Source organism: Mytilus californianus, unplaced genomic scaffold (genome assembly GCF_021869535.1).
Source record: "Mytilus californianus isolate M0D057914Y unplaced genomic scaffold, xbMytCali1.0.p SCAF_1, whole genome shotgun sequence".
Classification (NCBI taxonomy): domain Eukaryota; kingdom Metazoa; phylum Mollusca; class Bivalvia; order Mytilida; family Mytilidae; genus Mytilus; species Mytilus californianus.
In genome coordinates this window covers 93127204-93188151 of record NW_026262581.1, presented here as the reverse complement: position 1 = coordinate 93188151, position 60948 = coordinate 93127204, and the positions used below count along the sequence as shown (strand labels likewise).

At 33.0% G+C, this 60948-nt stretch overlaps 1 long non-coding RNA gene across 1 annotated transcript; it reads right to left on the bottom strand.

Annotated features, from left to right (window-relative positions):
* Window positions 1-20421: 20421 nt before the first annotated feature.
* On the bottom strand, window positions 20422-25507 carry LOC127726519 (uncharacterized). The gene is made up of 3 exons (XR_007993555.1): window positions 25414-25507; window positions 22019-22203; window positions 20422-20510 (listed from the first exon to the last, which is right to left on the bottom strand). It is a non-coding gene; the product is annotated as an uncharacterized LOC127726519 (long non-coding RNA).
* Window positions 25508-60948: the final 35441 nt, after the last annotated feature.

The window sequence follows — 60948 nt, the reverse complement described above, 5'->3', positions numbered from 1 at the left end:
TAGTTATTGTGTAAAGTATGGATAATTATGCTTTCAGTTGTTGCTGAATTTACCTTTATTTTGCATGCTCATGTGTGAAAATCCCAGTTCAAACATGGTTAACTGTTAAACTTTTATTATTCTTGCCTTTGTTTTTATATTCGGAACACCTCTCTTTTGTTCATTTCAATTGAAGTACACAAACGTTTTACCAAACACCCCGAACATAATTTTGGTAATCACCAGTTCCGGTTTTGGTAATTTAGGTATTTTCCTAAATGGTAAATGGTAAACCAAAATGGTAAATGGTAAACCAATTCGGTAATTGGTTTACCTAAGTTAAATACAGCGGAACATTCACTAAGTCTTCAGCTCATATTTTACCCTGGGTAAGTAACTTTCGCTAATTCCAAGCGTTATAATAAAATTAAGTACCAGTTACCAGACCAAGTCGATAGAACCAGTTACCAAGCAGACGACCGATAACCATGTCTGAGGAGAAATTTTGGTTTTTTAATTCCTTTACGAGTTACACACGGAAATAACTTATTAAGTTAAACTTTATCTTTTGGCATTGAATTTGATTTACCATTTGCCGATTACCCAACTATAATTAGTAAACTTTCTGGGTATATTTTTCCGCTATCCATTTTCTTTATTTCACGATAGAAGGTTAATAATATATTTATCTATAAGATTATGATATAGTTAAGTTATTTAATATTTATCTGTATTGTTGATAATTAATGCATCTTAAAGTTAATATAAGTTGATTTTTATTTAACGAGTCTGTTATTCCTACAAACACAAATACGGAGAGTTACATACAAAACACACAAACACTTCCACAGGCCAAAAACATATTTCCAGATACACCCCTTTTTATTATCCAAGTCTTCACCTTACCAGAGTAACCAACCTAACCAGGGTGTGGAAAGAAACCAGAGTACCACGAAACCAGGGTATCACGCTACCAAAGAAGGGTCTACCGTCATAACATTTATTTCATATATATAATTATGCATTCTTACAAGAACATTCTTATAGCAACACACTAAGGGATAAACATTTATAGTTTAACACTAAGGCCCGACCGCTCGGTTTTCGTTACAGTGGTGGCAGCGGAGGCACGTACCTACATTTTTATATTCTTTAAATAAGTGTAATTATATTTAAGATAAGACATAAATAAATATAAATAAAATGGATAGCACGGAAAATCAATTTGAAACACCTAGGTTAACTGCCCAGGGTAGACCAGTGCTCCCCCGATCTCGGTCCTGTGAAATTTTCCATGATCTGACGCCGACCGGAGAGATAGGCATAAGAGTGAACCAAGATCAATGGCCCTCACAAGAGAATACGAATAGATACGAAAAGGATGGTATACATCATGCTGACAATAGGCCATTGTCAGGGGATCTATCACCATCAAGGAAAGTGGCCATTGACCAAGCGAAAAACCCGGAAGTTTCAAATAGGGCAACGTTTGTGTATTTGGAAAAAAATGCAGCGCGTACGGTAAAACAGAATTTTGGTGAAGAGTCAAGGACTCTTTTGGACCATGCTGCCAGAGGGTCTAGGTATGGGTTTTGGAGTCAGAAAGCAGGGGGTACTGCTGAAGGAGACTCCGGGAATACAAGACGAGTCGCGACGTCTTGTGAATCCGATGCCCGACGGGGTAGATGGGATTCGGGAGATTTACCTAGGACTTTGGACCGGGGCGTACCCCATAATCAGGGGGCAACGTACCAAGAATTACCTTTGACGTCCCGCGGACGATTCAGAGTGGGGGTTAACGGGACCGACCATGAACACCGAACTGATGAAATGACCAGTAATATAAATTATGCTGGCATTAGCAATGAACCAAATTATGAGCGTGATTATGATATAAACTTACAAAATACAAAATACTGCAAAAAGAAACCAGCACTTTATGATGGGGAGGGTAATTGGGAAGACTATTTAGTTCAGTTTGAATTAATTGCAGCAATTAACAAATGGTCTGACATAGAGAAAGCTTTAGAACTAGCTACTAGCTTAAGAGGTACCGCCCAAAGTATTTTAACTGATTTAAGACCAGAGATGCGGACCAATTTTATCCAACTGACAGCCGCCTTAGCTTCTCGTTTTCAACCAGAAAACCAAGCAGAAATGTACAGGGCGCAAATGAAAAGTAAAATACGCGGACGCACGGAACAAATACCTGTGTTAGGCCAAGACATAAAACGTCTAGTAAGATTGGCGTATCCATCTGCTCCAATGGAGGTTAAGGAACATTTAGCACGAGATTGTTTTATTGATTCCTTAAATGATGCTGACATGGAATGGGCTATCTTCCAGGCCAAAGCAAAAAATATTGATAACGCCTTTCAAGTAGCTCTTGAATATGAAGCATTCCAAAATGGCAGACGTAAACACGGCACTAAGCCAGTACGTGCTGTAAATGATAATTTTGATTTAAATAGGGAAATTTATTTGTCTGAACAAGTTGATGAAATTTCAGGTCGTCTTGCAAAAATAGAAAATGATGAAAAAAATAAAACTTTTTCTTGTTACCATTGTGGGGTTTCCGGTCATTTTAAAAGGGAATGTCCCCTATTGAATAACCGATCCCAACGGTTTGAAGGTAACAGACCTAACAACTCATTTCCAAGAAAAGTGGCAGACCAAATGACTGGTCGGGGAAACTATTAGTGGCTGAAACTGAGGACCAAGTTTTAGCTGAGCCTAAATATGATTTTGAAGAGTCCAAAAATTTTGAGAAATTGAGTCAGATAAAATCAACCAGTTCTGATAGCTTATATGTAATTGCCAGTGTTTTTGACATGAAATTAAATTGTTTGATTGATACCGGGTCCACTGTAAGTGTCCTTAACTCATCCATGTATAATACCATGTCCAAGAGTGTAAAGCCAGAGCTATCCAATGCATGTACTGGTTTACGCATGGCTAATGGAAGTGTAGTTATGCCGATGGGGACTGCTGTATTTCCAGTACAGCTGAATAAAAAAATTGTTTATCACCGTCTCATTGTTGCAGACATAGATATACCAATGATAATTGGATTTGATTTTTTATATAAAAATAGTTGTATATTAGATATGGGAAGGAGAACCGTAGAAATTGACGGACAATTTATTACCTGTCAAAGAGAACATTGTTTAAATTCTATTTTTAAAATTTCGTCTGTTGAAGATGTAGAAATTCCACCCACTTGTGAAATGATTGTCCAGGGAACAATATTACAGGGTACACCACATAAAGTAACTGGGTTAATTGAACCGGCAGGCCCTTTTCTCACCGAAAATGGCTGTCTTATTGCCAAGGCAGTGGTAAATCCTAGTCAGCAGTACTTATCTGTCCGCATTATCAATCTTAGTGAACAACCAGTTCAGTTATATAGGGAAGCAATTATTGGTCAATGTGAATTAATCAACAGTGATACAATAGAAATAAATGTACTGTCTAAACAATTAAATGCTAGGGATACACTGTATCAAATAAGCAACCAAGAAGATGTTCTTCCTGAATATTTACAAAACTTATATGAGAGGTCCATTTCACACTTAGAAAAAAAACAACAAGTCAAGGTTTTTAAACTTTTATCAAAATACAAAACTGCCTTTTCCAGGTGTAAATCAGATTTAGGTAGAACTGATATTGTTAAACACAAGATTGATACTGGGGATACACCACCTTTTAAGATGCAACCCAGGCGTCTACCTATGGCCAAACGAGAAGTTGCATCCAAAGAAATAAAACGCTTACTTGATGACGGAATCATTGAACCATCTAATGGACCATATGCCTCACCTATTGTGTTGGTCACCAAGCCTGACCAGTCCACGAGACTGTGCATTGATTACAGAAAAATTAATCAAGTAACAAAACGGTATTGTTACCCACTACCGTTAATAAATGACTCCCTTGACGCCCTGGGGGGCTCCTCTTGGTTCAGTAGTATGGACCTAAGCTCTGGATATTATCAGGTCGAGATGGATCCCATTGACAAGGAAAAAACTGCCTTTACCAGCCACGAAGGATTATACCAGTTTAAAGTTATGAGTTTTGGCTTATGTAATGCCGTTGCAACTTTCGAAAGGTTAATGGAAACTGTTTTAAGAGGTTTACATTGGAAAACCTGTATCTTGTATGTTGATGATATAATCGTGTTTGCTAAAGATTTTGATTCCCATATCCAAAGACTGGATACAGTCTTGGAAAGAATATCCAATGCTGGTCTCAAAATATCACCAAACAAATGTAACCTTTTTCAGAAAAAGGTTAAGTTCTTAGGACACATAGTTTCTGAGGAGGGAGTTTCTACCGACCCACGGAAAATTGAATGTGTTAAAAATTGGCCACCATTAAAAAATGTCCATGATGTCAGAAGTTTTCTAGGAACATGTTCCTACTATCGTAGATTTATTCCTTCTTTTTCCGACATTGCCAGACCTTTGAATAAATTAACTGAAAAAAACGCCAAATTCCTTTGGACAGAGGACTGTGAAACCTCTTTTCAAACGTTAAAAGAAAAGTTAACACAAACTCCCATATTAGTTTACCCCTGTATGCACAGACCTTTTATCTTGGACACCGATGCCAGTGGATATGGTATAGGAGCCGTTCTTTCCCAAGTATATGATGGCATTGAAAAACCTGTTGCATATTATAGTCGTTCTCTCAATAAACAAGAACGTAACTATTGTGTTACTAGACGAGAACTGCTTGCAGTTGTAGAAAGTGTCAAACACTTCCATCATTATTTGTATGGTACTTGTTTCAAAGTCCGTACAGACCATGGAGCCCTTAATTGGCTCTGTAAATTTAAAAATCCAGAGGGTCAAATGGCTAGGTGGATAGAAGTGCTTGAAACTTATAACTACAAAATTGAACATCGCCCAGGGAAACAGCATGGAAACGCTGACGGACTTTCACGCCAATGTTTCCCATGCAATCATTGTTTTCGCCAAGAAACCAAAGATAAGGAATATCAAGAACAATACATCAGAGCTATCCAGTGTAATGAAGTACCAAGTACCAGTTTCCAGGAACCAGTAGATTACTGGTTGTCTCCCAGATCTGAAAAAGAAATCAGAGAGGCACAATTAGCAGACAAAGATTTAAATATTATAATGAAATGGTTGGAAACAAATTCTGGCCAACCTGAGTGGTCCGAAGTTTTAGTTCATAACACAAGTGTAAAAATTTTAAGGACAAAATGGAAACAGTTAATAATAAACAACGGTGTTCTTTACATAAATTACCTTGATGTAGATTCAAATAAGATAATAAAACGGTTACTTATACCTAAAATATGGAGAGATGAAGTGCTCCAAATGTTGCACAATGATCCAGGATCTGGTCACCTTGGAGTCAGTAGGACTCTGGCTCGCACCAAAGCAGAGTGTATTGGCCTGATATTTCTAGAGATGTTAATCTGTGGTGTCAAAAGTGTTTGGTTTGCCAATCCCGCAAACGACCTGCTAGGAACGCTAGAGGTGGCCTTGGTCAATATGCTGTTGGTGCACCTATGGAACGCATAGGTATGGACCTACTTGGTCCCTTACCCCAGTCTCGACAAGGAAATAAATTTATACTTATAGTGTCGGATTATTTTACGCGCTGGATAGAAGCGTACCCCATACCTGATATCCAGGCCCATACCATATGTAGAGTATTCATTGCTGAATTTATTTTTTCGGTACGGAATTCCAAGACAAATTCACACTGACCGTGGTGCTCAGTTCACCTCACAACTGTTTAAAGAAATCTGTGATGCTTTTCGCATTGACAAGACTTTCACTACTGCTTTACACCCCCAAAGTGATGGTCTTGTTGAGCGATTTAATCGTACTGTAGAAGATATGCTAAGTAAAGTTGTTTCTCGTGACCAGAAAAACTGGGACGAAGTATTGCCAATGGTGATGCTAGCATACCGCACGTCTGAACATGACAGTACTGGTCAAACTCCGAGCATGATGATGTTCGGTCGTGAAGCAGAATTACCAATTGATCTACTTTTAGGTCTACCAACCCATGTGACACCAAGCACACATTCAGATTATGTAGCCAACCTGATAAACAGACTCGATCGAATCCATACGGTAGCCTCCAAGAAAATGGAGGGTGCCCGTGACCGACAGAAAAGGAACTATAACATTAAAATAAATAAAACACAATATTCGGTGGGTGCACTGGTTTGGTTACACGATACCACACGGAAAAAGGGACTGTGTCCAAAATTACAAAACCCATGGGTTGGGCCCTACCAAATAGTAGAAATCATTTCGGACCTCGTCTATGTAATAAAGCAATCACCACATTCCAAACCTAAAGTTATTCACCATGACAGACTCAAACCATATATTTGTTAATGAAGGTTGAATGATATTATATTTTATCCCAAATTTATTATTGCTTTTCGCTTTTCAGTGAGAAAAAGAAAACCTATGACTGCCCCAAGTGTGACCAAAGCTACGACCTTATCAGTCAGCTGAAAAGACACCATTCTGATCGCCATGGGCCCAGATTGAAATGTAATACTGATGGGTGTATTTTCACATGTTCAGAAAGTAGAAAGTACATGCTGAGAAATCACATGTCAGAACAGCATGCCCAATACATCACAGCACCCATGGTAAATTCAGAAAAATATCCGTTGTCACCATTGAGATCACCAACTCCGATTTCCCTATATGAACCAACTGATATAAATGGTAATGAGTTTGATTTCCTTTATAATGCTTGCCAGGAAAGTGGTCTTAACCTAGATTTCCCACCTCCCCGTAAGGTTTTAATACAGGAACAGCCGAATGAAAAGGGAGATGCTAATAATAACACCATTCTTACACCTGTCAGTCTCAAACCAAGAGATTTGACCTCCGAATATTTGATGTGTCCGATATCACCGGAAATACCAACTTATTTTACCTGTTCATCATCAACCCGACCTAAGAATTCCGAGTCCAATCCACCAACCACCACATCGGCTCTACCAGTTACCGCACCTATTTCTCCAACACCTACCTTTTCAGCCAGTTTTCAGTTACCAGATGGAAGTAAGTATACCTGTACTACTTCCCTGGTACCTGATCCCAGCAACCCGAAAGAAACGGAAAAAAAGGACGCCAAAACACAGTGTGAGTTTATGGATTTGGCAAATTACCAGAAGTATCTAAAATTTGTAGAAATTATGAACTTGTTTAAAAATTAATTTGGTGCCTTTGTCATTAATGGGGGTTGGATTTAGATTATAGTGTTATTGTGTATATATTTAATGGATGTAGGGGGTGGACTTTAACTTTATATTGATATTGTGTTCATTTCATGATTGTTTAACCTGTTTAAATATGTAACTTGTTTTAGGACCATTCGTCTTGCGAAGAAGATATGTTGGTGTTATATAAACATTCGTTAAAATACACGGAAAACAATGTATTAAATAACATTCGTCTTGCGAAGAGGATATGTTGGTGTTATATAAACATTCGTTAAAATACACAGAATTAGTTGCGATTAAGGAACATTCGTCTTGCAAAGAAGATATATTGGTGCTCTATGAACTTTTATCAGTAATAAAAGATCTGAAAAGACTGGGATATCAGGCTTCGCTTGAAGCCCCGTAAATTATGAACAATGAACATTTCAAAGACTGTAATATATATAGATATTGTTATATATTGTTGTATATGTATGTTACAAAAATATTTCATATTATTGATGTTGAACCTTTATTTTTCTAATATTCAATGAATGCTTATGTAAACTATGTTTGAGGACAAACATTATTTTTCAAAGGTGGGGAAAGTGTAACAAAATTGGCGTCCATCTATTAAAGTTGTATAGGATTTTTCGGATTTTCGCGTATGTCTCATCAAGGGGATATAGGTAGCGCCTTTCATGAATTTATAAGTCAACTGCGATTGTCGGTTCCCTTTAAGGAAACTTGTCTCCCCCCAAATTTGTGTATTGATATTGCTTTAATGGTACCGATACATTACTTTTGTTGTTATGTAGTTATTGTGTAAAGTATGGATAATTATGCTTTCAGTTGTTGCTGAATTTACCTTTATTTTGCATGCTCATGTGTGAAAATCCCAGTTCAAACATGGTTAACTGTTAAACTTTTATTATTCTTGCCTTTGTTTTTATATTCGGAACACCTCTCTTTTGTTCATTTCAATTGAAGTACACAAACGTTTTACCAAGCACCCCGAACATAATTTTGGTAATCACCAGTTCCGGTTTGGGTAATTTAGGTATTTTCCTAAATGGTAAATGGTAAACCAAAATGGTAAATGGTAAACCAATTCGGTAATTGGTTTACCTAAGTATAAATACAGCGGAACATTCACTAAGTCTTCAGCTCATATTTTACCCTGGGCAAGTAACTTTCGCTAATTCCAAGCGTTATAATAAAATTAAGTACCAGTTACCAGACCAAGTCGGTAGAACCAGTTACCAAGCAGACGACAGATAACTATGAGGCGCCGTTTTACTATTTATTCCTTATTTTCTGATATCAAAAAATATTTCTTGATATCAAAAAATGTAATTCCTGATATCAAAAAATGATTTTTTGATATCAGGAAATATTTCTTGATATCAAAAAATATTTCTTGATATCAGGAATTCAATTTTTTGATATCAAAAATTGCCTTTTTTGATATCAAGAATTCGATTTCTTGATATCAGAAAATAATCTTTATTTCTTGATATCAGAAATTCGATTTTTTGATATCAAAAAATCATTTTTTGATATCAAGAAATCCATTTTCTGATATCAAAAAATAGATTTTTTGATATCAAATATTACTGACGATATTTTGATATCAAGAAATACATTTTCTGATATCAAAAAATGATTTTTTGATATCAAAAATTCGAATTCCTGATATCAAAAAATGATTTTTTGATATCAGAAAATAAGAAAAATATCAACGATTGCTCCCTGTGTGTCAATAAAAGCATCAACGTTCAGCAATGAGCCCTTACATTAAGTCTGGTGTTTCGGTCGTGTAATATACACGAAAGCATATATCAGAGTTCGGCCTTATCAGTCTCTATATAAGAAGTTTTGTGTTTTTTGTGTTTCACATATTTATTATTTTAAGGTTTATAGTCAACAATTGTAAGTTTTCACTTCTTTTATAAGCAATCATTGGTTTCCTCTGAAACAGATTTGTGCAGTCAGGTTTTTGCAAATATCAAGCCCCAGTGTTTTGTTCATCTTGTTTTTATACTTTTTTCCCGTTGTTTATGTTGAGGATTTAGTAAGTAAGTTAGTTCTGTCAAGTTTAAAAATAAGGAGATGTGGTATGATAGCCCATGAGACAACTAGCCACCAAAGTTCAAATGAAGTTGATGTAAGCAATTATAAGCAACCGTACGGCCTTCAACAATGAGAAAACCCCATACCATATAGTCTCCTATAAAAGGCCCCAATATGAAAAAGAAATAAACAACTCAATTTAGAAAGCTAAAGGCCTATATGATTTATAACAAAACAATTTACGTAAAACAAATACGGCAGACATCATTCGTAAATATAAATCAACATTCAGACTTCTTATACGTTCAGGTATTTCACATCCAATATTTTATGGAAATATTCTTTACAAAGAACAAAAATGTCGGCATTCACCTCAAAGTTTAACCAAACCTTTAAAAAGACTTATTCGGACTTATTCGGAAAGGATATACCGGTATTTAGGGTCTTTGCATCGGAAATAAACACATTTATTCTAAAACCATTTGTTGGCATGATACGGTTTATGTTCTTCTCATGTATTCTATGATGGTATGATACTAAACTCCTAACGGGAGGGATTGTACTTGATTTTCTTATGATGAAGACATAATCTTTCAATCAGTTTAATTGAGGTCTGGAACTGGCATGTCAGTAACTGCTAGTAGTCCTTTGTTCATTTATGCTTAGTTTATTTTATTACATATTCTTACATCGGACTCGTACTTCTTTTAAACTGAGTTTTACTGTGCGTATTGCTATGTTTTTCTTTATTCTACATTGGGTAGAGGTATAGGGGGAGGGTTGAGATCTCACAAAAAATGTCTAACCCCGCCGCATTTTTCCGCCTGTCCCAAGTCAGGAGCCTCTGGCCTTTGTTGGTCTTGTATGTTTTTTAATTTTACTTCATTGATATGTTTTGGAGTTTAGTGTGACGTCCATTTTCACTGAACTAGTACACAATTTTATTTAGGGTCCAGCTGAGGACCACCTCCGGGTGCGGGATTTTCTCGCTGCGTTGAAGACCCATTGGTGGCCTTCGGCTGTTGTCTGCTCTTTGATCGGGTTGTTTTCTCTTTGACATATCCCCCCCCCCCCCCCCCCCCCCCACCATTTCCATTCTCAATTCTATGAACCAAGACAATGCACTAAACTGCAGGCTCCGGACTTGGAACAGACACATAAAGAATGTGGCGGGATGAAACATGATTGAGCGCTCAACTCTCCCCCTAACCTGGGACACTGGTGTTACATTACAACATAGTGTAAGAACAAACGTGGCAGGGTAACAACAACAAAAAGACACAAATTACAGATGCGATAGTGACAACTAGTTCAAAGCCAACAACAACATAAAAAAAATGCATGTCTTGTATTTTCGAAAGATTTGTCTATTTCGTCTTTTTACGAGACTGCTAGTATTTCTTATGAACCGCGTCGTCCATAAACATTTTAGATACATATGAGCTTTTTCTGTGAAGTAATGAAACGTTTCAGTAGGTTGGATGTACGTTTTCATCTCTAAAATACCTTCATTTTGGAAAAGTTTGTCTTTATATTGAAAGGATTGTCCAGAAATTTTCACTTCATTTTGAGAAAAGTGGTATAAGTACAATTTAGTAGGGTATATATTTCGACTCTTCAAAATTCAAGAGTCTATCCTAAACTGAGGTAAACTATATGGTCTTCCAAATACCGTTTCGATTCCTAACATCACTGAAGAGATATTAATTGTCGAAATCCGGATATGGTGTACAAATTTTTGCACCTCATGTTTGCGGTATACCATCTTTTCCGCAAGTTTATTGTTTTCTGTTTGGTATTAAATTAATAATATAGATCAATTTTGTTACATCTTGTGATCCGTTTATTTGGCAATCGCCAATGGCAGTCAGCAGGGTTTAAGAACATCAGTTGTTCGACCTGTTAGCCAAATGCGTTTTGTTAAAATATTCTTTTTCACTTTTTTGATCTTTTGGAAAATGTTGTTTGTGCTGTATTTAGACCCCTCTCTACCAAGAAATTTGTTTTGCTTGCACACGTATAAAAATTTTATCCAACGCAATCATAGGTTAGAACGTTGTTTTCAATTTAGACTTGTTTATGCATTGTATTAGATATATAAGGCGAAAAGATCGTGTATATCGCCAGTTGAACCTGAATATATTATCGAGCCATCGTATCTAAATCTTGAAAACATTTTCCAGTATGTAATAAATTCTTAGGTCGACATATCCCGCCCATTCGGATTGTATGACACAAGAGTAAATATGTTTTATTTAGGAATAATTTTAAAAAATCTTCCATATATTGTCTTGTAGTGCATGGGTCTTAAATTTTGTAATAAGTTTGATTAAACTGAAGATTAGTGTAAATATTTTTTTTACTTCAAATATTGTTATTAAATAGCAGTTTTCCGGAGACTTTGAAGTCTTATTCATGTTTATAAAACTTGAAGTGTATAAGCATTTTGTTTTTGTAACAAGGGACACAATGTCATCAATATAATGACCAATACCACACTATAAAACAATTGGTCTACCGGGAACATTATTTCAGATAATTCCTGATGTTTGGCCTCATTGGTGAGCCTGAATGTTTTAAATGACACACAGGGAGCCATCATTCATTTATTTCTTATTTTCTGATATCAAAAAATCATTTTTTGATATCAGGAATTCGAATTCGAATTCTTGATATCACAAAATCATTTTTTGATATCATAAAATCTATTTCTTGATATCAAAAAATCAAAAATATTTTCTGATATCAAAAATTCGAATTTCTGATATCAAAAAATCTATTTCCTGATATCAAAAAATGAATTTTTGATATCAGGAATTCGAATTTTTGATATTAGAAAATATTCTTTATTTCTTGATATCAAGAAATCGATTTTCTGATATCAAAAAATAGAATTTTTGATATCAGAAAATCATTTTTTGATATCAGAAAATAGGTAATAAATAGTAAAACGGCGCCTCATAGATAACCATGTCTGAGGAGAATAGGTCCGTACATATTTTGGTTTGTTAATTCCTTTACGAGTTACACACGGAAATAACTTATTAAGTTAAACTTTATCTTTTGGCATTGAATTTGATTTACCATTTGCCGATTACCCAACTTTAATTAGTAAACTTTCTGGGTATATTTTTCCGCTATCCATTTTCTTTATTTCACGATAGAAGGTTAATAATATATTTATCTATAAGATTATGATATAGTTAAGTTATTTAATATTTATCTGTATTGTTGATAATTAATGCATCTTAAAGTTAATATAAGTTGATTTTTATTTAACGAGTCTGTTATTCCTACAAACACAAATACGGAGAGTTACATACAAAACACACAAACACTTCCACAGGCCAAAAACATATTTCCAGATACACCCTTTTTTTTTTATCCAAGTCTTCACCTTACCAGAGTAACCAACCTAACCAGGGTGTGGAAAGAAACCAGAGTACCACGAAACCAGGGTATCACGCTACCAAAGAAGGGTCTACCGTCATAACATTTATTTCATATATATAATTATGCATTCTTACAAGAACATTCTTATAGCAACACACTAAGGGATAAACATTTATAGTTTAACACTAAGGCCCGACCGCTCGGTTTTCGTTACAATATTTCGTATCATTGGAAATTGTCTTTCTAAAGACTGAAATAATCCATCCTCAACTTGACTGTTCTAAACTTTATACCTCCCTATTTTGATTACATAGAACCACCTATAATTTCTTATACGTATTAAAAAACAGTAGTAGTATGTTTTTTTCAAATTATACGTCAATTACATCAGACTTCGATATAAAAAAAAACGTCTTGTGTCCTTCAACATGAGACTGTGAAACATCGAAGTTTAGATACGATCCCTATGGCCAAATCAACATCGTTCAGGACCGAGTGCTTATAATCATTATTAAAAAGGACTAACATATCGATATGTCCTCCATAAAAAATAAATCGGAAAGAATGTTGTTAGGTCATTAAAGAGACCCTTTCATCTATTCCTATTGTAAAAAAAATGGTCTGAACAGGGGAAGTCTGACAAAAATCCCTTGATTACTATTTGAATAAATGTCTGAATAGTGTGGATATTTAGATATAACATTTCCAAAAACAATCCAAAATTAATAAAAGGGTTAGTAATACGGACATTTCACGGATTAACTAACTTTAATTACTCTCAAAGCATTTTGTGTTCGTACCGGCCGACATCAGGCAACAATGTGATAGTGGTATGATGTAATTTACACGAAGTTCTAAAATAATGAAATTACGCTACACATGCAGATAGTCAATGCGTGATGACCAAACGATTACTCGCTAGAACCCGAGAACGTGGAGCTTGATAAAGTGCATTAATGATACCGACGCTGAACTATCGTAACTGCATTTACATAGAAGTGTTATCATTTATCAGGGGGGGGGGGGGGGGGATAAGATTTTGTCAATTTAACCAGAAGAAAGACAAGATAGTACAAGAATTCATATTGTCATAGGGTATCAATTTGATGACAGAAAAATAGACGCAATTAAGATTTCATTCCAAATCCATAACTACAAAACATCTTCTGAAAGTGTTACTGTATCTGGAAAATTTGAGATAATGACACATTTCCTGTTTTATCAAAATTTACACCAAGATGTCGTTAAATGAAATTGGATACCCTGCATTTATCATGATTTCGAATAACATACGATCAAAACGCTGAAAGAGCCCCTCCTAAATTATTGTAAACTATCATTTTGCATTGACAATAATATCTTGGTGTAAATAAGATACATCCATTCGGGCTAACGCTCTCAAGTTGATCAAATACTTGCAAGTGACATCTGTAAAGATTACTGTTCTGAGGGAACATGAGGGGCTCGCCAAATAGTTGCATGCGGTAGAAATTCGAGCTAGCAACTTGCAACACCGTCTAGAGTAACTAGGACTGCCTCGAAACCTCTCCAAATTGTTCAAAAATAAAAACGTCATTTCAAAAATGTTACCAAATGCCATGCCGGCCTTACCCCAGTCTGATAATAAAGTCATCATATATACTAGGATTAAATATTTTTTTCGCTAGACGCGCGTTTCGTCTTCAATGTCTCATCAGTGACGCTCGAATCATGAAAGTTAAAAAGGCCAAATAAATTACGAAGTTGGAGAGCATTGAGGACCCAATTGAGAATCGATTTCCGACTAAAATTGTACAGTAAATAAGAACATTGATTTTACTATACCAAAAAAAAAATCTTTAACATACCCAAAAATGCAATGCAGTCATAGGAGTACAAAATGTACCTCAAATGTAGATCAATTTGTGATAATGTTTTTATAACAAACGTTCACGTGTGATTTTCTGTATGTATGTAATTCGTAAATTCCAAATTGTCAAGTGAAATCAGTATTAAAAATACTAGTGAATCACACTTCGTTATCAACAAATCTTGTTTTAAACAGATCTTAAAGAATCTCTACGTCGTCTAGGACTGTTGAACAGTTGTTTTGATACTAAAAAAAACACAAGTACAAACATGTACGATAACCGAGACGAGTCTACAAAAAAGATACTTTTGTTGGACTATGGTAGTGAAATATTAGTAATGCACAAATAAAGCTTTCAGAACAAATGATAAGTTACAAATCGTTCTGTGTTCTGATAAGTTGTTTTGTTGACAAAAAGTTGACCACGGTGACCATGGTGATGGTTCTTCTGCAACTTTACTATAATGCATCATTACTAGAATATACGTTGGCAATCATGCCACATCTTCTTCTTTTTCTATTTAAATTTTTACAGCGTACATTGCTTTACAAAATTTTTATAATTATATTTTCTTTGCATGATACCTTTACAAAACCTCAAAATACAATGCGATCATATGACCATAGTATCTAAATGATCTACAAAATGTATCCTCATATATAGATACATCAATGAGAAACGTTTCATAACAAATAATCACGTGTCAATGACTGTCTGTGCAATACATAGATATATAGGCATTTCATAAACAAAATATGGTCAAATGAAATGAGTTGTTTAAATACTAGTGTCATGGACTTCGATATCAACAAAGTGTGTTTCAAAAGGTCTAATAGAATCCCCACAGAGATATAACCTCAAACTGCTCTATTTAATTTTTAAATAACAAAACTATATATTGTTTCTATGTTGTGCTTTTGCAACACTGTCCCATGTTAGGGGAGGGTTGAGCGCTTGCAAACATTGTTGATTTGATATGTTAAGGGAGCTACCATTTGATTTTTATGGGGGGCTAGGATGAAATTTGAAAAAAATAGGCAGGACAGGAGTTTTGAGTAAAAAAAAAGGCAGGATGAGCAACTTGGTAAAAAAAAAGGCAGGATGACAATTTGGTTAAAAAAATTCAGGATAAACTAGTAAAAAAAAAAGCAGGACCGAATAGAGTAAAAAATAAAAAGGCAGGACAGAGATTACGACTAAAAAAAAAAGCAGGACAACATTTTTCATCCTAGCCCCCCCCCCCCCCATAAAAATCGAATGGTAACTCCCTAACATATAAAATTAGTTTAAAATTTTACCTTTGATTTTTTTGCAATTTCCACCTACCATCACTTTGAATCAAACTCCCTTCTGTGTTACTGATACCAAACATCGACGAAACCTTTCGGCTACCAATTGGCTTAAGTTTGAAATTCTATGTTATGTGTATCAATATGACCAGAATTGTTTTCCTTCTAAAGATTCCATTTTTATATTGAGGGAAAGAAGTAGTATATAGTGTATACAATGAAGTACGTGTATATTCAAATTTATTTTTTTAAAGAATGATAACATCCCAATTTGTTCATTTTATATTTAGGGTAATTTCATCTGATGCTCAATTTTTAGTTTTCTATGTAATAGTATGTGAACTTTTTTTGTCTTCTCGTTGTCTTTTTTTTTTACCAGGCCGTAGTCAATTTCTCTCGAGTTTTGAATATCTCAATCTTATCTTAATAAGTCTCTTTTTTCTAATATATATTTTTACAAATGTATAATTATTTCATAATTCAAAGCCACTACACATATACACCAAATAATCGTAGTTTATATTGCATCATTCAAGATATGTAGGTGGTTGTTTGTGTTCAGTGATAAAATGATGATCTAATCGAAAAGGAACTGTAAGGTTTTGATCCCACGGTCATTTTTTTACAAAAATTTGCATACAAGCTATTTTTCACCTAGTCAATTCAAATATGTTTTACAATATATACCTCCATGTGCCACTTTAAGAGATAAATGGGGTCCAAATTTTAGACATTTACTCACAATTTCGATGTCTTGGACATTTATATCTTTTGGACAGATATACCTAACTTTTTTGTTTCAAAAGATAACCACGAGCGGATTTTTGTAGAAACATATTGAATATCTTCTTAACATTACTATGCTATAAATTTGTGTAACAATTGTTTAGATATATTTATTCTAATTAAATTTTCATGATTTTAGAAGAAAACGGCCTTTTTTGCTGTATAATTATCAAATTTGATAAAAAATCATCGGCAATTTTTTTTTCCAGAAAAGTTGATACAAATAATCTTCATACATAATCAAGCCAGATGCTATTTTAAAAAAGAGGGGTCCATGTACTCGTTTTCAAGCTACTGATTAACAATGCATCTTTTCTCTAATATGTCACTGTTTCACGTCGCGAAAAATAACATTTTACTTTGACAACGTTATTACCTCCCCTGTAACTGTATCGTACGCCTTTTCGTATGAAATACCATTCGCCTTCGGGCTCATGCTATTTTTTTCAACGAATCAACGCTTATCGAGTGTTTCTCCTTTAGAAGAGTAACTTATGTAACGTGGAATTTTAGTTTCTTCATCATAAGCTTATCACTATATAAAAATATAAGAGGGTTTTGTAACTATGGGCAAATCTTTATCGAGCGATATAAAAATAAGAAGAAGTGATATTATTGCCAATGAGACAACTGTCCACCAGAGACCAAATGTTGTAGAAGTTAACAATATAGCATTCATTATCAGTGTTATGCTCTTTACACACAAACTTTTCCAACTTTTCCAACAAAGTTATGACGAAGAATGACTGAAATCGAAAGTTTTACGGCCACCATCACGGATTGGTTGACCGATACGACATGTCTGTTTCTTATAACTCTCTAGCGACGTGCTTTTGCAGTCTTAGTTAGATCTTTAGATACCAGAATAGAAGTCTTACCTGTAATTTTAAAGATTGTGTCCTTATCCCGAATGTGACAGTTTGACTGTGTGTGGAGGAACATGGAGGAACATGAATAACAGGAGACATTTCCTTGTAAACGCACCCGTTCTGGCTCCTTTTGAGGTTCATGTGATTCCCCCAGTTTTGTTTTTATTTTAATTTGTCTTTTTAATCGATTTATGAGATTTGAGCATCTTTTTAACATTTTTTAACACTTTTTTGTCGACTTAATTTGTGTAATAATATCGTCAGTCCTTTGATGAGAATATCAAAATGAGGTGTCATCAACAAAATTACCGTATGGATACTTGTAGTTTTCTCAGATATCAATGATAATAAGATAATTTAGGAACCTGCCAAAAAAGCTTATGGAACAAAATTGAGATCAATATACGTATACGACATTTTTTTTAACAACTGTTTGTTGCCTTTAAAACTATTTTTTAACAGCTGACTGATAGTCCGTTTAACTCATATTTAGTAAGCCTTTAAGCCAGACTTGTAGAACGTGTATTAAAGTCAGGAACATCTTAAACATCTAAATAAGTTTTCTGGTGGCTCATTCCATTGTTGTGTTTTTGTATCATTGACGTTTACCTCACGTCAACTACTTATATCTTTGTAATTTAATTTTGGATGTAACACGTCTTCTAATTGGCTGAAAGCGTTTTTTCTATCAGCTCATAGATATAATTTTGTCATGTGACCGTGACGTCATCAACTTTTTTTATCATGATTTACTCCTCCTTAGAATTAAATTATAAGGAATGACTGTCATATTTTTTCTGTCTATTCGAAATAATCTAAAGAATGTGGTGCACACTTTTAAATAACCCGCTAGGCGAGTTATTCAGTGTGCACTACATTTTTGATGTTATTACTTCATAGACAGAACAAATATTACAGTCATTCCTTAAATATACAAACTTTTCTCTTATCTCTTCTGATATCGTTTGCTAAATTACTAAAACAAATAAGTCACTTTCACTCATAAACTTAAAAAAAAAAAACAATCAAATGTATCAATAAACACGCACACAAAAAAAAATGAAAATGATTACTCGATTATTCAAAGATACTTTTAACTCTTCTTCAGGTTATCAACATTTTAGTTAAAAAAATATAATATATGATCTTCATATTTTTATTAATATCAATGTGATATCTTTGACAATAATAAATATAAATATACATTGTGATTCGTACTTAAATAATGAATAAGGCAACCCATTTGGATGTTTATCAAGCATACATTATTACAGTGTGTGGGGTCTTTACCAAATTTTACAATTTGTCAAGTAGAAGTCTTTCAATTTGATTCAAAATAATAAATTATAATAGAAAATACCAGAAATCAAATAAAACTCATAAGTTGAAGAGAGGTCAACAAAAACATGGCAAAAACGAAAAACAACGAAGAGACAAGCAATAGTTTACAAAACACTACATCAAAACATAAAGACTGAGCAACACGAACCCCACCAAAAACCAGGGATGAGGTCAGGAGCTCCAGACGGATAACCATATCCTGCTCAACATGTGGAGCATGTCGTGTTTCTCATGTGAAGTACACATTCGATAATCAGTCTCTTTCGGTAATGTCACAATCGAAGAAAAGGGGACAGTAGAATGGTTACGATAATTGTAAAATATCTGTTGTCATCTGTGACATGATATTCTATAACTTTCAACTAATTCATGATAGTGCCCGTAAAACATCCAAAGGAATGACTCCACCTTGTCCACTAGGAAATCTTAGTTCAAGTGATTCCGTGTATGCAAGCAACCTTATATAAACTAGTGTTTTAATCCATTACAACCATTTGTAGGATTTTTCTCTGTTCAAAAATTACAATTTAGGCGAAATGGGAATAAATTGTAAATTGAATTCACCTAGAATTTGTCGGTGCATGACTGAAGTTCGCGTTGATATGAAGTTAATCTCGATATCTTGTAAGACAAGACTATTACCTACTTATCACTTGTTTCTATCACATAATAGTTCCTATAAGGACAAGTCGAAGTAATGTTATTTATTTCATGATTTGTTTATTAAAAAATTGGTTAACCGACTTAAATGCTTTTATAAAATTTGGACTTTGCATGACCCTTTAAATTACTCAAAAGCACTTGTTCTAAAGTGTATACGGTCAAACTTTTCAATATTTAGCAAGCAGCACAAGTATCTGTGTTATTCCAAACGCAAAATATTTAAAAAACAAAAACAGAAAAAAATATTTAATGGATGTATATCCTAATTCTTAATATTTAAATAAATTAATCAACAAAAAATGCATGTCGCTTCACAAATAGTGCAGTTAAAGAAACGGGGGTCCATAAATATGACCACAGTCTACAGTCTATGGTTCTTACTTTTAGTTCAGAGTACCGTGGTCCCTTTAGAAGATTGCCGTGTTTCACTACTGTCCGTATGTATACGCTACTCTTCAATGTGATTGTTAAAAAGACTTTAACAGGAATACATCAAACATAAATAAATGACTGATATTGCAAAAAAAATCAATTTCTAAACTAACAAACATATTATAAATGTATATCAGCGGTACGATTGTTCGTGCATTGACTTTACTGCACATGCATTATTGTATACATATATTTACAGAATATTATTTGCTTTCATAGTTCAATTTTAATCAATTTAATAATTTGACATTTCTTAGGCATTATGTAAAATGTTTGGGAAAATCAGTCATATTACAAAAACTGTAAGTCAACAAGGATTTTGTAAAATTCATAAGATATTTCCCAAATTTCTTAAAATGACTAATTCTCTGTAATTATATACATGTATATGGGTGTGTTTTAATAGATGTTTAGAACAAATTTCTCTTACACTCAAATAATGCTTGACAAAAACTATAAAGCTTTAAAATTCCTAAAAATTAAGTATCCTTTTTGAATCCTATATTGACACTCCCAGTAGAGACAACATCATTGTAAGCTGGAGGAGGCGCTGAATACTCAGTGTTGTATTGCCGTGGGCTGGAATACTGGGAAGGAGTAAACTGCACACCGGGTTCGTTTAATGTAGCTGGAAAACAAATAATGCTTGTTTTAAATATTGTCTGGGCCGTAAATTGCGTGTCTTGTAAGGTTAGTAAGTTGAGTTTCGCCGAGCGGAGCGAGGCGAACATTTTTTTTTTTACCCATTTTAAGCAGAAAATGATATTTTTTCGAGCCTTTCCCCTGTATGCAATGTACCTCCTCAGAATTCACCACTTGTTAAATTTTTTTTATATTTCAATAAATAAACGCCTGGAATATATTGAAAATAGTTATAAACCAGAGTTAGATTACGTGTGCCGGTAAAGTAAGATTTTTTACGCTTCAGCCTGCTTTATGACTCTTCACAAGCTATTTTTTCTTAGTTTTAGGGAAACAATTTGCGAACTTAAAATGAAAGGCCCCCTAAAGTTGAGCCTTTTTTTTGTGGTTTATCATGCTTTTTTGGCTGTCCCAATCGAGCTATTTTGACTTCGTTTCAGAGACACAATTTTCAAACCTTAAAATGAAAATGCATTATTAATAACTCATAACTTTTAATGATCAAATTCAAATTATTATAACGTAACACTTTTTGTTTACACTGACAATTTTATTCGGTTAGGCTTTGTCAATTGCTAAGGGAATTTTTCTGTGCCCGAACGATTCCCACCTCTTTAGCACTTCTATGCATTCGATATTGCCAACATTGTCACTTCTATGTGTAGCATAGCCAGACCACGTAATCTGCTTTCCGTCATTGTTAACCTGTTCCATGTTTTAAGGCGCCGTAGCGCAGAAAACGATCTCTCACAACTGCAGGACCAACAGAAGCAAAAGTATTTGTTTTTATATTTGGGTAGAAGTGCGTGTTTGACTGCTTGCTCTATTGTACATTTTGACCCAATCTCATTAATAGACATAAAAGTAACAACCAGTGCTATCAAAATAATGCTTGATTTTAACAATTTTTTCTTTTCAGTATTTTTTTTCTTCATTTTTTCTTTCTTTTTTTTTGTCAGTCCGCAATAGAAGGCAACAGCCTACATGCCTCTATGTAATTTGCGGCCCTGTATTGTTTTATTACATTCAGGTAAAAGCTAAATATAAATAACTTATAGATTTAAATAGAAAATATGGGAAACGAAAAAATCCCCGAAGTCATCATACGGTCCTCAACTGTTGTAGACAAGTGTCTATATTACCAATTTCTAAATCGTCCCTACTAAGTTAAGACAAGTTGTGATATTTAACAGATACTAGCAATTTCCCGTCTTCAACACTAATGTAATGTTTTGAAAAGCCCCAAAAACACTGAGGTATAACCAAAGCTATTTGTACAAACAATTGGGATTCGAACAATATTCTTGAAAATTGCGAAAAGCTTTCTACTCTCAAGATTTTAATTTAATTACCGAAATATGTTTTTGTTTAATAAATGATGGAATTCTGATGGGTGATCGCCATTCTTTTTAGCATCTTTATTACATTTGTATTTGTTTTAAATATACATGGAAATTGGTATATGAATCTAAAAACTATATATCTAATACGCACCATTTGAATTCATCTGATTTGTTGAAATAGTGGAGATTCCTGCTTGATTTGTATTAACAACTTGTCCTCGAGAACTTTTATTACCACTACAGAAGCAAAACACACAACACATTATGCATCCTGTTAAAAAAACAGCACCTCCTATAAGGGCACCAAATACAACTCCTACGATTGCACCAGTTGATCTGTAATGATATATTATAGGATTATTATCATAGATATAATATATTATAGAATTATTATTATAGATACGATATATTATAGGATAATTATCAAAGATATGATATATTATAGGATTATCATCATAGATATGATATATTATAGGATTATTATCATAGCTATGATATATTATAGGATTATTTTCATAGATATGATATATCATAAGATTATTATCATAGATATGATATATTATAGAATTATTATCATAGCTATGATATATTATAGGATTATTTTCATAGATATGATATATTATAAGATTATTATCATAGATATGATATATTATAGAATTATTATCATAGCTATGATATATTATAGGATTATTTTCATAGATACGATATATTATAGGATTATTATCATAGATATGATATATTATAGGATTATTATCATAGATATGATATATTATAGAATTATTATCATAGCTATGATATATTATAGGATTATTTTCATAGATACGATATATTATAGGATTATTATCATAGATATGATATATTATAGGATTATTATCATAGCTATGATATATTATAGGAATATTATCATAGATATGATATATTATAGAATTATTATCATAGATATGATATACCATTAGAATTAACACATCTTTTGTAGAAGTAATTGGTATGTCAACAGAGCCGATACACTCACAAACTGAATAAGAATCCGAATGACCAGACTGTTTTGACTAGAATTGATGCCACTCTCTTTGTACATACAAAAATCCTTTTTATACGAGGCGACTTATAGCATGGGAAAATTTCTATCACTGTTCAACATACATTTTATACATTCTTTTTCAAATTTCCCGCCTTCATCCCGGTTGACACATTTTGCAGACATAACTATTTCATTTCTTGATTTTTTTCTGAATATGCATGAAATATTTTGCATTGAATATTCTTGTGTGTGTGTTTAACGTTATTTCAGCAAAGGCAAAGGTCCGTTATAGGTCAACAGTGGTTAAACTAGCTTGTAATTTTTCGAAATGTTCGTAATGTATCAAAATATTTACCATCAAGCAAGTGTGTTATATATGGCTATGTATGTTTGTACTTCATATGCTATTTTGTTCTTGTTTTTAGTATACTTGTGTTAGAAAAATGTAAACAGTCAGTATAACGAAGAAAATAAAGGGAACAATTCAATTATTTATAGTAATATGGGACCACGCTGGTTGATCGACAACTTTGATTATTTGTATTATCGTTTTGAAACAAACACCCTTACAATGAGGGTCGGTTGAAAACAAAACTTTACGACAAAATAGATGATTCAGCTTCCCAATTGTGAACTTTCCATTTCTATGTAGCAACATTCCAGCAACGCCTGCATACGGAGTATATATCTCCCAGTTGATACGATATTCCAGAACTTGTGTTTCCTATCGTGATTTCCTTGATAGAGGGTTGCTGCTCACAAGGAAGCTATTAAACCAAGAGTTCCAAGTGATGGAGTTGAAATCATCCCTTCGTAAATTTTACGGACGCCATCACGAGTTGGTTGACCGTTATGGAATATCTGTTTCACAGATGACGACGGATATGTTCCAATTGTCGTAACTACAATCTCGTCCCCTTTCCCCCGAATGTGACCTACCGAATTAGACATATCTCCGGGTTTGTACTTACATGAGCAACACGACGGGTGCCACATGTGAAGCAGGACTGCTTACCCTTCCGGAGAACCTGAGTTTTTGGTGGGGTTCGTGTTCACAGTCTTTGCTTTTCTATGTTGTTTTGTGTACTATTGTTTGTCTGTTCGTCGTTTTCTTTTTTAGCCAGGGCGTTGTCAGTTTATTTTCGACTGATGAGTTTGAATGTCCCTTTAGTATCCTTCGCCTCTCTTTCTCTAACTGATTTTGGCCGAGTCTAGGAACAATTATTTCCAAAGTGAAGTGATGTTGTTGGTTTGCTGCCTCATTGGCTTTGATTCTGTTGATGATTAGAATGAACTGGTATGCTATTGTGTATAGATTATTACAGATCCTATGATTTTCATATGTTTTACCAAATATTTCCACCTTATCATAATCCAGTTGTTTTTGAAAATACGGTTTCATTGCAATTTAGGACTCAAAATATCAGCAAGCAAAGTTTGTGGTACAAAAATGCATTTCGCAGTATTATTTGGAAAATACACATTTTTCTTACCCCAGCTATTTATGTTTCAAATGCCTGCATATTCAGGACGAGATAAAATTAACAAACTATATAAATGGAGAATGTGTCCATGGGACACAGATGATGGCCCCGCTTGCATAACTAGAGAACTGTAAAAGTGACACCAACCAAATTCGAATTTGATATGTGTTATGTGGTAATAAGCATTGTGTAAAAGTTTCATAACATTTGGTTGAGGCAAACTAAATTTAGTGAACAATTTTGGGACGTACAGACGGACAAGGGTAACACTTAATGCCCCCTCTGCAGCGGAAGGGGGGGGGGCAAAAAAGGGAACGTTCTGCAAGAGAAAATAAAGACTGGGATTCAGGGTGAGAAATTTGCACTGTCACTGGAAAATTGGGGAACGTTGGGGAATTTCTGCCTTGCAAAAGGCCACATATGGACCGATCAGAGAGTTGTTTGAAGTATTGTTTAACGCACATTGAGTACGCTAGGCAAAGGATTTAACGGATTTTAAATGGAAATCAATGAAAAATATTAGAAATAGGCAGCCCAAAGACTATAAAACCGAGAAAAAAACAGAGCCGATGTGGACAGACAAGTACTACTAGTACTTGTTTTTTCCAGACTCTGGAAATAATTATTACCACAATAGTTTTTCTTAGGGGAATATGTGCTCTATAAATCAGGTATAAGTACTCAAGACCCCATCTGTGTAATGCGGAAAACGACGAATATCATAAGAATAAGACCGAGATAACCCGAGAAGACCAAGAGTTTTTAAGTAATAAAATACAATTAATACCTTTATTAATTATACGACGATATCATCAGCTCAGTAGTGAGTACTTCGATACTGACACGATTTATAACGAACCTTTTAAATTGTCCGTTTACAAATTATCAAGAAACTTAGATTTCAATTCCCTCAGGCAAAGTTGACCTTAGATGGATTTGGCAATATTTTTTCAGTTCTTATACATCCTTGGTTTTTAAATATTCGACTTAAAGTGTGATAACATGAATTACTTGACAAAAATGCAGAAAAAACAAACTTACAGATATGATGAGTAATGGGTATAATAGTAGTAGTAATATGTATAGCTGTAACTTCTGTAACTGATATATCGATAACTACGAAATCCGGATCGAAATCCACGTGCCAATGCAGCTGAAATGAAAGAAAATATCTACAGTGTGTTTTTTGACTGCTTGTTTTGCAATTAAAAAAGCATGCCAATCGGTCACTTTAATTGCGTAATTTAAGTACATCATAAGAAAAAGTGGTAAACACATGTTGGCATGTTGCAAGGCATAATTTCTTCCCCTATCCAACATTCCCTAATTTTTCAGTGGAAGTCCAAATCTCCTGTCCTTCATCCAGGACGATCTACCTTGCAGGATATACCTGATGTATAGATGGTTAACTAGTTCTCGTCCTTAATGTCTATGAAATATTTGCCACTGGACGTTCAGCAAACTACTATTTAACGATGTTTAAAAAAAATCTAGAGCATAATAGATTCTAGATATAAGGTAGATGAAGCACTGTTGAAACTTTTCCTGGACTCGTGACCCGTTTCGTAAAATAATCATGAAAATCATTCGTTAATTTGTAACAGGAGGTCGATTAATTAGTTTGAAAAATCAAGAAAATACAAAGAAAAGGTAGATTCGTATAGGGATTTTACGAAATTAAAAATGATTTCATTGTATTTTTAAGCTCATTTTTGTTAGAAGTTTAAGTCAACCAATGGGCATTAAACATACATTTCATGACGATATAAATACTTTTTAAATACGCCTTTTTTCAATGATAAAGATTACTTAGTACAAAAAACATTTTTTCCTGATGCGTAGGTTTAATCTAATCAAGCATTGCCATTCGTTTACATGTGCCTTGATTGATTTCCGGGACTGAATCGTGACATTGTGAAATAGACCCTACTTTAACGGGACTTATTTCGTTGTCTATTTTACCAGAGCCCGAATATCACCGTTGTGAATGTCATAACAAATATTCCAATAACGTCGCCTTTTATTTGTGGTAAACCGTGCTTACACTTTATCAGTACAAGTAAGCTCTTCCTTTATGAGGAAATATTGTGAATATAGTTTATTTTGAAAAGAAATCCTGTAAGACTTTTCCCCTGACAGTTTTATGATTTGATTTAAAGTAAAATAGAAATGCATAAAAAAACACGTTGAATGCCCCCTAAACATCTAAAGGTCAACATACGTATTATACCATAGAGAGAAGTATACACAATATGCCATGCTTTAAATTGCCTCGAGTCTATAAAAGAAGTGTAGAGCTCTAACATAGACTATCAAACATCTGTCATCAATATCAAAATTTCTAAGAGATATCAAAACATTAAGATTTACTCAACACAACTGAAAAGAGGAACAAAGTCAGGAGCCCGTGATGTTATGGTTGTCGTTGGTTGCTGTCTGTTATATCTGCTTTTCGTTTATTATTTTGTCATAAATCAGGCCTTTGTTTTTTTTTAATTGTGTCACATTTTGTCATGGCGGGACCTTTTATATAGCTGACTATACGGTATGAGTTTTGCTCAATGTCGAAGGCCGTACTGTGACCTATAATTGATTTAATCCACGTAAGTTGGTCTCTGTTGGATAGTTGTCTCATTGGCAATTATACCACATCTCCTTATTTCATATAGCAAGTCCCCATCGGAATACCCGTCACTTGACGTTATTCTCTATCGAATTATTATCAGGCAAAACACTACGGGTTTTAATCATTTCTATGCATTTCCAGTTAGCGTATTTTTTGTAAGTTTCTAACTAAAGAAACAAATTGTAACTACAAGAGATACAGTTATACCAATATTGATAGTAGGAACATTTTTAAAAAAGGAAAATTGCTGATTTATAAGATCGTGTGATATGTAGAGTAGTTTATAGAGTAAAGAAATCAAAACTGTCAATGTATACAGGTTGATCCTTAAAAAGAACGAAAGAATTGCATCAGTCTTTAACTTTTTTCTTCCAACAAAGTACCTTTAGCAGGAAAATAAAAAAATGAAATCACCAAACTTAAAACAACTTTACTGATCAGTATCAATTGACCAATATGTTTGCAGTCGGTTTTATTGTTGATAATAAAAGCCCACGATCTGATATGTCAAAATGCAAAAAACTAAAATACGGTTATGACGAAAACTTTGGCTGTGAAATTTTACCCCCCCCCCCCCCCCCCCATTTCTAATCTAAACGAAAAACACAGTTGCTCTTAGAAGACATAGCACATAGTACTTTATTTCAATAATATTCTCCTATGTGGCTTCGTATAACACATAGACACAATAGCTTAAACATTGACGTAGCTTGATACTGTTCCTAGAAAATATTCTATAAATGTATTGAGTCAGCATTGAGGCACTATTTAAGCTGCCTGCAAAGATTAATCCTATTTTCACAGGTTATAATTATATTCGTCTTTTAATTTCTTATCAAACAAATTTAAACAGTATTATACAAATTGTAGAATAACTTTACTTCAAAAACATAAATGACCGATAGGACATTCGTTAGTTCCTGAAAAAATATTACATGTACCTACCATCGAAAACTAGATGGAATAGAGGTAATTAAAAAAATTGAACAAAATTATATATAATAGCCAACAAGTTAAATTTGAAAGTATATATGAAGCAAAAAGAGTACAATTTCGTACAGATTTACTTTGCATGTATTTATGCGTACTCTGGCTTGGCCAAGTTTGTTAATGTTTTGATTTTCAAAACACCTACGGCATTCAAAATATTTTTTTATTCCTGTCATCATATTATTTGAAAAAAACACCATCATATGCAGATAATGTATTTGTAATTGTTTCCCCCTGATTATGTGTATTCGCTTATGTATGTTGTACATTTGGAATTTCAGAACAATTGCCAGGTGAAATACAAAAACGAAGGAAAACTCTATTACCTGAACTTAAAAAAGTGCGCGATGATAGACACAAAGCTTATTTTGTGAGAGACAAGATACATGTTGATGGCAAAGAATACAAAAAATAGCAGCATACAAGAGGGCAGTTTAATAATATTAGATGTCTCAGTTGGAACGTTCATGGTTTATATTCATGTTTTGACGATAATGACTTCCTAAATATGATCAATGAATATGATTTAATTTGTTTATGTGAAACTTGGTTGAGGGATAACGAAAAGCTTGATATCTCAATTTTCTAAATTTTAACAAGCTTTTTGAGAAAAAAGAATATTGGAGTTCGAAGGGAAGGTGGTATTTCTGTTTACTGTAAATCTTCTATTTATAACGGTATTATTGTAGAAAAAATATTAACAAATGGTATTGTTTTAGTGAAACTAAAAAAAGATTGTTTTCATATGCATGATGATATTTATATATGCTTTGTTTATATTCCACATAAAAGATCGTCATTTTATTCAATTAATGATTGTGACTTTTTTAATTGTATTGAGAGTATTTTTTTTAGAATATTGTAACAAGGGTAGTGTATTTGTGTGTGGCGATTTTAAAAGTCGCACTGGTTTAATTAATGACATTTTACCTTCTGATAATCTAGATGGCACATTGATGTTATGTGGCATGATGAGGTTCCCAGTATCCCAACTCGTTGTTCGTTGGATACTATCGCTAACCGCTTTGGTAAATTACTTGTACAACTGTGCTATAACACCGGTCTAACGATTTGTAATGGGAGACTTGGAAATAATCGAGATGGAAAATTTACATTTTGTTCAGCTAATGGTCGCAGTGTAATTGACTATATGTTAGCTTCACAAAATTACTATGATAAAATTTTAAACTTTGGCATTCTTAATATAAATGAATTTTCAGACCACTCGCCCCTTGTGTTTGAAGTTGGTATAAAAACTGTTACAAAAGAAAATTTGCCAAAAGTATCAAGCTTTATAAAATGGGAAAAAGACAAAGTGGAAGAATATAAAACTAAGTTGAACTTGCACAAGAACGTTATGACGGAGATTGTTGAAAATCTGCGACAAGTTGGTGATGCAAACTCGGCGGTAAAATCATTAACCGATATTATTTATAATTGTGCGTTTGAGGTGTTCGGTAGTTCAAGGTTAACCCATGAAAAGGAATTCAATCAAACAGTAAAACATAATTAGTGGTTCAACCAGAGATGTAAATTTGAGAAAGCTCAGTTTAATTCAGTTCGTAATACTTTTTTTACGTAATGGAAATAAATCAAACAAACAATTATATATACAGGCACGATCAAAATATAACAAGACTAAACGTTCTGCAAAATTTCAATATAAAAAATCGAAAGGTATTGAATTGTGTAAACTAGCAAAAACGGAACCAAAAGCATTTTGGTAAAAAATCAGACGAAAAACAAAATGATCGTGTAAAGTTGATGCTGATAGTATGTACAAGCATTTTAAAGCCGTTTTGGGTGGTGATCAAAAAGAAATATCGTCAGAAATTAGAAATTTAATAAAAGATCCAAATGGGAATAATCTTTCTATTGATGAACTTGACTGCGCTATCACAGATTTAGAAATTAAAAACGCACTTAACAACCTTCGAATGGGTAAAAGTCCTGGATTCGATAAAATTATAGGAGAAATATTCATGTCCGATTCCGATCTATTTGTGCCTATTCTACAGACACTTTTTAACTTTTTGTTCGACAATGGTTATTATCCTGAAAATTGGAGTGATGGAATTGGGCGTATGACATTTGCGCCGATTTTTAAAATTTTCATTCTTTCATTTGCGCCGATTTCATTTTTTCATTTGCGCCGATTTTATATTTGCTCCTAATTGCATTTACAGTTTAACACAGGTGAGTAAATATTTATACTTGTACTATACCTTGAATGTATATTGGTAAAATCTGGTTATAAACGTTGTTCACTTATGTTTAAGTTAAGAAAATCCAGGCCCTTACATATGTTAAAATGCGAACTCTAGAAATGCCCGCATCAGTATGTTAGCCAGAGAAAGAAAAGATAGACTTCGTTATTGACAATTACTACAAATATAGAGACGAAATCACAAGAAAGGAATATATTAGATGTGTTGCCTATAAACACTTGGCAAGAACAGATTTATGATTTTAATGTATTCCGTTTTTATGGATTTTAATGTTGTAAATAGATTTTTAATTCGTCATTTTAGTATAAACAGAGTAAAAACAGAGTGCTTTTATCTTAGGTTTTTACTTCTTCATTTTAAAGTATGTGAACATAGTGCTTTTAAATTGACTTATCCTGCTCAAAATCCTACTTCCACCTCCCCGTGGTGAGCAGAGGACAACAGTTATATACATGTTATGATTGACAATTCATAACATTTGTACAACTGGCGAACGGAAGAGGTCAATAATGATAAATGAAAAATAACATTCACCTGTAATTTACCTGTAATTTACCTGTAAAACAATCGGCGCAAATGAAAAAAAAATCGGCGCAAATGAAAGAAAAAATCGGCGCAAATGAAATGCAGATCGGCGCAAATGCAAAACGCCGATGGAATTGTTATTTCTGTGCCGAAAAAAGGGAACCTGTCAAACCCGAATAATTATAGACCAATCATACCTGTCAGTATATTTTCAAAACTTTTTACTTATATTTTGAACAAACGTCTTATAACATGGGCTGAAGAGAACGAAAAGCTATTAGCAAACCAATTTGGATTTCGACCGCATAAATCAACAATTGGTGCAATTTTCATGCTTCATGGTATTATTTCTCATACTTTACGAAATAAAGAAAAACTATTTTGTGCATTTGTTGACTTCTGTAAAGCATTTGACAATGTAGACAGACGAATATTATGGTATAAGCTTTATAACTCTGGAATAAGTAGCAAAACAATTAATATGGTAAAGTCGATATATGCAACTGTGCGTCTTCGTGTGAAAACTGATGGAGAATTTTCTGACGTGTTTGAAAATATTTCTGGCGTGGACCAAGGTGAGCCTTTATCACCTCTTCTTTTTACATTTTTCATTAATGACATTGCTGAGGAGCTTGAAACAAATAACAACGACGACTACGTTAGTGTGAATGGTATTTTAATTCATCTGCTACTTTTTGCTGACGATACAGTTTTATTCGGTAAAACACCAGAGGCACTGCAGCTACTTCTTTATAAACTTCTAAAATATTGTTCAAAATGGAACATTGAAGTGATTAAAGATAACACTGAAATAATTGTATTCCGTAATCGATGGCAACAAGTTAATCATAGTAGGTATTACGAAAAACACGAGCTCAGAGTTGTGAACTCCGGCTTTTGTTTACCTAGGGAATTTATTTCACTACAACGGAAAATTTCAGCAAACCAAAAAGAGATTATACCAACAAACTAATAAAGCTCTTGCGTCACTCTTTAATTCATTTAAGATGCTGTATATATCAACTCAACAGAAATGTGAAATGTTCGATAGTCTTGTTGGATCGATCTTGAGCTATGGTTCTGAGATATGGGGGTTTCATCATGCTAACGACATTGAACTGGTTCATAATAAATTTTGTAGATTTGTACTTATGGTTGGTAAAAATTCACCAATATGTGCTGTTATCGGCGAACTTGGTCATTTGCCAATGCAGCATATTATTAGAAAACAAAGAATACTTAAATATTGGTTGAAAATTGTTACCAAGAAACCTCCTATTGTATTTGATGTATATAAAATGTTAGTTGATGATGCTGAGAATGGTAAAACAAACTGGGCGTCAAATGTTCGTACCTTGTTAAATGATCTTGGTTATAATTTTTTATGGTATAACCAAACAATGTAATTTTTTCATATGATGTTTTGAAACTATGCCTCTATGATCAGTTTATACAAAGCTGGCGTTCTAGTATGTTGGATTGTGAAAAATTGGATATTTTGAAAATGTTTAAAATTGACTTTTGTTTGGAAAAATATTTACTTCTTGATGTCAATGTTAGACTCTTATCACAACTTATATGTGGTTCACTTAAACTCAACATTGAAATTGGTAGATATAACAACGTGCCTCGTAATGAAAGACTATGTCAATGTTGCAATATGAAAACCATTGAAAATGAATATCATTTTGTAATGATTTGTCCAGCCTATAGACATTTGCGTCTAAGATTTTTGCCTAAATATTATTGTTCTTGGCCTAATATGTCAAAATGTTTATCACTTATTCAAACATGTTCAAGAACTTTGGTATTAAAACTTTGTTGTTTGTTAAATGAAAACTGGAAACTACGGTCACAATTGACAAAGTAGATTATAAGGTACTATTTGTTTAATATGTTTTTTTTTTCTTTTCTTGTTATTATTTTGCTTTCTGTTTTCATTTATATTATGTCGCTTACTATATTACATATGTTGTTGATGCTATAGCATTATCGTATATGCTGATTTGCAATAAACTTATTACAATTATAATCAATATATATAGTACTTACTGTCAATAAAATAAAGGATTAATATAATCCACACTAAAAATTTGTATGCATTTCTTAAATGATACATTATAAACAGAAGTTAATTGATTAACAAAATTTCAAACTAAAAAGCATATATGTCCATGTGTCACTCTTAAATTAAAAAAAAATCACATTTCAAAATTGGGTATTTCAAAATTCGCATTTCAAAATGTACTGTTTGTGTTGATAATGGTATATTTGCGTTGTGAACCAACCCAACAAACCTTTATCTCTTATCTGAGGAACTCAGGGGTGATATTGAGAATTTTTAACTTAAGGTATAATTAGATTTACAAATGTATACAATGAAATATATCCTTGTTTCTTTTCCGAATTTATGAGAATTCGAAGAGGATTCTGTAAATTTTCAGAACAATTTTTCTTTTAATTTGTTGTTTTCAAAATGTATTGCCTCTACAGGTTTCAGTCACAAGATTGAACCACTTCTCTATCAATCAAACAGAGCTATTTATCGGATAGGGAAATGCCCTTCCTTATATAGGTGAATACACATAATCAGGGGAAATAATTACAAATACATTATCTACATATGATAGTGTTTTATTCAAATAATATGATGACAGGAATAACAAAAACAAAGTTTTGAATGCTGTAGCTGTTTTGAAAAAAAAAACACATTAACAAACTTGGCCAAGACAGACTACGAATAAATACATGCAAAATAAACTAGAGGCTCCAAGGAGTCTGTATCGCTAAACTGTGATGGTAATAGCTGATGGTAATAGCTCACACTGGTACTTTGATAAAGAGTATCGTAATGGATAAATAGTTTAATCCGGTATAAGTAAATTATGTGATGGGATGAATCCACATGAGAAGTCGAAAAAGTAAAATACATCTACATAACGACCATCAAGATGACCGTATTATGAAACAAGTTATGCTCGTAATTCAGCTAGTGAACTGATACACTAACTAAGGAAGCGAAACATTGATCAGGGGTATAGTTTTGGAAATTTATAGTTCACATCTGCAGTTCTTATATTGTTAAAAGATATTTACAAAAGGTTGTTTGCAAATGTTTAATACTAGTTCATCACAAGCAATTTCAACTACTGTTAGGATTCAACATTTAGTGTGATAAAAAAGTTTTTTAAGGAAAATTTTTACATGAACACGTAGAGACATATGATGTCTCTGTAAAATACTACTTTTTTCCTAAAGTATTTAAAATGTCTGTGTCACAAGTAATCTTGGGACGTACTTTTTAAATTATAACCATTTGGTCAGTTGATGACTTACATAATATCCCAAACAGAAAAAAAATGAACAAATTGCTTTCAAATCGTATTCAAATCTCTTTCAAATCGTGATTCTGCGATTTGCTAGTACCATTTGCTTGCGATTCATTAAACAAATTATAAACAAATCAGAATTCCCCAAATTCCCCAAAACTGATTTCTTTGTGATTTCTTTCAATTGTATGATTTGTAAGCAATTTGTTTCTGTTTTTGCGTGATTTCTTTATGATTTGTTTACTTAGAATATCGTATGAAATGATTTGAAAAAGATTTGTTAACTTTGTTAGCTAAAATGATGTGATTTCGTTATGATTTGTTTACTTAGAATATCATATGAAATGACTTGAAAATGATTTGTTAACTTTATAGCTATCATGGTGTGATTTATTGATGATTTGTTACAATGAATACAATGTTGTTGCATTCGGATTTTCTGGGTTTATCTATATCTCTGACATCCGGTTGAGATTAAATTCAAATTTCAAATACTGTTCTATATTAACTGAACAAAGAAAGTTGCAAGATGAAGAGTAAAATATACTATCAATGATGACATGCAGTGGTAAATATCTCAGTCATTAACTTATTATTTCACACATTCATATAATACTATTCAAACATATTAAAGGTGTTAACCTTTTAAATTCAGAAACTGTGCATTTCAGTATCTCGTAATAATTTTGTACTGTCAGGATTAATTTTCAAAATAAAAATGTGTAAAAGACGTGTAAATTTAACAGATCGAGACATGCAAATAAAGACGAACTTCCCGAGTCAGCAGACAAAATTCACTGGCAAGCATTATGCTGCGTTCACACGTAATTCGAATTCGATTCGCATTAACTAATTCGAATTAGTTTAATTCGCATTCGAAACGTTTAACGTCCAAACGTAAATTCTAATTCGAATTGCAATTCGCGTCAAATTCGCTTTACTGTCCTAACGACGTTAACTTTTAATTCGTATTAACAAAAACGCATTTCTAATGCGAATTGGATAATGCGATTTAGCCAATTCGAATCAATTCGAATTAAAAAAGAAGAGTGTGTGAACGCGATTAGCGAATTCGATTCGCATTCGATTCGAATTCAATTCGAATTAAATGTACGTGTGAACGAGGCATTATGTTTTATTTTTTCACGATGTTTACTGGCCAGGTCCAGGGCAGTAGGGGCAAATCTACATAAGCAGATTTTGACCCAGACTAAGACCTATCGCCTATTCGACATCCTTCTAGTGAACGTGGTTGCCCATGTGTTTGTCAAATCTCGTTAGAGTCAAATTCGATAGAAATAAGAGAAACCTTTCACAGAGGGAACAATTCGTCCCTCATGGCAACCAGAGATAGTAATCCCTTAACATTAATAACAATCAGAGGAGTAGCTAAAGTAAAATGAAGACAAGTTCACTTCAAAGTTTGGGGGTCTCAGGGGCAGAAAATATTTTTGATCTAGATGTAAATGATTTAATCTGTGAATTGATGATTGATGCCAATTTATTGACAATTTGATTGTGATTTGCTTGAGGTAGGAATCTGATTAACTTCCGATTTGTTAATGATTTGTTTATAATTTCTTCATAATTTGAAAACAATTTGTTTGTGATTTGCTTTAGGTAGGAATATGATTTACTTCTGATTTGTTAAAGATTTGATAACAATTTGTTTATAATTTCTTTACAATTTGTTTGTAATTTGCTTGAAGTAGGAAAGCAATGACCTCTGATTTGTTAATGATTTCAAAACAATTTCTTGACAATTTGTTTGTGATTTGCTTATGAATTGGAAGCAATTTGTTCGTGATTTGTTGTTGTGATTTGTTAGCTCATTTGCATGTGAAATTATCACTTTCAAATCATAAAGAAATCATACGATTTGGTTATCACTCGTTTCCATGATTTGTTCCTCATTTTTTTTTTGGGGGGGGGGGGAGGATTATTAGTAACACGGTGTACTAGTGACTTAATACGATGTATACGGGGTCAGTAAATTCCATATGAGGCGAGAGCGAGCGTACATATTGTATTACTATTAGGTCACTAGCACACTGTGTAACAAAATTTTAACGACATCTTAATATGGGGGATTTAAACGATGTTGTTGCTGTTATAGTGACCAATATGAGTCATTTAAGCAATACTTGGTGTTTGGTGGACTATAAAAGTGATCAAGTCTGTAATATTATACAAAAACAAATTCAAACAATAACAATTTAATATCAAGGAACTACTACTAACTATGTATTTCAAATAAACCACGCCCACTGACCATGTATTAAAAATAAAACATGCCAACTGACCTAATATTAAATATACACGGATTTCAAGTGTTCGTTTTTAGCCAATGTTATTCCTTTTTTTTATATATTTTTTGTTTATGTATATAGATGTTTATAGGAGGTTGACAAGAAACGTTTCTTATAACAATAACAGTACCAATTTTTCTGCACCAGATGCGCATTTCGACAATAAATGTCTCTTCAGTGATGCTCGAGGCCAACATATTTGAAAATCCAAAGCTTATTAAAAAAATGAAGAGATTATAACCAAAATGGATCAAAAAGCATAGCCAAAGTCAGACAAGGAACCAGAGCTTTGCATGAGGGAGATATATTCTTTAATTTAAAATAACTTCCAAAATTTTGTAACAGCAAATTTTAATAAGCTATATCATGCTGGTTCTTTAACAGATAAGCATTTACCATGCTTGTCATATTAGGAACTATGTATTACTTCAGTTATAAAGATTGATTTAAAAAACAAATAACATTAAGTTAAGAAAAGGAACATATTGCATTGAAAGAATTACTTATATTACAAAATCGTCTTGCCGAAAATGTCACAGCTGTTACATTATTTTGAACTATAGTTCTCACATAAGACAGATTTGGATATTATGAGAACAACGCTTAATTAGGCAATCTTATACAGATATATCTTCTATTTCATTACTTATTTTGTTAATGCACAAGACCTCCAGTTACTTTATAAACACACCAACCACATAACAAGTTGCAATTAATTCTCTAATTCTTTTGCAGCCATGTTTAATTTAAACCAAACGAAAACATGAAACTCAAATATCCATAAATGAACGGATATTTAAGTTTTTACCAATTGAAATTAACTTTTATTTATGTGACAATCATGAGAGAAAGAGAACTCCTCTTTAACTTGACAATCATGACGATATTGACTATCACGACATGCGTGCATGTGTTTACACTGGTTATCATTCATGGTAGATGTGTGTATCGTCGACGATAATAACAGTCAAATGTTTCATATACCAGTAGTTGTTTAATTTTTTCACAGCTTTTTAGATTCTTGAAGATAAGATTTAGAGCTTGACAGTTTGTATGGACACCTGTTTTTGGTGAAGACCGTAGTTCAATTCTTTCAGGGTTTTTTTTTTTTCGTTTATTTGCAGTCTCTTGACATGTATCCCACGTCTCTTTTTATTCTCGAATTCATAAAGGGTCATTGAAAAAGGCAGCAGCTCTTTTGATACTGCAGTTAATCAGGAGCTAAACTGAACTGTGCATTGGCTTACAAAAATGAACGGAGACATTTTTTCCCCCATGAGATTGTTTTGTGAAAAATGGTGCACAAATCTAAATAAAAATCCTCATGACGTTAAAGAAAAAAAAATAAGACTTTGAACAGAAAACATGTGCTTAGGTCGGAATAAAACCGACATTTTTGTTTTTGAAAAGTTGAATCTGGAACTTTTTTGTATATGGCATGGTATTGGTTGCAAAAATTTGATATTTTTCATTTAAATGCAATATTTCTTATTTAATTGGTATATTTCTTCATTTAAATGCAATATTTTTTTATTTGAATGGTATATTTTTTCATTTAAATGCAATATTTTTTATTCAGATGGTATAATTTTTCATTCAAATGATATAATTTTTCATTCAAATGGTATAATTTTCGTTCAAATGCAATATTTTTTATTCAATTGATATAAAATGTCATTTGAATTCAATATTTTTTATTCAATGGGTATAGTAGTTTTTTTTATTTATAGGCACTGAATAATTGCATTATGGGAAATTCTTTGACGTCATAAGGTCAAATTTGCAACAACGTTTGTGATTGGTCGGTATTTGTTTGGATTTCTCCCCTTTCTTTCTAAACTTGAGTGACCAAGAATTAAAAAACGCGTCAGAATATCGCCCCTCTAACTAAAGTAACAAGTGACAAGTAATAATAATTAATTTGACACACAACTTGTTCATGGATAGAAACAGATGCCTGCGTGCATGGCAAAAACACCTCCAATGAAAACCTTTTCTGAAGAAACTCTCCTACAGTCTACACATTGAAATAAAAAAAAAATACATAGCTAGCCCCCCTCCCACTTCTAAGTCCAGATACATGTAATCATGACGTTCTTTAGTGCTATATCATTTTTTACTTTTCTTGATCCTTAGAGACGTTGCAGGAAGGCACACATGAAAAAAGAATAAAAAGCATCCAGGACGTTACAATTATTTGGACTAAGCCCCCTCTTTTTTACTACATGTAGAAAAAAAATCACCTAATTACGACAGCAGAATCAGAAACCCACAAGTAGAGACATAAGCTGTTATACTCCGGAACTAATTCTTTAATAAAGACAATTCAGGATAAATTGGAACCAGTTACTAACCCATGTTACAACAATAGTCCTATGACATAGGACTTCACTATATGAGGCGTGAACTTCATATTTACTATCTATAATATGTGCTCTTATGTCTTATGCTGCAAATCATTTTACATTTGGATTCGTTGCTGAGCTTTTTTTTTTACTGTTCTCGTCTCCGAATCCCTTAAATAGATTTTTTTTCAAGCCCCACAGTAGTTCAATAATTACTATATGTCTTTGCATAAATAAGTATGCAGGGCATATTTCAAAACATATTTTATCTTCAGGACTTTTAAATGATTTACTTTTCAATACTGCATTGGGAAGGGGGGTATACAAGTTTATTTTGTGACACATTATATAATATAATTAGGTATCCAACAAATTATATGATTGTACGTTTAGCTATTATCTAGACCCGTACAAAATGTATATAATTAGACACATTTAACAGGGGCGGATCCAAAACCTCGGTGTCTAGAGGGTGGAGTAGGTTCAAATTTAGATATTTGTATAGAGATGTATATATGCGAGTATTGGCAGTAATGGTTATGGTGTGTGTGTGACGGTAGGGGTTTCAGATCAAAGATCATTTCTATAATTCTATATCTTTTAGTTTTTACCATTTCACTCTATTCTTTATCCTTTGATCTCTATTATATTTGTCCTAAACATGCGTGACATATTTGCCACTGAACATAAGGCAACCAAAAGTCAATCAACGTATTCTGTATATTTCATCATTTCTTAATTATGTTATCTATAGGTTTGGTCCCGCCCATTATCTATTTTTTTGCACATTAGGGACGACATCAAAAGTTCAATGTAGGATAAAAAAAATTAATTCATATAGTTTTTTTCACTGACCCCCTACCCCCCCCCCCCCCCCCCCCCTCTTAATTTGGGAAAATTGATTGACCAATAAGGATATATGTAAAATCGATGTTAATTAAACAAAACTTGCAGCAATTTTGACCCCCCCCCCCCCCCCCCCCCCTCCGCACCAAAACTATTTGAATTAAGTTTTTTATCCTTCATTGATTTTCTGATGTCGTCCCTTATCCTCTCTATGCAAACCCAATTCATGTCCTGATAAATGGTGACTCATGCATAGCATCATATGTGGTTATTAAAACAAGAAACATATTCATATTATAATAATTAATGTATGCTAGGACTTATAGATAGATGTCATTAGTCCCAGGTCATGTAATAAAGTAGGTCTTATAAAAATACAATAGCATTTTAATTTTGATGATTATATATATGTTTATATATTTAAAAATGCCATTTTTTTTTTGGAAAAAAGGGTAGGGGCAAGGCGTTTTTAAAACATATCAATGGGGCGCGTTTTTTTTTTTTTTTTTGTTCTTCGGAAGTGAGCCAGAAGTCCATTTCTGTTTTTTTTTTTGCATTGGGAAGATCTTCTGGCTCTCTTCCACCTCTTCTTTTTTGGTAGGTTGACGGCAGAGGCACATAACAAACATGGCGTCGTTTAGTCTAAATGAAATTAATAAATTTATGAATGCAGATATATAAGAATGTGAGCTGTTTTATAAACGTTTTTATGGTATGACAGCCTTAGTAGGACATCCCTGTAGGACGATAAGCTGGATAAATATAAGAACTACACGGACAATAACAGTTAAGGGACGATTATTTGATATTCTAGGGAAGGAATTTTGATTGATTGGTGTTTAACGCTACTTTAAACACTATTGGGCTATTCCGTGGTGGTCAGTTTAAATTTATAGATGAAGGATGGGGAAGGGAAGAGAGGGCATTATTATTCATTTCAACCTGTCGCTAATCATGCCTATTTTTCAGCTCTTACCAGGCAACCATATTCATATATGAAATCCTTCTGTCCCCCACCCCAACAAATAAATAAATTATATCAAATGGTTTTCCTCTTATTTAACACAAGTTTAAATTGATTGATTGTTTGTTGCTAATTTTAACGCCCAGGGAAAATTATTTCATGCTTGTTCAGGAAAACACGAGTTTAGAAGTCACGTATATAATATAAAAATGAAGAGATGGAATATGAATGCTAATAAGGCAACTATCCACCGGAGTTCAGATATGAAGTGGATGTAAGCAATTATAGATAAGATAAGATAAGATAAGATAAGAAAAATTTATTTTAAGTCGGGTTACATGAAATACTACAAACATAAGCTCTGTAGAGCTTTTTGCCGTCATGTAGACAAATGCTTTTTGTAGACAATCGTAAGTCAACAATGACAAAAACCTGATACTGTAAAGTCGTCTATAAAAGGCCCGACATGAAAAGTGTGAATAATTCAAACGAAAAAACTAACAGCCTAATTATACATAACAAAAAAATTTACAAAATATCAAATATGAGTCGAGACAGGAACCAACGACAACCACTAAACTACAGTCTCCATCCCTTGGACAGGCAAATAAGGAATATGGCAGGGTGGATATAAAAACGAAGATGTGGTATGATTGCAAATGAGACAACTCTCCACAAGAGATCAAATGACACAGAAATCAACAGCTATAAGTCACCGTACGGCCTTCGACAATAAGCAAAGCCTACACCGCATAGGCAGCTATAAAAGGCCTCGAAATCAAAAATGTAAAACAATTCAATCGAGAAAACTAACGGCCGAATTAATGTACAAAAAATGAACGAAACACAAATAAGTATAACAAAGCAACAAACGGCAACCACAAGCGACAAGCACATACATACAGAATGTGGCGGGGTTAAACATGTTAGCGGGATCCCAATCCTCCCCCTAATCTGGGACAGCGGTGTAACAGTACAAAAACATGTTTGTCAGCAACCCATCCCGAAGCTGGGACAGTGGTGTAACAGTACAATAAAATAACAACCTGCACAAATCAGCAAATTAACTCAAAAGATCGGTACGAGACGCACAAAAAAACTAACACTAAGACAATAGACACAAAGCACCGACATAAGAGTATTTGCAATTACTGGAAGTTTGCTCAAACCTAATTACAACTGGTACTGAAATAAATCTTGTTCTCCCAGACTGAGTTATCAATCAGTACACAACGCGCGGCAAAGGATTTATTAAAAAAGAAAACAGTCTGAGAAACGTCTGGTTTACGTTGTATATAGATATAAGAAGATGTGGTATGAGTGCCGATGAGACAACTCTCCATCCAAGGCGTTTGTAAATGTAAACCATTAAAGGTCAACGTACGGTCTTCAACACGGAGCCTTGGCTCAAACCGAACAGCAAGCTATAAAGGGCCCCAAAAATTAGTAGTGTAAAACCATTCAAACGCGAAAACCAACGGTGTCTAATCTATTTAAAAAATACGATATACTTGCATAGAGAGAGAGAGAATTTTATTAATCTAATCAAGAACCCATAAAGGGCATCATTTACAACAATATTAAGCACAATATGATTGGAAAAAAGAAAAACTAGATCCTAATATAATACTATCATATTATGGACATGATCAGAGCCTAACACATCATGTGTCTTACATAACTATAACAATAATTTCATAATAATTAAATATTATTTTATATATTTTGTATCCACCTGGATCTTATTTCTTAACACTTAATTATATAATTGCCTAGGCACATAAGAGTTGGTAAATGCTCATTTGTGAACAGCCAGAAATATTTTTTATCCTTGGGTAATTCTTTAAAATTATTACAAAAACTGTTTACTTTATCCCATAATAATTTTCTCTGTTCGTTATATAAAGGACAACTTACTGTGAAATGGTTCTCATCTTCAATAGAATTTGATCCATGTGATAGGCAGTGATGACATAGACGCTGACTTCTCTCTATGTATTTTTTACTATATCTATCTTTCTCAATTTTAAGATCATGTGCACTTATTCTCAATTTACATATAGCTCTTCTTATATTAAAATCTTTAATTGATAAATAAGCCTCCTTTACGAAGTCAGTCTTGAGGTTGAAATAATTTTCTAATTTACTATTACCTTGTGATAAGGTATCAGATCTTTTGACCACCCAAAATGTTTTAAAACTGTTACAAAGTTTACATTTTACAAATTTAATTAATTTATTGATCTTTGTATTCAAATTTTGTATATCAAGTGATTGAAGGACATATCTCATAGATGAATACCAACAATTAATGTTTCCTGCATCTAAAATTTTATTACAAACATAAGCATCATAAAGTAACCCATCGTCCAATTTGTTAAGCCTGTGTACATATTTTACCACATAGATATAATGACAGAAAAATAAAGAGGAAATCTTGCAACCTCTGATAACACTGCCAAATTTGAGGCTTTTTTATTTACACCAAGAATATATTTTAGATACCTGAAATGTGATTTTTCCAAATAATCATTTATGTAAATTAATTCAAATAGATAATCACTTTTTTTCTTGCAAGCAGCAGAGTTAATCTTAAAGGTACCCCAGATTTCACTACAATATAATAAAATTGGTTTTATTGTGTGATCATATAAATGGATTGCAGTATCAATACTTGGATTACAAGCTGACATGGATTTTTGTAGTTTAAATTTTGCCTTTAAGGACTTTTTGAATAGCTCTTCTTTCCCCTGCTGAAAAAGACCACTAGAAGTAAAGACTATCCCTAAATATTTATATCTGTTAACACATTCTATAGCCTCATTATCTAAACAAAGTGATTCCTTCAAAAATTTTCCAAGCTTGTTAAAAATTAAAACTTTTGTTTTGGACAAGTTTACATCTAGACACCAATCAATACAATAAGTGTGCAGTTTATCAAGTCGGTTTTGAAGACCCTGTTTAGTGTTTGATAATATAATAATGTCATCGGCGTACATAAGACAATCAATTCTACGCCCATTGATATAAACAGCATCTGGACTCGACTCAAATCTTGGAGGCAGATCGTTAATGAAAAACTTAAATAAATTTGGGCTTAGAACATCCCCTTGCCTAACCCCAACTAGCGAGCTGAAAGATGGCGTTAGTACATTACCCACTTTCACCGACATTTCATTTTTTCTGTACATATCTTTTAAAATAGTATAAAATTTTCCAGATATGTTATTTTCCAATAATTTGTATCTAATACCACAGTGTATGACCCTATCAAAAGCCTTTTTAAAGTCCACAGAGCAAGCATAAATTTTCCCCCCTTTTCTGTTAGTATATTTATCTAATATGGTTTTTAAAACAAACATATGGTCAGATGTTCTGCTCTTTTTTGAAAAACCAACCTGACATGGATGAATTATATTATTTTTATCAAGATGAATGTCAAGTCTTATAAATCCATATACAATGAAACGGTTTTTGAAAAGTGGACCGAACGTTTTGACCATCGAAATTTTGCAATAGAAATACTAGTTATGACCTCAAAATTTTAACAGCCAGCGCAGGACTCGCACGAACGTTAGATTTAGTTAGAGGGGCGATATTCTGACCGTTTTTTAATTCTTGGTCACCCATGTTTAGAAAGAAAGGGGAGAAATCCAAACAATTTCCGACCAATCACAAACGTTGTTGCAAATTTGACCTTACGTCAAAGAATTTCCCATAATGCAATTATTGCATATAAATAAAATACTACTATACCAATTGAATAAAAAATATTGCTTTCAAATGACATTTTATACCAATTGAATAAAAACTATTGCATTTGAATGAAAATTATACCATTTGAATGAAAAATTATACCATTTGAATGAAAAATTATACCATTTGAATAAAAAATATTGCATTTAAATGAAAAAATATACCATTCAAATAAAAAAATATTGCATTTAAATGAAAAATATCCAATTTTTGCAACCAATACCATGCCATATTTGTACTAGTACTTAGTTATATATGATATTTCTAAGTTGTTTTTAAATCCATTATGCGACTAAATAAATTCAGCTCTGCCTGAAAAACGATTCATAATGTCAATCTAATTCCACACTGCATACGAACAATTCCAGTATCTGAACAATTTCTCAAGGTTTTTAATGATTTTGCACAATATAGACCTCGTTTTTTGTTAACTGTTTAATAGTGATGTAGTTTGTCATGGCATGATTTTAACCATTGTATTTTGATTCCATTTCATACTCATATCGTGACTTTATAATTTTTATTGTAAACAACTGCCATAGCAATGCATTAAAACAAGTTCATGCAAATAAAATTGCGTAATATGTTTGATTGTTATTTTAATAGTGTATACGTATTATTCATTTATTTCAAATCAATAGGATATATTTTCTAAGAGGCAAAATCACTAGACATAAATCCACACATCAAAGAAGCTTTTGTTGTTATTTTTCCTGGAAGGTCTGTGATATAAAGATGCTAGCAACAGTTGTACAACACTTAACGTTAACGAAAGGAAATGGTGTATTTATTCATGACAACTGTAAAACATGGTATGGTACGATGGTATGGTATGTGTTATGGTATGGTTGTATGGTACGAATACCACCATACCATGGTATGCATGAATGGTATGATGGTATGGTACAGATTACTACACCATGGTATAATTTGATGGTATGAAGCATGGTATTGTTTTTTGAAGTAGGACATTTTGAAAGGTTAATTAAGGTAATTTGAAACATGATTTTTTTAATTTGCTGACATTATGTATCTGGTTTATTTTTGAAAAGAAGATATTACTATAAAAAAGTGAATGTAGACAAAACAGATCCTTGTGCTAAAATTTAATAGAGATCCATACACGTATACTCAAGTTATTCCTGCAAACCAGAAAAATAGTATTTTTTACCTTTTTGGCCCCTTTATTACTAAACAGCTACGACAAGTACCCCAAAAATAAATCCAAACCTTCCTATTGTGGTATGAAATCTTGTGCTAAAATTTAATAGAAATATATACACTTACACTCAAGTTATCGTCTGTGAACCAGACAAATAATTGTTTTTGTGGTTTACTCCTGGTTTGCCCACTTTTAATTATATCAATTATCTATTAGTAAAGAAAACAAAAAAGACAAAAGGTTTAATGAGCATACAATTGTATAGTCTGTTCCAACTTAGGTATATAGTTTATTAGTGTTTTCTATATATTCAGGTATTTTTTTATTTTGTAATTCCATTTTCATTTGTAAAGAAAAATAAAAAATAATTTAATATCAATTCAATCGATTCATTTAACAAACATGTACAACTAATGACAAAACAATGAGATTCAGTTATAAAGGTGTCTTTATAATTAATTAGTTTCTGAATGATTTTCATGATATAATACACCAATGCAGGTTCTCTTTTATTGCAAACATAATTTATATAATATATGAATCAAGTTTATAAATACATTGCATAAGGAAATAAATAATGGTAAAATAAGTTGTCACAGAATAGAAGTTCCTTCATAATATAAGATCCAAATGGAAACAATATTCTGGAATATTATTTCCACTGGAATAAATATTACAGTAAATGTTCCTAACGGAATGAATGGTATAGAATATTTGTTCCAACAGGAACAGATATTATGACATTGTTTATAACAAAGTTTCCAGTGGAACTTCTGTTAGGCGGAACAAATATACGTTGACAGCTCTATATGTATAATGATGGGAAATACAATCTTTTATATATACATCAAAAGTCTGGGATGCTGCGTCAGAGTAATCTACAACATTGATGAGTCCTTATTGGTATCTGTCTTTCAGTATTGGAGTCTGGTGTCTATTACTCTGTATCTTCGTCTTCTTGGTGGGCGGGCTCCTCCTGCTGCATACTGGATAATATTATATTCTGTTAGTGCCTGGGTCTTCTTCACTAACTCAATGATCTCGTAGATGTTGGGGTGGGCATGTTGGAGTCTCTTCTTAAGTTTGTTGTGCCATCCTTCCAGGTGATTGGTGGTGCATGGTCCTTCTGTGTAGTAGTGGTTCCATAGAAAGCGGTATCCTTCAACCCAGAACTCTGTCACGTAAATGATGTTGTAGCGGGTATGTTGTTAGCTTCACCAATGTCTTCTAAAGTTTTTAGCCTAACATCCTCAACAAGGTGGGGTGGAACAAGAGGTAATACTGCGGCTCGTCGTATAAGTCGAGTGATGTCTTCATTTTCTTTATAATACGACTGTAGTTCACATATCTGTGCCTTTCGTCAAATACACTGGGCGAAGTGGAAGAAGCAGCCTTTCCCTGTTACCCCTGGGAACTCTGTCCGTGCTGCGTTGTTGGTTGCTGTCTCGTAATCAATGAATACTGTTTCTGGTTGAAGTTGTAACTGGTGTTGTTGATCGATGTATCGTATGTGGCTGAAAAAGCGTGAATAGATGACCTGGTCTTTTCCTGGTAGTAGAGCATACACTAGTGGGAACACAGAACCATCATTACATCATAAACAAGGTGAGTCAAGTTGTTTGTTGTTGAGAAGATCAGCATTATTGGGTAGATGTTGTCTGACGATAAAAGGAACTGTTGTCTTGTAGTAGTAAGGCACCATTCATCCAGGTCGATGTCGATAGTTGTCTTGGGTAGGACGGGTCTGTTGAGTGACCTTTGGTGGTAGAGTGATGTCTTGCAGGAGTAATAGGCTGGTAGTTGCTCAACAATCTGTTTGGTGTCGTCTTTCCATTCTGGAGTGCGTAGCTTGACAAGTTCATCCTCATAGATTGATTGTATAAGAGTAACTTCTTTCTTGGCCCGTTGTTTCATAGTCTGCATTATTTTGATCACCTCTATCTTAGATTGGTTGGCTTGATGGTTGTGTGGTGGACCTATTTGACTAAATGAGTGTAATCTGTTGAAGGGCAGGCTGGAATAGAACATCTCCAGTAAACTCTGTTGTTTCTTTTGTTTTTCACTCTGTAACAATGGCCTCCTAGGACAAAACTTTCTCTACCAAACTTATTCTGTACATACTGAAGTTGTTGAACTTGTGCGTTTGCCATACTTGGTTTGAATGATTCAAATGTAAGACAATTTCATATTTATGATACAATAATTTGTGACAACCGCTCACAAAAGTGTCAGAAAATATTAACAGCTTGGGTAAATTGTAAAAATTGTAAAAATTCATTAAAAACTTAGCAATCATGATTATTAATTGAAAGATATTTTATTGTTGTTTTTTTTAAGAAGAAAATGCTAGCATGGATGCAGCTTACTGTTCAAATTGTGTCATATTTAAAGCTTGGCTACGGAACAGTTGCATTTATATTCTATTTGTTAGAATCAATTGGATATTTTTTTATGCTAAATTTCAGGACAGTGTATTTATTAAAATTTTGAAAAAAAATAAGTTGAATAAATAAAAAGAAATTCAAATGACATTTATTCTAATCTTTAGTTTCATTATTTTACTTTTTACTTTTTTTTAAAAAATGTACCAATAATTAAAACTATTCGTTGATAAATTGTAAAAATAATAAACATTTTTGTACACATTATTTCCTATTTTTTTTCTATTTGTCAAATTAAATACATTTTCCTGCTAAAAACTATATCAAATATAGAATATTTTTGCACATTTTCCTTGATTTAATAGCAGAATATAATATCTTTTATAAAATTTTACAGGTAAGATAAAAGGTAAAAAATATGACTATCATTCAGAAATAAACTATAGTTGTTAAAACAACAATCCCCCCTATGTTTACATATGCATATAATTAAAAGTGGGCAAACCAGGATGACACCGTTTTTGTCAGGCCCTTTTTGGCCCCTAATTCCTAAACAGCTATGACAATAACCCCCAAAATTAATCCCAACCTTCCTATTGTGGTGTGGAACCTTGTGCTAAAATTTAATAGAGATATATACACTTATACTCAAGTTATTGTCTTAAAACCAGACACATAATTGTTTTAGGCCGCTTTCTGGCCCCCTATTTACAAATCAGCTACGACAATAACCCCCAAAATCAATCCCAACCCTCCTATTAAGGTATGAAACCTTGTGCTAAAATTTCATACAGATCCATACACTTATATAATAATGTTATTGTCTGCGAACCAATTTATTTTCTATGAACCAGTAAAACTACCTTTTTTGGCCCCTAATTACAAAACCACTAGGACAATACCCCCAAAAACAATCCCCACCATCCTTCAGTGGTATGGAACCTTATGCTAAAATTTCATAGAGGTCCACACACTGTTATTGTCTGCGAACCAAAATGTCTTCAGACGCAGACGCAAACATCACCATAACATAATACGAACGCAAAATATTTTGCGGTCGTATAAAAACATCTCTTCTCAATATTGTCTTAAATTTTGATTGTATGATCTTGTGGGTAACCATCTCATTACAAAATTATCAAAATCAATAGAACCAATAAATGAAGCATGTAGCGCCCCTCCCTTAACTGAAATTCTGGATCTGCCTCCGACATACAAAAGAAAATGACTAAAATTATTAAAATTTTAGTTATGCACTTCTGGCTTCACAATTATTTTATGCATTGGACATATCATTGGTTGTCTGTTTTTTAGCTCAACAGACCCAAAGGGTTAATGTGTGCTTTTCTAATCATTTGGCTACCGTTGTACGTCGTACGTAGCCATCCGTTAACTTAAACTTCTCCTCTTAAACTACTAAGCCAATGATTGGAACCAATTTGGCCACAATAACATTGGTTTATGTTTTTTTCAAGTGTAACCTTAGATCATGCCAGTCAACCAACATAGCTGACATGGCTAAAATAAATTGATATATGGATTGTTGTTTAACGTCCAGTGGCAAGTTAAATGCATTTTCAGGACGAGCATAGATAAATAGATATGAATGTTGATCCTGTTTTGTACTAGAGCTGAAATATTTTAAGAGCTAAGTTAAAGGAGTTAAAGCCCTTTAGTGATGAGTTTTATCACGTTTTGACATTTTTGCTCATTATCTTCAAAACTATAATAGATAAAGGAAAATTTTTAATGGCAATAATGATCACAAGACAGGGTCTACAAATTTGTCACAATGGAAAATTAGTGGTTTCTTTCCTTTTGGGAGTTTTCAGTTTGCCTATTAGCATGAACACTTTAGTAGATTGATAAGTTGCTCACCAGATATAAGTTATTCAGTTTAGAAGCATATGAGAAACGTTTGGGGGAAACATGGACGAATAGACTGACATACAGACAAGTTGAATGCAATATAGCTCTGTCATGTAGTAACAGAGAATGCTCTAGCCACTACAGTATTTAAAAGATAACTATGACTAACGTTACATGGGAAGACAAATGTGAATTTCGTTTTTATAAAACAGCATACCTCCGCTATAGTATATTTGATGTTATAGTTCCATAAGCAAACAGTCATGTCTACAGTCCTACATCTTTGCCCAAGAAACCACATTTAGAGTGAAAATTGCATATCTTCTTTCAATTATAAAATGTTTAAGAAGAGCTTACCATGCTGATAAGATGACAGATATTATTACTTATCAAACAGATTACTAAAACAAAAAACTGTTAAACTTTAAGCGTCGTAGAAATTTCACAGACACATGTGTAATGGACATCTTTTTATTTTTTGTGTTTGATTTTTTTTTTTTTTTGGACAGTATTCTTTGTTGTTGTTTATCCTGAGTTTCAAGATATAATTGGATATTCAATTATTATTACATATAGTATACAAACTATTCCAGTTTAGCAATTATTATAAATTAAAATAAAGTTGTTTTAAAAAAAATGGCACATTATAAAAAAAAGACACATTCCTTGATCGATATTGTGTATAAACTATTCCTTCATGCAACAATTTTTACATATAAAAACATGTGGTATCTATCAACTAACATAGAATTATATGAGTGACAGTTTAATTTTAAAGTATGGTGTTTTCTAATTGATGCATGAGATGCATTCACTTTTTATTTACATTTTTTAAATGTGATTTCTTGGGCATACATGTAGACAGAATATGCAACTGTTGAAAGCGTTCAAAACAATATAAAGGTTGGTCATTGACAGAATGTTAAGCAATAAAACTTTAACTACATTATCTTGATAACAAACGTAAGATATGCAGCACTTCCCAAAATTTAAAAGAATAATTCACAGAAATTTTCAATGTGTCAGGCCGGGACATAATATTTATCTTATCTTAACTTTATGGTTATCTGAGATGTTTAAATTGAGTTTTCTCTTGTTTTCTGTTCACAACTTTATGTAAGTGATCTGTTTTATCAACATCCACTTTCTTTTTTAAGTAATATTTTCTTTTCAAAAATAAACCAGATACATAATACAAGCAAATTAAAAAAAAAAATCATGATTCAAATTACCTTAAATAACCTTTCAAAAAATTTCCTACTTCAAAAAACCATACCATGCTGCATACCATCAATTTATACCATGGTATAGTAATTTGTACCATACCATCATACCATACTATGGTACCATTCATGCATACCATGGTATGGTGGCATTCGTACCATACCACCATACCATAACACCTACCATAACATCGTACCATACCATGTTTTACAGTATGCCTTTATTCGTGACATAAAATTCCTACAGATTGAAATAAACAATTAATTTCCCCATAGGCGACAATGATAGCCTTTTTCGAGATACAGACTTCAGAAAGTTGATTTTTTTAACAAAACCTTGCTAGAATTAAAGAAAAGTTATTAGGACAGTATTTTTTGGTCCAAAAAATATAGGTTCGCGTTGCTTTTCTTAGCGTAATTTGTACTTATCTCCCATGCCTATCAATTTTGCACTTAAAAATACGTGTCTCATCCTAGCGTTTAAAAGACATCTCAGTTCCGTTAAGGCTAAGGAAAATAATTTATTTGGCCTTTGGTATAATGCAGAATGCACGAAGTCTCTAATAACAAAACATAACGGGCGCACATATCAACCAATCAGGATTAGCTATACTCTTAATTCTGAATGCCATGTTATGCTCATAAAATGGCTGCGCCCATAAAATCTAATGGTGTATTGTAACCTACAGGCTCTTGGTAAAACTCAAAGTATAGAATCAGCTTGTTTATTGCTGTTTAATCTCTCAAAGTCACAGTTTACACATCAAGAGCAAATTCAAAACGGCCTCTAGAACCAGTTTGAGATTTATTCTTTGCCAGTAATCGATAACTCTACACATGTTCATTGAGGACTGGCATAATGCGGGTAATAATACAAATTTAGAGTACATGGTATTTGTAAACGTTCATTTAGAAAAGGGGAAACCCCCTTTATTATTTTTTGCATTGCCTTTTTTAAAATACATAAAAATGTCATTTGCATCGTGATAATAATTATTTTCTCTCCAGTCAGTGACCATCAACAATAAGATATTCCCTGTTATCTATCAACAGTAATACTTTTACACGTATATATACAATGTTCGACCAAATAATTGCCTAACAAATCGAGTTAAGTGTGTGCCTGGTGGCTAGTACTAGTAAAATGATACATTATTCTTGCCAAAAGAGACTCCAAATTCACTATTTTCTAAACTTGTTTCTTTATTTAATTTGTGCATGCGTCGGTATTGACCTTTTTGTAGTCGGACATTCTTTTCTTTATATCACATGGAGCAACATAGGTAACAAGATTAAACCATTACAAATAAATTTAAAATATATGTATTAGAAAATAACTGGAATATATATATATAGAGAGCTAAATCAATCAATTGTATGTGTTGGAACATTTTCAGAGGATATAAAAATTAAAAAAAAACTAACAATAGAATTGAAAAAATAAATTGCATAAATTGTTCTGAATGACTTGTCTTGCGAACTAACAATCAACAGCCTAATCACTGATAATCAAGGTCTTCATATCTTTGTATAGGTATCATCAAACTAAAAATGGGGACATGTCAAATAGAATTAATGTTGGAAAAAATCTAAAATAGAAATAATATTGATCTTTCATCTGTTAGAAAGAATTATTGGATAAGTAACTTGGTGTCTAGGATTCAACAGGCCATCTTTGAAATATTTTTAATGGCGATAAAGATTTGGTGAGCTCACACACTGAAAAATTCATCCAAGTAGTGATATGAAATGTTTTATGACAAAAACATAAAATTATAAATGTTTCCCCAACATATATAATTGTGTCGTACGAATATTGGAGATGAGCTCCTCAACAAATCTTCCACGGTGGTTGGAATGAAGCTCATTAACAAACCTACCAAGGTGGGTGGATGCAAGCTCCTAAACAAATCTACCACAGTAAAAACTGTTTGGACATTATGATCATTCCAGACTTCGAAAATCTTGAACAGAAAAGATTACTATTCATAAAAGTCAATTGTTCTCAAGACTATTGACGGGATTTACCCAAAAAACATCTAACCAATATTATTCTATGAAGACATTGATTTTTTTTAATACTAGTAAAGCTAGTAGTTTAGTGCATTACATATTTTCTATTCTTGTTACATATTTAGATTCGTTATGGTATTACAACGTTGTATGACATAAAGTTCGAGTGTCAGTCTTGACCTTCTTGCACTAAGAATCAAAGAAACTAAACAATATTTTACATTTTGCAAATTATATGCCTTATATATAAGACTATAATTTATTCATAAAAAATAGTCGTTTAATATGAAATATTTAAGTATGTTTAATAGAATCAATTTGACGCAAATTTCTTGTCAAGAACAAAATTTTTCCACTATTTCATTTTACATCGTATCACATTTCCAAGCTCGGCATACAAAGAGCACGGGGGGTCTCTTCCTATATGAAGGTATATACATATGTGCCGCTGGAATGGGTCCCTTTTTTGATACGTCAAATATATCAATGGGTTGCAATTTTACCGAGGAAATATATCAATAGGTAGTAATTGACCAATTGTGATATATCAATGGGTCATAATTTTTCCGTTTGCTGTGCAACGATCTTCACTGAATGAGTTATGATTTCGCTGTGAAATATATGTATAGGTAGGGATTTCACAACTATTCAATATATGAATTGGGGGGGGGGGGGTGTTTTTTAAATCCCAGCTGCACAACTGTACCCAAAATCCCATGTTGAGACCCCCAGCCGTGACAAAGAGCATAAAGTTAAAACATATTTTTCGTCTTCCACCTGCAATTAATATGACGATACAACTGGAAGTTTAAGTAAAACCAATGTATTGACATGAATGACAGATATTTTAAGGTCTACGTCAATGATACATCAACCCAACGACGAACTATATAAATATAAGGAGATGATTGACAATGAGATAACTTTCCACCAGAGAATGTTAGCAGCTAAAGGTCACAGTATGACCTTCAACAATAATCAAAAACCTCATGCACGTATAGTCAGCTTCAAAAGGCTATTACATAATAAAATGTGAAACAATTAAAACGAGAAAACGAACGGACTGATTATAACAAAAACAATTAACAAAAAAAAAAATATTCGGACAGCCACCAACGACAACCACTGAATTACAGGCTCCTGACTTTGGACAGACATATAAAATATAGCAGGATATCAACATGTTTATGAGCGCTTAACCCTCCCCTAACCTGGGACAGCGGTGTAAAATCAAAACATAAAAAAATGTATCATCAGATTGGCGCGAGGCACAAAAATAGCTGACATAAAGACAAAAGACACACAGTACCAGTCGCACTTACTGAAAGCTAGTTTAAAGCCAATCTAATTAATAAATCATGTTCTTCCAAACCAACGTATCAATCAGTACACATCCAACCGATTTAGTGTAAAGACGTCATAAACAGCCTGTTTTGGCTGAGTGTGGATCCGAAAGGCGGATAATGCATGCAAAGCAGGAAATGGTTAATCTGTTGACAGCCCTGGTTTCGCTCTCTTTGGAGTTCATTCGATATCTGTTACATTGATTTGTATCTTCTTAATCGATTTATGAGATTTGAACATCAGTTAACCAAAGTTACCAAAATTTGTATTATTGTAAATACAAATGGACAACGTTGTAAATAGCAAGTTTTAGCTGTATGGCCAATAAGGGACAGAGACGGTGGAGTAATGACATGCATCTAATGATCCAACTGCATAACGTGAAGAAAAGAGAATAAATAAATTGATAATAAAAATATTAAAATAAAAATAAAAAACAAATGAATAATAACAATAATGATATGTGTATGCGGCTCATATTTTTATAGGATAAAACAATAATAATATAAGAAAATCATTATTGCACAAAAAAATACATATAAGGGACACAATTGATGTTCAAACATTGCACATAAACAGAGAGATTTTCTGCTGTAACAATTTAAGAAACCAAAACGAAAAATTCGTATTCAAAAGGACATGTAGGTTTGTAGTAAAACGTGTTGATAATTCACATGATACTTATGTCGGACAGAACTTGCAAACAATTTTTGTATTAACAAGTACATTCATCACAAATTCAACTAGGCCTCCCATAGGTTTTATTGACTCATAAATTGTTGTGAGCAAGCCAAAGATCAAATACAATTTTTCGTGACAGAAAACAGAGTTGCAAGTGAGAATAAAACCCTGGTTATTTGTTAAGGATATTAACTATACCCATTAGTAGAATTATATCGAATATTTAAAGTAATAAGATATATTGACTTTTTCTTGTTTTCTCTGAGGAACAATTGGTTTCCATTACTAAGTAACTTGGTCAGACGAAACTGTCAGAGTACCTCGAATGCATTACGTTTGTGCTCAAATTGCTTCAAACACGTTAAATATTATTAATGTAGCATAATGAGGTCAAATTGGTTTTATTAGTTACGAAATGACATTTCGGTCACAGTTTTAAAATCAAAATACTAATAGTTTTCGATAGAATTCTTTATTTTATATATTGTAATCAGTGTATATAAAGTGCGAATCCAGTAAGTTCATTTTCACTGTTGTATGCGAGTACTAGTATGTCTATTGTAGAATAAAAGATGATGGGAAAAACTGCGTTTGTTTACTTTTTGAAAATACAAAATAATAGATTTGAATGTATGTTTTAACAGAATTTCATTAGAATATAACTTTTTAATGTATAATAAGAGGATTTAAGTCCAAAAAAGTGTTATTTAAGCAGCAGAATCCATAATATTGATTACTGAATGCGATTCATTTTAACTATAGATGCGATGAATTATCACTGTAAGTGCAATCATTTCTGATGTGGAATTTTTGGAAGTGCGATGAATTTTCATTGTCGTTTTATATGATTATTTGACATACAACAACTGAAAATAGTTTTTAAATGACTTTAATATTGATGATATTTACAATTTGAAATGCAAGCTAGTCGTAGATGCTTACTTGAATATACACGGGTATAACCACGTTCATATCATGAATATTCAAATATTGTTGGTGAGTTTGCTATTAGCTTGTCATGGATCCGAAAATTTACTGGAGCAGAACATCCATGAATATAACGTTTTTCTACGACGAATTTTCTTTGAAAAGTTTTATAACTCGCTTATTGATAGGCTTTTGCACAACGAACAGTACAAGAATGTACAACGAACGGTACTAAAGAAAGAAAACAAACTACAAAGAGAATGAATCGTACAATGTCAAAATTCTGAGGTCAGTTTTTCAAGTAAATGTCTTCAAATAAAATTAAAACAACGGATTTCTCATTCGTATTATGTATTTTAACAACAACAAAGCACAAACTACACGGTCGCATTTAGTGTAAGAGCCAACCAACTATGCTCTATTTGTAGTTTAATCAAGTTTGAGTTACACATGTTTGTTTCGCGATGTTTACAAGTAATTCTTGTAATTCAGACCTGTCTATTTAAAATAGTCACATGGTGTTCATGTAATATAAATGATATACAATGCTGCCAGGAGCAGTAAACTTTGTTTTCATAAACATTGAATACTTAACTGAACAGTTAGTCAATTAGTCTTTGGTGTAAATATAAGAAAGGTATATCTACCAACATCGCTTCGCGATGTAGCGATTACCGTCTGGAATCAAATGTACGGCGGTCATACCCCGTGGTATAGAACCATTTAAACATGTAACAATAAACTGTTTTCAATATTTCTTTGTATACTCACAATTGCGTATTGGCTTATTTGTAACACCGACTTATAAGAAATTCAAGCATATTTAAGGTGACTCGACTGTTGCTCGAACTTTCTTCACTGTATAAGATTTATACACAATGGCATGATAAATATCAATTATCCCGTCATCCAAGCGTCAATTGTTTGTGCAAGATGAAAACGTTTCCACTTATTCAATCGTGAAATGAAGATCGTTTTGTGAATGCTCTTTGTTATCTCAAATGCATCCATTAGAGCTTTTGTAGTTTAAAGGTTTGGTTGGCTTGCTTGCTTTGTTTGTATAAACGTTTGCTCAATCTTAATTACAATGTTTAGGCAACATTTACACAAACAAGGCCAACCACACCTTTTAACTACAAGCATTAGGAAATTAGCTCTAATGACGTTTAATTTATTAGTATGCGATGTAGATTTAGACCGAAACAGAAACTTTGCTTCTCCGGTGACGTGGATTGGCTTAACTGTCCAAGATATATGTATTTAATGATGACGTTTCACAGGAAAGAATAAATTTAAGTTAAACAACATTAATAATTATGTTAAAAGGTACATTTTTCTGCAAATGAAACTTAACTGCTACTTTTAAATCTCTTGCACGCTCTGTTCGTGAACTATTCTTAATATTCATCTATTTGTGTATCAATTTTGCACCTGGATGGCTGTAGGCGCGATGAAAACCCATCCGCACCTCATACCTATATCATGAATTTATAAAAACAGTACACATTATATATCATTTCTTATTTTATTCAAAAATCTTGAATTTGTCGTCTGTTTATTTATCATTCTACATCAGAAATTCATCACGGATACAGTAATAATGACATTTTAGGATTCGCACATTACATACACTGGCAATGCTATTCCACTAATCATATTTTAAAACACGTGCATACAATTGTGGCTTGGGAAGAGAAAATTCACAGCAAAGGAGAGGCATAGGGGACATTTATTTGCCCTTGAAATCGCCCTCAAAGTACGATTTGTTTTTAAATTTCCAATCACTTATATTGAAAGTGATCTTAGGGCACTTTTGTTCAACATTATATTTATCCTTCTCTTGAGCGCTATTATAAATGAAACATTTGACAGTTTGTTCTGATGGTGTGCTGTCACACCACTGTCCTTGGTTAGGGAGAGGGTTGAGCGCTCAGAAACATGTTTAACCCCGCCACATTCTTTATTTTCCGGTCCCAAGTCAGTAGCCTGTAGTTCAATATTTTTCGTTGGTTCATGTCTGTCATATTTGTTTTTTTTTTTGTAAACTTTTAGTTATGATTTAGGCCGTTAGTTTTCTTCTTTGAATTGTTTCACATCTTTCATGTCGGAGTGTTTTATAGCCGACTATACGGTATGGGGTTTTCTCATTGTCGAAGGCCTTACAGTGATCTGCTTCAATTGAACTCTGGTGGATAGTTGTCTCATTGGAATCGTACCACTTCTCCTTATTTTTATGCAGAACTTGGTAAGAGTTGATTGATTGAACACTTTGGGGATGGAGGTGTTCAGTTATTTTTATCTCACTGCAAATTCATTCCTGTTATCACACGTGCCCTTAATGTTAATGCTTAGGCGTTTTTGCGTAAAATATGTATCCTCAATGTCAAGGTTCAGGCGTTTTTATGTATTATATATGCCCTATATGTCAATGTTCAGGCGTTTGTACGCTAAAATATGTCCGTAATGTCCATGTGCAGGTGATTGTGCGTTTAACATATCCCCTTAATGTCAATGTTCAGGCGTTTGTGCGTATTGTGACAAATGCATTCCATATCAATGTTCAAGCTATTGTGAGTATTAATTATTCCCTAAACGTGAATGCTCAGGAGTTAATGCTTAATTAATATGCCCCTAGTGTCAATGTTCAGGCCTTTGTGCGTATGACATATACCCTTTATGCCAATGTTCAGGCGTTTGTGCGTATGACATATGCCCTTTATATCAATGTTCAGGGGTTTGTATGTATTACATTTGCGCTAAATGGCAATGTGCAGGCGCCTCTTCGTATTATATCTGCCAATGTTCAAGTTTCATGAATTACGTATGCCTTTTACAGTGAGAATTCAGGTGGTGATATCGTATCACAAGCACCCTCACTATCGATGTTCAAATATAATATTACATATAAGTTTCCAAATGTAGTCAGTATCTTTCCTGATATTACTCAAGATTGTTTCAGGAATCCGTACAGTTCCATAACTTTAGTTTCAATGCCAAGGATCAGTTTTATTTTTTTTAATTAAAGGACTATAGAATTGTATCATCGAAATTTTGAGCTGTTCTCTTCTTCTTTTCTCGTCGCTTCAAATCTCCTTCCTTTTACTCATATAGTGATTAGATCGCGTTGATCAGATTTAAAGAAAATCTTCCTTTGTAACTCCTTTACTTATTGGACACAAGTATCAATATTTACACGAAAAATCCAACCACTTTAGTTAAAAGTAGACAATTATTGAGATTAACATCACGGTGTGTGCTAAAAGTACAATAAATCAAACTTCTATTAAATTATGGGGCTTGGCAATATGGCAGCAAATTGGATTTATCTAACTGACAGAAGCAATCAATGGAACCGGAATACACGCGATAAAGTTTCGGAAAAAAACGTGATCGGGCTTTAATTTTTAGTGTATGGAAGAAAATGTCGATAATTAGACAATATGTTGTTTATTCATGTTATCAAGGATAAGTGGATAAATACTTCTGAAATATCGATAGTGTTTGTAGAGCACCAGCAGACAAAATCTTACTAAATGACTAGTCGGGGTGTTGAAATTACTTTCCATTTAAACTCATGGTCTGAATATTAGGGAATAATATTTTGTATCTATAAATATGTCAAAATAAGAAGCATACGTATAAAACATGACACTGATACATGCAAAGCTGCGTTATGGTTTTGTCACATGTTTCTAATGGTGTCTTCCTGCTATTCCTACATTTTAAAAAATACATATCCCTTCTATTCCTACAAACAAAGTACAATCGCTGTTGTTATAAGGTAATTTGTTGTTTTTGCAATTTAGTTTTAATTGATGTACAGGTAGACAAGTGCCAAAAATATGCCATATTTACCTATCTATGACTTATGATTATAAAGGAAATAAAAGTTGATGCATTGCAGAGAATAAAATTAAAAATTAAAAAGAGAAATGTACTTTGAATTTATATAAAAGAAAATTCCGAATGTTTTAAATATGAAAATTAACGAGGAAGAAAAAGCTTAATACAAAAATGAAAAATTCAAATTGAATTATATGTATACAAATTACACATAAGATTTAAAATTTTAATCGTAATCTTAATAGATAGCCTTGATGCAAAGCCAAATTTATAACACTTCATAGCACTCAAATTAAGATAGTCCACAGTACCCATATGCTGCATGCATCTCACCTAGAACCCATAGATAGGACCAATTCATGTGTTACTAGAGTCCCAGATCACAATGTGTAAGTGACTTTATATAGACTAATTTTGTGATAAATTCTGATACACATGTAAATTGAAAAATATCTAGCGTTTTTTAAATTTTCCAATGGTTCCTGTAACATGTTTGGCGTAGAACTTAAATTCTTGCTTTATATGGACTGATTTAGGATAAATTCTCATATCTAAACATATTATACTGTCTAGTATCTTTGAATTTTTTTCTCTCATGTGTAGGACAACATTGTGTTACACAGTAATGCTGAAAGTATAATATGGTGCTTAAATTGACTGCTTACATCAATGTTTAAGTTAACTCTATTTTTGGGGGCATTGTACCAATTTGTTTTGATTTATATATGATATATTCACTCAGCGACAAAGACTTTTCATTACATGAGGAAATAAACACAACAGTTCTGAAAAAAAGATAGTAGACTCCCTATGGTTTTGTTAACCTGAGCGTCAACAGCATTTTTGTCATTACTTAAAACATATTTTTCTTCTCGTAGGATCTTATTGGCATGTTTAGACTCCACATTTGTCTTATTTGTAATCATACCACATCTCCTTATTGTTATATCCATATATACTCAGTCGTCTCACCCTGGTTTATTACTAATTCTGTCTAAAACATCTTTTTTCAAGACCGATCAAATTTGGGACGTTAAATCCGATGCCCCATGCAGGGAAAGTGCCATGATCTCGACAAGTTAAAGAATCCCTGTTACAAATCTTTGAGGGGACTCTAAATAAACATATTTATTCATCCTGGAAATTTTAGGACAAACTGGACAAGTTAGGCATGTTATTTCCACATCCCTGACTTTGAATTTTCGAAACGTCTGT